This window comes from Amblyomma maculatum, chromosome 10 (assembly GCF_055883805.1).
Source record: "Amblyomma maculatum isolate TAMU_Amacu chromosome 10, ASM5588380v1, whole genome shotgun sequence".
Taxonomy (NCBI): Eukaryota; Metazoa; Arthropoda; class Arachnida; order Ixodida; family Ixodidae; genus Amblyomma; species Amblyomma maculatum.
The window spans coordinates 26,064,572-26,129,726 of NC_139353.1; the positions used below are offsets into that span (position 1 = coordinate 26,064,572).

The window sequence follows — 65,155 nt, forward strand, 5'->3', positions numbered from 1 at the left end:
TAGAAAAATACAATGTAGAAACATTCGATTCAAGGAGGCAATTTAATTGACTTTAATGCGTTTGAATAAGCTTTTGAAGCAACTTTATAGAGACAAGAAGATGAAAAGCCGCAGAAGACGTAGAAACGTTATGTGTGAACAGTGCAGATGTGTTGAAACGATTGCGCACATACGTACTTTGTGACTGCCCTCAGTTTGAGCATGAGCGTGCCTTCCTGCCAGCTACAGTCCGCCGTTGGACTCCCGCGTTCGTACTAAAGCTAAGATTCTGGGCGCCTGGGTGACTCTTCATCACAAAGGAAATCAGAGATAGCGCTCCTAAGTTTTTAAAGGACTCGGGGTTGAGTTCAAGACTGTAAATGTAGGCTTTCTACCCCTTTTACTACATGTGACAGACGCTATTTCTTTGGCGCTCCTTCTTTCCTTTTCCTCCCCTTGTTCCCCTCCCCACGAGTAGGGTAGCCTACTGGGCATCGCCTGGTTAATTTCCTTGCCTTTCTGTTGTATGTTCTCTTTCTATTATGTAGAAACATCATTGGGTGTATGGACGTGTTGACTATAGATAAGGAAAGATAGGATAGGACACAATAATACCTCCGGCGAACCTAAATGAAAACCCGCACCTGGCAGTTAAGGAGTGGTTCAGCATAATTCCCTAACGAAAAACTGTATGAGTCACAATAACCTCATACAGATTTCTCACACTAAACTTGCACTAAATTCATACAAATCTCATACACTCTCATATATTTCTCATGCGTTGAAGGACATTTGTATGAGATTATACAAGATTTATACGATTTTAGTATGAGTTTAGTATGAGGTTATTGTGACTAATAGGCTTTTTTTGCTAGGGAAACGACGCAATCTATGCATCAAGCTACCGCTGAAACAGGTAGAAAGTCGTTCGAAAACTTGAAACACCGAAAACCAGTCCTGCAAATAAAGACTTCAAAAGCCTTAGTACAAAGAAAACAAATCCCCATGTACCACCGGGAGCACTTTCGGTTATGGGAACTACGCGAAGTCCTTCTTTTCGTGTCGGAAAAGATATTTTACCCTTAGAGTGCTCTGCTGCTCCTCGGTTTCAGATTTAGACGCGTCTACAGTAAAAAAAAAAAAAAAAAGCTGCGCAGAGTGCCGATTTTGTATTTTGGTATCTATTCCGATCAGGCAAAACCGGCTGGGTGGAGTGATCCGCTCTTTGCCAAAGCACCGACAGTGTTATATGCCCGAACAAAGAAATCAAAGCAGCGCATAAATTGCAAGTTCTAGCACAAAACCATATCGCACGGCCATATTGGTTTGTGCCCTACAGTGATGCCGGACACGACCTCTTCATGAAGTTGCGATTACCCATAGCCTGTGCGCATTGCCGACTCAACGGGGACTCATTTGACAGCTGGGCCGAAGGCGAGAAATGAGCAGGAGTGTAGGTGGCTGCTGCCATCTGTCGATGTGTTATTAATGCAAAACAGTATGGCTGATACGTGCTGCTATATATGCCCGCTGAATAGTGTCAAGAGAGCAGGCAGGAGTGCTGGCCGTAACACCTGTAAAGGTCTATTCACATTTGCGACTAGATGAGGACGCGCGACTACCAGTCGCGCGACCAGAGGAGAGGAGCTCGCCACTACCGATGTTCACACTTGCGACAGAAGCCTTCTCGTTCTGTTCTCGTTCCGAACGAGTTGAGAGTAGGAGAGCTACTGGGCGATGACAGCGGTAGCAGCCGCTTGCCAGAAACTTCAACTTTTTCAGGGGAGCCGGTGCGCATGCTGCGCTCTCGTGTTTCCAGGAGAACGCCGACGACGAATAGACGGTGTCAATCACCGTGGTGTCAATATAAAATGTTGCGCCTGCGTGAAAAACTCATTTCTCAAAAGTTCATGGTGCTTACCGGACAGTTCGAATATCTTTCCAATCTCCTCCCAGGCCATATCCTTCTCCCTGCCTTTGAATTCCGGGTGCCGTTTGTTGAAAAAGTAGGGGTATCTTTAATTGCATTGAGAAGGTGCTCGATCGAGTACTCCGGGACCTCGCTGATTGGTGAAATGGTTTGCGACTAGTAGTCGCGCGACTGGAAATTCGAGCAGTGCCCGATCGGCCCGCGGCAGTCGCTTTTCGACCGATGCGACCATTTGCGACTGTCGCTTTTCGACCAAAACGGTCGCGCGACCGCTGCTAGTCGCAAGTGTGATCGGACCTTAACACAGGCGACTGATGCAAAGCGTGAATGCGGTTACCGAGCGGCTGTTGCCGTAATATCTCGACTAGTGGGAGCAGGAAAAAAAAAATTCGTTTTCAAATTCTGGACTGGCTGCTTCCTTAAATAAAATGTTGGTTTCTACGCTGCCTTACCGAAGGGTTTCACAAATGGGTAGAGCGCCTTCTTGATGTAGTAGTTCTCGGTAAGGCTCTCGGTCTCCGGCGCCATGGCCGCCATCTGCCATTCGTTCATGGCGTAGAATATGCGCCATAAGTCTTCCACGGGATGAACGAATACCACATCCGTGTCCGCGTACAGCATGGCATCCACGTCCGGAAGCATACTCTACGAAAGGAACACATGGTCGCGTTAGCACATATTTATATTCGCTATTTTCCTAACAGCCATTCGCAAAAGTTGTGGGGACGCTTAAGCTGCGCTGGTGGGCAGCCAAGCGGGCAGGTAGGCTTGGTGGCTTGCGGATAATTTTTGAGAACCCTTGCTGTATAAAATTTTCTTAATAGAATTTCATCATTATCATCATCATAATTTATTTTTCCTTAAGGACCCCTAGGAGCGGCATTACATAAGAGGGGAGCAAAATAAATGAAATCCCATACAAAAGGAATATTTGCAATATAGCAGTGATGAAGACAAACATAATAGTTAAAAGAGCATTATAAAACGAAAGAGTGAGCAATCATAGATGCATTGCTATACGAAGTAGAGGAAAACGGGAACACTGTTTTGCATACAAAGTTTCAAAAATATGAAAAAAAAATTACAACATGTGCGGAGGTTTTTGCTGAAAAAGTGCGACGGAGGAAGATAAGATAAAAGCTGTGGCGATCGCTTAAATTTGTTTTCCAAGGTCCTTTCGCGCTTCATATGCTCAGGATTTCCGTGAAAAACAAACATAACTTATAAATCCGAGCATGAAACACTGCATGCTAATGAGGAACGCGCATCAAACGATGACACTTACCGGTAGCAAGAGTCGCTGCGTTGAGCATGGTCTAAGCGTGGCCCACCACGCGTGCGTATCATGCTTGGGAAACCACACTGGGCGCACTTCGAAAGTAACTCGCCTCTTGATTGTTTCAGGCCACGAGGCATACTTGAAGACACCGAAGAAAATACACAAACGAAATAGATCAAAAAAGAAACGCTCTGAGCAATGAACATTGGCGCTTGAGGTACTATGTCATCAAGGAAGAAAGCTAAAACTGAAGCAGCAAAACAGTGGTGCAACGCTTCCAGAAAAAAAAAAAGGCAGTTTTTAGTGGGCGGCGGAGCTTTCGCAGCGATAAAAGGCTTGCAAGCAGAGACCTCAGATGCGGCCCAGGAAATTACAATAACTAGAGAATAAGGAGATGTCGCGTGCCTGTGCTGACACTATAAAGTAAAGAATATTTGTCGACAAGTTTATTTATTGATATATTTCGTATAACTACTAATCCTGATCGGGCTTAGTACATGCGGCAACACATAGTAAATACAAAACAGGCACAATAAAAGGCACGTATATAGCATACAAGACCGAAAAATAAAAGAATCATGGGGGGTTTTCGTACATTACGTAATAAATTGTGTGAAGATTCCCTATTTCCCTTGAACGCATGAGCCTGTATACACCCTCGCGCTCTCTCTCTCGAGGGGAGCGCGAATTTTTCCCCTCTTGGCCTCTTAAGCTTGGAGCTACTGCGGAGAGAGCAGGGTTGAGAGAGATTGGCGCAGCTCACCCAGCGGCCCTCATCCTCCCTCTCCGTTCACCTCCACAGAAATACTCAGCATCATATGAGAGACGACGCCACGACTTCGCAGCGTGCGAATGCTGCAACGACCAAGCTCGAATAAACAGCGTGGCCTCGGTGTGTCGTTCTTTCCTGCCACGGCTGTAGGCTGAGCTAGCGGCGTGGCGTTTGGCTCTCTGCAGAGTGCGAGCCCAGTTAGAACCCCCCAATTGATTTCCACTGCGGCTTGTACCCCTTCCTGATATGCCTCTACTAAGGAAGGCACAGCCTTTTTAAAAGTTTAGGGAGCAGAGGGTTTGCTTTTAAGTCATATATTGTGACGTCTTTAACAATAGTGGACGTCCTAGCCATTGGAGAGGGTAGGACGAAAGATCTTACCTTCGGCAAGTTTGGAAATCTAGGAATGCATTACGAGCCACATAGCATGGCTCAGAAGTAGGCCCCCTGGGCTCTACTTCTGACAAAGGGTGTACATACAACAGCTATATTTCTGAGAGCTGTATGTTAGCGAAAGAAAAAATGACATGGGGACTCCGCGTTAGTTGTTGGAAAGAAAAGAAACCTGCAGTAGGTTTCACCGCAATTTTTACTATGCATCTAGTAATTTACAATGACTCGCGCTCACGTGCTCTGCTGTATTGGCTGAATTCGAATTTTTACTAATTTTCTTATACTTCGGTCGCTAATCTCTAAAGCGACCAACGCAATTACTGCTGCTGCTGCTGTTGCGAGTATTAGGAAAATAATATGTACGGGCCTGCTATTGGCTGTGTTGCTGAGCCACCTCCGCTTCCTCGTGCGGACAAAAGAGAAAATAGAGAAGAAAGAAAAAAGGACAGGGAGAGAAAGATGCGCATCGCAACAGCCGTCGTCCACCATAGTAGCGGTGGCGGGTGCAATGACGGCCTACAACAGATGAAAAATTTGGTGGAAGGCCAGCCCCCACCGCAAGCGGCTGTTGTATTAGAACTTCGGTGTCATATTCGTGAATCCAGAGAAATTCCCCGGCGTCGCTCAGGCAAATGTTTAGAAATATGCACTTCACCAAATATTCTCCAAAATTACGTTATTGACAGTGCACATGGTTGTATTCGGAAAATCCATAAATCATTGCAGCTAATACATAATGTCCAGGACAGCAAATGACTTTCGAGGATGCGAAACGTGCCAATTAGAATTTAGTGCTTAACAATGTGGTCCATTGCAAGGCGAATAAACTGTTATACTTCTGTTGCATTTCTGCCCAAACAAAATTGAACCTGATTGACTGAAAAACTGTATTGAGCAGAGATAAGGGAGGAGGATGTGTAAGTGGGGTCCCTAGTTCGGGACTCCAGCTGCTGCCGCTGCTATCTGCGCGCGTGTCTCGAGGGCTCATTGGGCCTCAAGTCCAGAGCTGGATAAGGCAGTCCCCCCCCCCCCCCCCCCCCCGCCTCCCAATTGTTGGCACTGCATTTGGGTCATCTGGTGGATCGTTTTACACTACGCACAAGCGCTATACGGGTCGCTAGCGGCGACTGACTAAAGAAAGTTTGGTAGTTTCGCGACAGTTATCTCGGAGGGCATGGTTAGCCTGTCGCTGAAGCAGGGCCAGGGCTTCGCCGACTCTTACTACCTGCTGTGGTTGTGCTGCTGTTTTAAGCTTCCTTGTTGGCGCGTTTAAGCCACAGACACAAATAATTTTGTGAGGCATGCTTACAGTCGACGAGATGAACGAAACGTTGCATCCAGGACGCGAGTGGACGTTCGGTTTGTGCACAATGGCATGGAGCACACCGTCATTGGACCGACGGTGGTCCATTGTTGGAACACAGTGGCTTTATCGGGAATTACTTTTTTTTCTTCGAACATCCCTCATCATCATTCAACCAGTTCTCTCTCGTTCCTTCACGCACATGGCTTGCAACCGTCACGTGCTGATGCGCGGCAAACGACCGCCGCAGATGCGTACATGGGGGGAAATGGTTGCGGCGCTTCTCTAGACCAGCTCTCCCCGTACTATTCTCTCTCATTCCTTCCATTCATGGCTTGAAAAGGTCACGCGGTAAACGGCAGAGGATGATGAGATCGTCTTTAGGTAAGGTGCACCTTCCAGTGTGTGGTGCGAAGTTCGATATATAGAACAAACAGTGAAATTGGAGTTTCATATACGACGTATATATGACCTATACTTTTAAATGGGATATTCAAGGGGATGTTCTGTTAGTTCGATATGAACAAAATTCGAACTATTCGAGTTCGACTGTATATTTAAAACAGGATGCGCAAGGAAAGACCGCAGACGGGCTCTGATGTCGTATCCTTGATAGTGGAGGTTAAATTTCCTGCATATCATACATTTTTTACATCTGTCTTGTGGCAGCTTCGCCACTATGTGGAAATAACTATTCGCAAGCCAAAAAAAAAAGCTTACCTGATTCTTCATTTTTCGGAGGTTGCGATTATCCGCGAAGACGACCAGGTGCATCGGCGTATAAGAATAAGCCACCGCTGACTTAATCGCCACCAAGCCGATGTTGAAGTGATTTTCGCATATCACAAAGACCAGTGTCATTTTTTGGCTGCCGGAAGCAAAACGTCATCATTCGCAAACAGCATTAAAAAAAAGCAGTGTTTATATAATGTTTAGAAGACAAAGGCTGAACACAAAACGCTGAATACTTCAGTTCAAGGTGGCTTCTTTAAAATGCAAGTTAAAAAGAGTAGCCGCCTTAGTTTGCGGAATTCTTCATAGCTTTAGTGTATTACTGGACATTTTTCAGACACACCATTTCGTAATTTTTGGTCTAACGTCAACGCGATTTCTTCTTTTTAGCCTAGAGAGAACCCGAACGATGAAAAAATGCTCACGTGGAAGCACACTCTGCTGTTGTGATGTTAGTCCGCCCCAGCGTTTCGCGAAGGAATACACCTAGGCTACCTTTCTAAACCCTGGATTTTCGAGGTGCCCGGACACCAGGCTTTAATTTCTACTCTGCCTATGGTATACCCAATGAACCTCAGGTCATGAGCTTTTCAACTTGAGCTTCGCGCACGTTTCTAGAGCGGTAGCTCTACACCTCGAGTTAAAATCTTGCCGAGGACCGCTTGCTTCTGTCGTGGCGTCCTTAACCTTGAGTGAAGGTCAAACTGGGACTTGGCCTGTGTCGCGACGCACAGTCTATTGTGAAATGGTAAGCGGACACATGGACAGGTCACTAACTGATCACTTGACCATGACTAGCGATCTTTGACATTTGACTTTGAAAAGTGATTGATTCTCACTAACGTCAGAGATCATGCGATGTTCGATGCACCCATGGCACTAGCAAAACCAAGCAAAACAGCTCTAGGTCGTCAGCTTTGATTTACTCCTGTTCAACCAGCGGGCACCTGCATTCTATAACCCGGGCAGCATGGGCACAGTCTGGCGGCTGCCTGAACAAGTCATCCGGTATAGAGAAGGACAGCGCGGGAGGAATGGCCGCACATGTCAGTTATTCAAGGTGAGCTTCCTTTGATGCGTGTTACGTAATGAGGGCTGCAAGTCCGAGCAGCACTTCCCACAGCTGCAACGTGACTAGGCCCAGGCAGGATGATACCGGATCGGCCTATATCGTGATCGATCAAAATAAATGTATCAGAGGACATGTTCAGTTCAGTCGGGGCAGATTTATGGTGGGTAAAAATTAACAGCCCTGAAATGACGAGACACAAAAGGACAGTGCTTCTGTTTTCTCCCTTAGTGCACGCATTCCCTGGCGCTCTGTTTCGCGAGTTGTTCCGTTTATGCCACGTCCATTTAGGGGCGTTTGTCCTTTTTTTGAGTCTCCACTGACATGCAAGTGTTTGCTTTACTTATTATTCAACATCTTTGACTGTCGCGTCGTGCTTTTCAAGGGATGTCGCAACTATACGAAGGATGTGGTTGATAAAACGGGTATAACATCACCATCTGACATATTCAATTTATTGGCTGGTATCGAAGAAGCAAATGGTAAAACTGCTCCTGGGCATGACGATGTTCCTTCGAGATAATCAAGAATTTAGAAGGAGACGTATTTGTCAGTCTGTTCTATGTGATAAATGAGATATGGCAAGAAGAAGAAATTCCGGTCGGCTAGAAACACCCGGTGGTGGTACTAATACCAAAGCCTGGAAAACCTTCTACAAAACTACAATCTTTGCGGCCAATATCTCTAACACCCAAAATGTGCAAGATGTATGAAAAAATGATAGGCACCCGCCTGTCATGGTGGTTGGAATGTCAGAAAAACTTCCGTGCCCGGCAAGTTGGATTTCTTACAAGCCTTGGCACAGAGAATGGGTTGGCCATACTAGCCAAAGAGGTCGTAGATATGTCGTCTAATAGCCACATTGTACGCACTGTGGTGACTACCGACGTTTAAAAGGCATACGATAACGTGTTAAATGCCAAAAACCTTAACAACATGGAAAGTATGCGCATTTCCCTTCAGGCCATAAAGGTGGTGTATGACTTGCTTAAGGACAGTACGTTTTCTGTCCGGATACACGGACAACAAATTGGCAATTACACTTCGAACAGAGGCGTGCCGCAAGGGTTAGTTTTAGCCCATTTTTGTTTAATATTGCACTCATCCCTTTGGCGTGGATATTAGCGGAAATAGCAGAGATGCAGTTCATTATTTACACAGACGATGTCACAGTATGTTCGACTGATAAACGCCTTGCGACACAGAACAATTTTTTGCAAGAGACCCTAAATACAGTAGATGAGTACGCACACGATACCGGTATGGAGCTGTCGCCCCAAAAGTCCAGCTACATTCATGTTGCAAATAACAATGGATGAAAACAATTGGCAACGAAGATTTACGCTAAAGATTGGAAATGAGTCATTATAAGAGGTAGACGAGCTGATAGTTCTTGGCCTAGATATTATTAGTTTTTCAAGACATTACGGCTTCAAACATGTCACAACGAGTCCTCGCTACCCACAGGCTAACGGGGAATTTGAGCGGATGGTTGGTAGGGACACTCAAAAGGCTCCTTAAGAAGGCGCAGGAACCCTACGTTGCCCTGCTGAACTATAGAAATCCACCGGGCCCAACCGGCTACAGTCCAGCTCAACTGCTCATGAGTGGTCGCTTACGATCAAGAGTACCATGCATGCCAGCTGCACTAAAACCTCGAGTAGTAAGCGCCTCTTCGAAAAAGCAAGACGAAAGATACAGGCATAAGCAAAAGCTGTATTTTGACGGACATCATGCTGCTAAACCTCTTCCTAGGTTGTCCGCAGGGGACCATGTGTGGCAGCGAGAAAGAAATGCCGGAGGCACAGTCCTTTGTCCTGCCTCGACACCCAGGTCTAACTGGATCTAGAGTCAAGGGGGAGCCCTACGTCGAAACATACGTCATCTGTTCCTCCTCCCAAAGGGAGAAGAAACCAGGCCCTCACAAAACGATTAGGGTGAACAAGCCAGTCAGCTTGCGGAAACAACCGACAAGGGTGGGAAACAAACTGTTTTGAATTCGCCTGTCAAAACCATCGTGGCAAAGCAGCTGTCCAACAACGAAGAGAACGTACTCGAAGAAACACCTTCAAGCCCAGTGCAAATAACGCGATACGGGCGCAGCGTACGACCGCCGAAAAGACTCGACTTTGATGAGTAAATTGAAAAGTACTTTTTCCTTCCTTGTGGACACACACAGTGCTTGTAAACAGAGGAAGATGTGGCGTCATCCTGAGGCGCACTGCGCGCGCCCGTCCTTTGCCTTTCCTTTCCCTCACCCAGCTCTGACGGAAGTCATGTGACCATTTTGGCTCTATATATATATACATTTGATGGCTAATCATTAAAGGGGGTCATTCTTGGTCAGGATACCACGAGCGTCTGTCTGCTTATCTGACAGGCTGCAGGGGTGGATGCTCGCCCCCTGCTGTGTACTTGTGCAGGGACGAGGGCATCAGTGACACGGATTTTTCAGGAAGTGGGACAGTCGGCGAAGAGGGAGGAGGATTTGTCCAAGTGGCAAACAGAAAACACTAAAAGCAAAAGCCTTCTCCAGGTTTCGGTAGAAAATGAGTTACATGACTTTCTATAGTACGCTTTATGGCACGCTAGAGAGAAAAAAAAAACTACTGGTAAAACCTTCCAAATCTTTACGCTGCAAAATCAAAGACACCGAAAGCTCTGAATAAATGGTGCAAGGAGGTTCCAGGTAGTGTTCTTCCTCATTTCTTGTTTCTTAAGCCGTGCGGTCTGCTTTCTGAAGTACGTGGCCACGAAAAAAAAAGAGTTGGGAGCGGGCAACGGAGTAGTAAATAGTAGTAAATGGATTCACTATTTTATAACATACAAATTGGCAATAGTAGAGGGCCGGTAAGAATCGCGATAACACAGAAGAGTGCGAAGATGCTGTTGCTTTTAACAACGCTGCAAAATCATTCCCTTGACCTCCTTCGTATCCCCGCCTTTGCTGCAGCATCGCCTTCCTATCAGGGGAAGTGCCTAGGTACATCGTACAAACTTCGCTGTCACCTGTGGCCTTTGTGTTCATGACGGCTAGCTGTAAGTGAATTTTTTCCCACTGCTTTGAAGACGTGGTGACTTGACAATTGTCGCATTTTGAGCCACGTAACCACACCAAAATAATACAAAGGTTACAACTATGGAAGTTCCTCAACGCGCTCCCTATCTCCTACCACTGCTCGTGCGAAGGCTCCCTTTACTCCTGTAACGCAAACGAAAGACCGATACGCGGCATGATAGAAGTATCTAATTTCGCAGAGAGTGGGGCGCAGTCCCTACTGGCTCTCTAAAGTCCTGGCCTTGTAGAGAAGGCCCATTACAAAGACAAGAAGAGCGCTTGTAGGGTCTACATATGAGCTGTGCTCAATGTTCACTCGAGATATTGAGCTAAAAATGTTTGGGTACGTTCTTCGACAAACATGGTAATTGCGCTGTCACAACTGTCGTCATGAAGGATAGAAAAAAAAAGCTAAAAAAAACTTATACGCAACCCACACGCATGCTGGGCTACTAGGGCAGTGCTAACCTTGGCGTTGGCGGAACCATTATGAGGCCCGAAGGAGGCTCAGGACCTTTGATTCTGCTCTCGCTGTTCTGAATGAACAACTTTGCACTGATATCGATAGAGGGCAGATGAGTGATGCTCAGTCCTCCGATGACAGCCCAAAAGCAGACAGCAAGCAGCACGCGACCAGTCCTCACTTTAGTCATTGCGGAAAACTGCACAAGGCAGGATCAAACGTGGCATATTCACTTTGGTAGAAAACCTGTAACAATTTACTTGAAACAACATTTTGCATGTAAAATTGTGACAGGTTGATTATAGCAAAGAAGCCTGGTTCAGGGTGAATTTTCAGTACTAAGCAGAGGAGATCATCAAAACCAGAATGAGCGGCAATTCAATTGCAATATTCTTAAAAAACCTATGTTGAATCAAAGATGCACTCTATAGCAGACATCAGCACATCATGTGTCTGCTGGTGTTCACCCTCAGGATTTATCTTGGGCCGAGATTTAGAAGTCTGATTCGAGATATCTTGAACTGAGAAGCTACTGCGTTTACTGCATGCTAAAGCGATTATTGAACTAGAAGCACCGGAATTTATGAATTTATGAAGCCAGACGCCTTAGAATTGATTACATTGGTTGTAGCAGAGGTTTTTTTGTTGGGAGGCGCATTAATGTTGGAGACCACGGTCATTGCCGGGACTACAGAGACATCGGTTGTGAGAGTTTAGAAAAACGTCTCCATCCTTGTCACAAGCATCTTAGTAAAGGTATCCGCAAAAGAAACAAAGTGCTTCATCACAACCGGTATAGACTTTTCAATAGCAGAGGTCACAGCAGAGGAAATAGTAGACTCTAAGGAAGCTAACTGACACGCAGTCACAGCAGCAAAACCCGAGTTCCGATCCTTTAATATTGCCGCTGCCTCCGCACGTGAACGAGATTTATCGATTATTTCAAGGAGTGCAATGTCATTGTTACGAGCAAGGCAACTAGAATGAGCAGCAGCGTGTGAGGTAGAGCACAGGCAGCAACTCAACACATCAGATGCACATTTTGTTGCGGAATGGGAACACCACATGAGCCACCCCTAGTAAAAAACCCGTATCAGTAACAATAACCTCATACAGGTTTCTCATACGAAACTCATACTAAACTCATACAACTGTGAGATAATATGAGATTTGTACGAGCTTCGTATGAGTTTAGTATGTGAAATCTGTAAGAGGTTATTGTGACTCATAGGTATTTTTCACTAGGGACTGCGAATTGCGGACCTGCAGGCATTTACACTGTGTCCAAAACGCCATACATTCCGGCACTGCAGTGGACGGGGAGCGAAGGGCTCAACTCGAAACAGGTATGGCGACGCTTTATCTTCAGACGGGCAGGTGAGACCGGCGAAAGATAAACTGGCACTCTTTGCGGGTATGCGAGAATTACCTGCAAGCCTAGTGCACCGGTAAACGGACACCACGCCAGCAGGGACAAGCACTTTCAAAAGTGCTTCCGGGGAGAGGTTTGCAGGAACGCCATGGGCAATGCTTTTCACGAAGGTGACGTGCGGAGGAGCAAAAGTCTTTACGGTTCAGCTGCCAAATCTGACACACGTCAGAAGATCACTCAGGCACTCAACGTTTGATGACGTGCATATAATGCCTGTCTTGCCAAATCGCTTCACCTCCGAAATGTCTAAGAAATGTGGAGTAATAAAGCGGAGCTCCTCTTGGTAACTTCAGACCCGTTTAAAGGAATGGAGCCACCGGAATGGAGCAATCCAAAGGTACCGACTCCGCCGGACGATTAGCCGACCAGAGCGAAGAACCCTGGCCGGGCGAAGAAACCGCCATAGGCGGAAGAAAAGGACTGAGCGTAATGAGCTACACTAATTAAATAGTGACAAATCCCAACTCACTGGTTCAGTCAGACAGGAAACACGATGCCTTGCCGACGCGGCCAAGATGGGGCCGAAAGCCGATTCTTCTTCTTCTATCTTGATAATTGGTATATACCCACGAAGGAGGATTAGTCAGGGTTCAGAGTGGACTGCCAAATGTCCAGATACTGAATTAGTGCATTAAATTAGTATGAACTAAACAAAAACCTAATATTTAGGATCACATAATTGAATGAAAGGAAAAAAAACGTACGGAACAAATATTTGAAAGTTTGTAAATTTGGAATAATGTCAATCGGCTTTGGCTCCACTTCGTCGACCTCTTCGACGTGTCGCGTGAGCTGCTGCCTGTCGGAATCATTAGAAAACAAGTATGCGAATTGATTGACGCCATATTAGCCGCTCTGATAAAAAAAAAAAGGTTTTTATCTTTTATTTACAACCAGCCGTAGTTCTCAAGCGACGCTATTGAAACTTGAGTTACCTAACTACCTGCAGGATCTTTGAGTCGACGTGACTGCTGTTCACTCTTACCCGCTGATAAAAGGCATCTTCATCCAATATAACAATGTGGCGTGCTTGTGTGCGCGTGTAGAGGCTTTTTCATTTGCCTCACTTTAGCACGCCCAAATCGGATTCTTTCCAGAGTAATAATAACGTTAAGCCAATTGATTTTTGTTGTTTTCCTTCTATTTTTGAACAATATGTACATTCTTAAAAGTAAGTTATCGCAGTAATGTCAAAATAACTGCTGAGTTCTACAAAAGCACGAGGTTGCTCCTTTTAGCACAGGGAAAACAAGGGCCCACCGGGTAAGTAACGTTTACTATGAAACAAAAATCCACAGCAGAAGTTTCAGATGTATTTGCATGCTTAGCCAGATGCCTACAGGTCGGTTCGTGTGAAGGGCATTAGTTTATTGAAGTTTTTTGGTAGGCTGCTTGTGTAAGCGATCACTTCATTGTCGCCATCGCTTCAATTGAATGTAAGTTCTTACAATATCAGCTGCCCCGACAGAGGCGCTTCCATAACACCATGCTGTCGGATTCATTTAAGCCCTTTGTGAAAAACTAAGCTATAAGTTTGCACTAAATATTGCAGAAAGCACGGTAAAATTTCCTAAAGTTGCTAATCATATCCACGTTTATTATGTCGGACTTTCAGTGATGTATAAAAGTATCGACAATACCGAGTATCTGTATCGAAAATTGATTTCGATTGTGTATCTTGTATCGGTATCGGAAACACAATTTTTCAAGGATATCGAGTATCGGTATCGAAGATACTTTTTTAGGTGTCTTACCCAGCCCTGCTGGTTAGTTTATTCCGTCCGCGACTGTACATCAATAGCGATGACCGCAGTGGCGACCAGAACAACCTCATCATAAGTGGGGAGAGACAGCCGCATCCAACAGAATATTCGATGGTAGACACTTCTTCTTTAAAATATTGTTACGAATAAAATTATTTTCAATCAACCACGACACTTTCGCTACTGGTCGTGATTCCATATTCGTTCTACATTTACCAACTCTCTCTCTCTGTCTCACATATGTCCACCAATAACCGAAACACCTAGCGCGATTTTAGGACAATAGTTCTGCTTCTCAAGGTACGAACACGGGAGCCACTTGGTTGCGGTCGGGTGGCCTTGAAGCTTAGCCAAGGTCTAAAGCCCATTTCACACTGCGGAAACAGTTTAACTCTGTCCGGCAACGGCATGCTCGCGTTGTGTTGGCGATCTTGTCACAGCGCTTCAGTACGAACTGCCTGGAAATACGCCTCTGCGCCCGGCTACACGGTACAGCAACTTCTGCGGGAGCAACTGGTGAACTACTTGTCATACTGAAAAACAAAAATGTCTTTGACAATGATCCTACGCTGCCTCCAAAGCGCAGCCTCTAGTATGGTCCAATATCCCTGACGTACGGGCTCTCTTCCGTGGGCGACTCCTACGCACGGAAGAGGGAGGAAGCCCAACGGCCCCACGACAGCTGGTTTTAATACTGAACCATGCCCAACTGCTTGCAAGTCGTCGTACCGCAGCGCACAATAAAGCGATGAAGGGGAGCTTATTTTCAAGTGCTGTTTGCGAGAATGGACATCATTCTAAACGATCAATCACCGTTACGTGCATGCTGTTGTGGTTTGGTGCCACCGGAAGGTTCGCTCCGCCGGCGAAAAAGCTATGGAATGCTGACGGATGCTGTCTGCGTTTAGTTTTCGTTACACAAATCATTCATACCGAGGCAATACCCCGTATTCTATCTTATTTCTCAACGGTCTCTGGTCTCTGCAGTTGACCTGTTTGGAAACATATTTGTCGAGGAACAAGTTTCCGGCTTGCTGACGAAAGGGTTTTGTTCATGCTATTGCTGTGGTTTCGCAGCGGGAACCCGGCTTAGCGGGAACTTGGCTTGTCTGGCTTGTGCTATGCTGCTGGCGCATGAGTATATGACCACATGACTAACTGAACTTTACCATGTTTAATTACTTTTCAGCTTAAAATGCGACTGGTTCTCATGACGAGGGATCAGGTGACAGACGCGCGAGGAAGTCAATATGGCTGTGGAAAAAGCAAGAACAACATAGCTATCGGTCGTAAAACTTGAATTAACTGCGTTTTACCATTGCTAATGTTTTCTTACTTAGCTACGGCATCCCTCATAGCCCCGCCTTTATATCAGAGTTCAAATCGTCCTCTACAAACATCCTGAAAAGGGGCAACCTCCAATGGTGTCTTGGGTTGTGCACCATGGTCGATGGGAATGAACGAGAATTCCTCAACCTATCAGCCGGGATGCGTGTTGCCAAACCATATCCCGTTGGCGCACTGAAGCAGACGACGCTTTCAGAGAGTTAAACCGCGATTGTTTCTGAAAGGTCTCTCTTAACGCAACTTAAAGGTAACACACACTCACTGGGGCAGGGAATGTTTATGAGGAAGGTAATTGTTTGCGTTACTGTTGCCATACCGATTGTTACTTAAAGGCGTCTGTGAACGCAAGCTAAAGGTAACATACATTCACTGAAGGCACGATCTAATTACGATGAAGGCAATTGCAAAAAATATATTCAGAAAAGAAATTACAACGCAGAAGTATATATATATATATATATATATATATATATATATATATCCAATACATCTACTATTTGTAGCCAGGTGGCGCTGCTAAGAGGAATCAAGTGCCAGAGCGTCGTCTGCTCGAGTGCTCCTACGGGATATGGTTTGCTAATACGCAGCCGGGATAGTGGCAAAGCTGTCTGTACCTCATTTTAAGGCGAAAACCTTTCTTGGCTCACGGAACGAAATCCCGTGCGCGAGAGTTGTGCGCGAGATTCCACCAGATTAGTTCTTGTCTAGCGTTCCTGCCGCCTGCAATGCCACACTTGAACGCGCGCCAAGGATCAGCACATGACTGGTGCGATGGTGTACCGTCCAAACTCATACTTGCCGGAGAAAGTGTGCCAGATAGTGAGCATTTTCTTTACATTAAACCAATTATAATTATATGTAGCACTGCAAAGGCCGCCGATGAGAGGCAATCGGTGAGAGGTAAATGATAGAAGGGCGGACTGTCGCCATTCTCCTCTTAAGAGACGTTTAAGAGTTCATCAGATTTCTGCTGCCCGGCAATTAGTGCTTGCTGCTCGGCCGCGAAGAAGAAATTGGAGTCGGAGCTGGGCGTGAACAAAATTAATTTTTTTATGCACTGTAGACGTTTCCTCAATCTCTTTCTTCCTCCCTTGCAGCCGTGTACTAGGCCCCATCTACCACGCGCACACTATTTCATTGTGTACAGTTTGTGTACTGTAGTTAAAGCCCTTTTCCAGCCGCCTTTCCAAAGAGAAGCGGGGCGGAAAAAGGGACGCCACCCCCATGACGCCACCCCCATGCGTGCTTTGCATAGTAACTACTTTATTTGGATTGCGCAGCTATGTCAACTTGTTTGCAGGCTTTCACAACGGAAATCACAACTGACGCAATGAACCTGTAGGCAAAAAAAAAAGCGTGCAAATTGGAAGTGGTACTGGGCTCCACCACCGTGTTCATAGCTGCCAAAAAAGTTTTTGGCGACGGCTATAGTTGACGTTACACACGGCACTTCGTAAGAACCGCTGCTTATTATTGAATTGAACCAATAATTGAGATGAAAAAGTAGCACAGTCACATAATAGCTTCAGAGGCCATAAATGTGGGTAAGGCCTATAAAAGTTATCTCTGGACCAGTTATGTACCGTGGAAGTTCGAACGTGCAAGTGAAGTTGTGGTAATGTTTTGTCTGTTGGTGATCGCTACATCAGCCACTTGATCAAAACCCTGCCCTCCGGGTTATGTGCATACATTGAGCATTTATATATCCTTCAATAAGGGCCTGCATAAAGATGCGTTTAGGAAAGGATGCATGAGTGATTTATCCCGCCTAACCAAGAAAACACATTTCCAGAAAGCGCGAAAATTCCAGAAACCACACTCATTACCTGTGGCGCAGATGGGCATGCCGCCACAGCAGCCTTCGGCGCCTGCTCGGGTCACACACAATGAGCCTGGAGAAGAGTAATCCTTGCCAGCGGAGCCAGCAGCCCGTGCTGATCCACTACGAGAAAACACGCAACTAAATCTTAGCGACCGGTGTATCCAAGGGTATCTCCCCATGAGGCGAGGCCAAATACTCACATACCCACGCATTCTTCGCGGATTTAGAGCGTATTTGATGATGCGATGAACACGAGAAAAAGCAGTCCGGTGCCGTGGTTGTCAAATGCATGATGGCGGGATTTATGGTATCAAAACAAAAAAAGGAACCTCGAAGCAAGGCAACAGAAAACAAATCAGTGGTCTCTGACTCCACCCTTATAATCGTACGATGAAATTTAAGTGGGCTTTTAAATAATTTTAGTGACAGAGAAGAAATATTAGCCCTGCATTCCTTCTCGAATGACCGAGAGCACGGAAATAGGTTCCCAGGTGTCGTTGTCTTTGTAGCGCACAATAACATCTCAGCTCATGAACATAAACTGGCAGCCACCTTACTTGTCTGTAAAACAATTAGTGTGCAGTGTGCGCGTTGAGATAGGACCTAAAATAACATTTCACGTGCTTGAAGAACTTTTTACTCAGCTGCCAGAATGGTAGATGACTATGATAGTAAAACTCATGATTATGGAAAATGAACAAACGCAAGAGGCCAGATAATATGGTATTTTATTTCTTTTAAAAATATTTGTTTATTGAATACGGGATAACCAAACAACTGCTCCCTCAGCACAGGTAAAATGAGTTGTTTAGATCAATCCTTTGGTTGACTGCCTGTTTTTAACGATTTTAAATGGAATGTTTAGGTAATTCATAGGGCACATTTACCTTTAATGATCAAATTATTATAGGCACCATCAATCATTCCAAGTAAACCCCGTTGCTCGAAGTTACACCTAGCCAACTAGGCAATAATAGAGTCGAACGTTGAGCTAGTTGGTCACACATATCTTGGTTATGAAAAGGATGAAGGATAAGTTAGCAAGGGAAATTTATGAAGCATGTGCAATCTGTGACTTGGGAGAACAATGTGTCAGTATGCCTTCTGACACATTAAGCTAAACAAAAACAAAAGTGCAAGGAATTCGAAACATACACTGCTAAAAGTTATGTTGTAAAGCCATACAGTTTCTAGACACATTCCGTTTTCGTATATACTTTATAACTGAATTTACAAAAGTCAAATAAAGGTATTCAATTTTTTCTACATATCCATCATCATGAATACGATGTGCATGTAATGCAAGCACAACAAAAAGAAAACTACATAATATAAAATTAATAAAAGAAAGCAACAAAAATAAAGCTCAAAACCGTCATCAGAAAGCTGCCGATAATGCTGATTTTGAACGCAAACCGTTGAAAAAACTTCGGGTAGCCATGCTGAATCCAAACTTGCGGCGTTCCATCAGGAAGACTGCATAAAACAAAAGAAACCACATGTTAACACTGAATGTTGGCATGTATTGTTAGGGTTATGGTGTTCGGCTGATGTTGCAGGACTTTGCTTTTAAATAGATCCTGCCCTGTCCTCTGGCTGGGCTCCGTGGTGGTTGGCCGCTACAATAGCTCCAACACAGCCCTTTTTTATTTCAATCTCCGTGTTTCTGAATGATTGATCTCGAAAGAAAGAGCGCGCCGACGATGCTGTAAACGTTTTAAATGAATATTTTGTCAAGTTCCCATGATTTCACATGCTGCGTAGCGAACGGGCGGAGGAAACTGCCAGACTGATCTCTTAGTTCGTTTTTACTAAGTGTCTGTCTCACGCAACATGTGAAGCGCAAAAAATCGAAACACTTACGAAAGGCTACAATCTCTTGGAATCTCTATACAGCTATCAATATGAGAAGCTGGCTGAAATAACTTGCTTTGGGTGAATACAAGTGAGCATCAGTGAACACCGCAAAGTAAACAGAGTCAAAGAAGGGATTTCAGACAATGACCTTCTATATGTGACTTAAGACAAAGTTCTGGAAGACCTGAATGATCACAATGTCTGCAATGTGTACATGATAAAAAGATGACCAGGAAACGAGGATTTCTTAGCAAAACACCTAGGACTATCATTTGCATGGAACATACTCCCAGACTCTGTTGGAATCGGCTACCTCAGCTACAACTTGGGCACTACATCCCAGAAACGCGAAGCTTCTTCCAGTGCCAACTGCTCAGCCAAAGATCGCAGAGCTCCCGATGCAAACTGATTTGCGCCATATGCTCTTCCCCTGAACACAAATCTGAGAAATGCGATGACTAACCACATATTCCAGGAAAATATAAGGGCAGCCATTCCTGCATACTCATTCTCAAGCCCAGTATGAAAAACAAAAAAGAACTTATCCCTATCAAAGTAAAAGAAAACACATTTCCAGAAAGCGCGAAAATTCCAGAAACCACACTCATTACCTGTGGCGCAGATGGGCATGCCGCCACAGCAGCCTTCGGCGCCTGCTCGGGTCACACACAATGAGCCTGGAGAAGAGTAATCCTTGCCAGCGGAGCCAGCAGCCCGTGCTGATCCACTACGAGAAAACACGCAACTAAATCTTAGCGACCGGTGTATCCAAGGGTATCTCCCCATGAGGCGAGGCCAAATACTCACATACCCACGCATTCTTCGCGGATTTAGAGCGTATTTGATGATGCGATGAACACGAGAAAAAGCAGTCCGGTGCCGTGGTTGTCAAATGCATGATGGCGGGATTTATGGTATCAAAACAAAAAAAGGAACCTCGAAGCAAGGCAACAGAAAACAAATCAGTGGTCTCTGACTCCACCCTTATAATCGTACGATGAAATTTAAGTGGGCTTTTAAATAATTTTAGTGACAGAGAAGAAATATTAGCCCTGCATTCCTTCTCGAATGACCGAGAGCACGGAAATAGGTTCCCAGGTGTCGTTGTCTTTGTAGCGCACAATAACATCTCAGCTCATGAACATAAACTGGCAGCCACCTTACTTGTCTGTAAAACAATTAGTGTGCAGTGTGCGCGTTGAGATAGGACCTAAAATAACATTTCACGTGCTTGAAGAACTTTTTACTCAGCTGCCAGAATGGTAGATGACTATGATAGTAAAACTCATGATTATGGAAAATGAACAAACGCAAGAGGCCAGATAATATGGTATTTTATTTCTTTTAAAAATATTTGTTTATTGAATACGGGATAACCAAACAACTGCTCCCTCAGCACAGGTAAAATGAGTTGTTTAGATCAATCCTTTGGTTGACTGCCTGTTTTTAACGATTTTAAATGGAATGTTTAGGTAATTCATAGGGCACATTTACCTTTAATGATCAAATTATTATAGGCACCATCAATCATTCCAAGTAAACCCCGTTGCTCGAAGTTACACCTAGCCAACTAGGCAATAATAGAGTCGAACGTTGAGCTAGTTGGTCACACATATCTTGGTTATGAAAAGGATGAAGGATAAGTTAGCAAGGGAAATTTATGAAGCATGTGCAATCTGTGACTTGGGAGAACAATGTGTCAGTATGCCTTCTGTGGTTTTATTGAAGAAGGAATCAGAATTTCTGCGCAAACCGGCAGGATGTTAAAGACAAGGAAGAAGTTGGCTCCAGCCTTGAAGTGAAGGGAGAAGATGTGTGGGCTCTTGTCAATATAGTTATCAGTGTAGCGTTGTCCTTGTGTTTGTGTGCTTCTTACGTTTGTGTTGTTACCTATTCTGCTGCTTTCTTCCAAGAGACAACTAGGCAATGTTTAAAAGGAAGGCCTGCGTGTAAAGAATTTTTTTGGGGGAGATCGTACTGTCGATGAGCTGAATGAACTGTTCACTGCTACTATCCTCGCTGCTACGCACCTTGTCGGCCCTCAGCCATTGGAAGTGGTCAGACAAAAAACACAATTAATGGTTAATGCAGGAATTACTTGTTCACAGGAATAAATGTTGATGAAAAAAAGCACATTATTTCATTATATCAACACTCCTAAAAGGGGAGCTTCGAAATCCGTAAATATACCAATTGTTATTTCGCGAAAACAGTCGGGGTCTATAGAACATGCATATCACACATTTGTCAAACTGCTGTACGGGCTTGTTCTTATTATGACTGAGCCACCTGCAGATATCCAAGAACATCACAGTTAAAAGGTCTAGGCCCAGGGTATAACCTATGTTTGCGTCTCGAATCTGGTCCTTATAGATCGTCTCCCATAAGAAGTCTCTACGTAGAAATAATGAACTATTCCCCGATTTCAGAGGAACAATGCTTATATGTTCTTATGTTGTGAAATGGTATTGGTGAAAACATATATGCTGCCCTATTGTTACTTAGCGCATATCCGAAGTATTGCTCAACAATAAACCCGAATCGATCAAACTCTTGCTAGTTCGGTTTGAGGATAAATACCAAGAACTAGAAATGCTAAATAACATTCCCGAAATTGCGTCAAAATACGCTCCGCTGTAGCGATAGTGCAACCTTCCCATTGTGTGTGTTTTCGCACTAGTTCGATTTTTTAAGCTGAAAACACAGCATGGACACATTCTGCAAGTATTTTGGGCAGATAAATAAAAATGTGTGAACTGGATGCGATTTTCTATAGATAGCTCGAAGACAACAAAGTACGTCGGAAGTGCACAGTGCAAGGAAAAGGAAAAATAGAAACACTATTTCAGCATTCAAATGTTTTCACTGCTGAGGGTTACACGTTTGTTGTGGTTGTAAAACACATTCAATATCAGGCACAGACTCCCTAAGCGTGCTCACAGCTGTTCACCCTAAAACACAATTGAAACCCCTACTAGGGAAATTTATACACAATATATCAACAGCTTCTGCACAAGAGCGCGACATTTTATTCGTTCTCGAGTCATGTGGGTATTAAAGTAAACGACAGGGCAGACATTTGTGCTGCTGCTCATGCCCCTGAAATAAAACATCAAGAGCGTAAATATGACACACAGGGGCAGCATGGCGCGAGTGTATCGCAAACTAAAGGAAAAATGGCAGTCTTCTTCGAGTACTGGAGCCAATCAAGCACTGCAGTGAGTAAATCCTTTTTTGGGGAATTGAAATCATCTCAGCATTAGCAACGTTTTTCATGAAAGTGATTTGCTGCCATCACTGCATTGGGTACACACACCTATCGCGTAATTTTATTGATAAATGAAAGCCTCTTGAGTGAAAAATGCGGAGAGGAACTCCCGGTAAACCACGTTTTAGTTTCATTCTCAAGACTTGAAACGCAAAGAAAAAATAGTTTACACAATTTTACACCAAACACACTCCATTTCATTCAGCATTGATCTAAGAGAAAAGTGTACTTGTTGGTCTGTCATGGGTTTTTAGCTTTCTAAAGGAGCAAATATTCTAAGCCAGCTGTAGAATACGTGTAGTGTACTCCGCTGAACACATGATATACCTTCCTGATTTCAATCTTTTAGGATGAGCTGCATAGTAGTGAGAGCTAGCTGTGCTTAGTGGACACAGGATGTAGCCTTACATCGCCGCCTATCCGATCAACCACGAATGGAAGTCCATACATGCCGTCAGCCCCACTCTTCCTACACCTTTCGAAGGAATGGACAATCAACAAAACTCGATTTTATCACAATTCCTGTTCAAAGCCTTCATCGGACTCCTATTTCTTTCACATATTGTGCGTGCACAATCCTAGGAGCCGGTATCACCCTGACCAACACACCAAATTATTCTTCCTTCCACGAGTTTGTCGAGAATGGAAGCAGCAAGCATTTCATGCTTAAAAACCCCTCCACTAGGAAAAAGATACAATATCTGCCGGCTCACATCAGCCCTCTAGACATACCTCTTTATTTTATTTTATTATTCAGTCATCAAGCAATGCCTGTATATTTATTTCCTCAGATTATAAAGAGAGATTGCTCTGTGAATTTACACAGCAGCCAGACAGCGGTCTGCATCAACTTTTTGGAGATGAAACTTTAATTAGTGTAGCGATTTCCTCTGAGTACAGGCAAGGAACTATGCATTCAATATCATGACAATATAAAAGTTTTTCAGCAACCGTTTCTGTTCCCTATATTTAAAACAGAACCTCACTTGACAAATTTCACAAGCTATGCCACGAAGTACTAGTTTAGGCATCTCCAAAACACCAAATAATGGAAGACAAATGACGAAGCAGGAATACAGCTGTCCTTACTCGCTGCGCAAAGTAGTCCTCGTTGAACAGCGAAGCGTTAAGATTAAGCATGGTCCACTGCGGATTAAACTTTGTTTAACCACACAGTGGTCGTGAGAAGCAGATCGTAATTCTGCTTGTCCAGAAACAGGATGGCAGCAACGATGACAACAACAACGCAGTTATTAATAGTGATGCTGATAGGAGCTATGATAACGCTGCAGTTAGTGATAATGATGGTATAAGAGATTACAATGACGGTGCATTTAGTTGATAATAATGATACTAGTGCTAGCGAAGACCAAGATGATGATGATGATGATATTATAAGGATATTATAACATGCAGCTTGTGAAAACACTCCTTTAAAGTAGACTTAAACGCATCGGGCTAACCTGCGTAAGATAATTTATCAATTCGCATTAGCATAGGTACACTTTCAAGTTCTGTGTTCCAGGAAGCTGCCCGGGATGCTCTATTTACACAACGAAAGACACTGATGCCAAACATATCTCGCAGGACGGAGCTAAGACGTCCTTCGGGATGCGTTTCGGCCAGTCTCAGTGTCCACACGACTGGCCGAGAGCTGCCACAGGTGCAGCTGGTTCTGGAACTCGGTAGTGCAACCGGTCACAAAGGCTTTGCTGAGCCTTGCTTTCAGCGGCTGAATGAAGTGCTCCACCAGGTTGTCACCGAGCTTGTACTGAAAGAAAAAATTGTGCCCATTTTGTATTGCGCTACTAGTAGGGAGATATACTGCGATCATGCAGGTTTTCTACGCAGCAGCAAGTGCATTCAGATGCGTAAGAACGCGTTTCAAAAAACAAATGTGTGTTTTTTTTACTAAAGTGCGGAACTTAACGTGATAATATTCGCTTTTGGTGATGATGAGTACCCTTTAGACTCATTAGAACCCCCCCCCCCCTTCCCCCCCCCCCTCTCACTGAAAAAGGCAGGTGCCCTTTCCAATTGCATCGTAAATCTCACAGTGACCTTAAGTGCTGGGGGATTAAAACGAGAATTCATCCATCAGAAATGGCGCCTGGATTAAGTACATTGCGATGGAAAGGAGCCAAAAGTTAAAAAATTGCAGAAATGACCACGTTAGTGGCTCATTATGAAGGCTACAGTAACTTCGTGGAGGCTCCTGATCATTTCATAGCGAAAATAAAGACAACTTCACTGAACATTTATTAGTAGTCAAAATATAACTTTACAAATTTCGTGGCTATTTTTATGCACTATTCATCAGGAGCAAAAGGCTCGACTGTTCTTGGAAACATTAGATTAAAATTCAAACTAAACTCGTGACGGTGCTGCTTGTGTTGTCCACGCAGGGACCTTAATGGAAACGAGCATGACGTAGCTTCGGAGGTCAACGTGAAAAATGCAATGGTTTAGCACTATCTAAAAGGACATTTTAGGTGCGAAAGCTAGACATGCTTACCCAAATTAAAGAAATTACGCAGGTGCACCGAAACAGACACAATATTTACCCCCACCCGCGTAAAGGATTAACAAGAGCGGAGGAACGCGTGTTTCTTCGCCTTCTTACGAATACCATGATGTGCCCGGCGTCACTTAAACACTTTGACAGTGCCTTCTCCGGGGAGTGCCAGCACTGCGGGGAAATGTCCTCGGACCTTTTCCACATGGTGTGGGCGTGCCCCTCCAGCCCTGCCTTTGCACCTAACCAAAACACCAACCGGGAGGACTGGGAGGCGACCCTACTCGCCTGCTCCGACCTGAAAGCCCAAAAGGCCTTGGTCAAAAGAGCAATGGCGGCTGCGGAAGCCACTGGGATCCCGTACTAGGGACTCCATCTAGTGTTTGTGAGGGGAAGGGCACTAAGCCTGACCCCAGAGCAACCTTCATGTAACTCCATATTTTATTTAACGTTTTCACCACCACCACCACCACCACCACCACCACCACCACCACCACCACCACCACCACCACCACCACCACCACCACCACCACCACCTTTGAATACAATTTCTTTCACTTATCATTTAGTGTTTATCCTCTCTTCGCATTATATGTCTTACCTATGCCCATATCTCCTTCTTCATTTAAGTCAGGGTATCCTTCACTCATGTTATTTCTCTGATCCACTCTGCACGCTTTCTATCTCGTAACGTTATACCTACCATTTTCCGTATGCTGGCTCAATGGGTGCTTTTCAATTTAAGTAGAACTCTTCTCGTTAGCCTCCACGCTTCATCCCCTTAGGCGAGTACCGGTATGATGCAACTTTTATCTGCGCTGCTCTTGTGGTATACCCTTTATATGCTAGCCATTTTGATCCATCTTAATAATATTTACGTAGCGATTTCCATTTCATGTCCGGATCTGCGGTTGCTACCTGTCTTAAGAACACGTATTTGCTTCAATACTTCCTGTGCTTTGCTACTTATGATAACTTGCTTTTCCTATCCGAGGATCATGAAGATTATACCTCACTCACCTATATAATAATTTTCGGCTGAACGTTCTCTATGTCATTAATTTTTTAGGAATTCGCCCATTTAGTCATCCAGCTGTGGTGGTGCAGCGGTTAGGACACTCGACTGCTGGGCCCAAGGATGCGGGATCGAATCCTAGCCACGGCGGCCGGTTTTCGATGGAGGCGAAAAGCAAGGCACCCATTTGCTGTGGACTGTCAGTGCAAGGTAACGAACCCTAGGTGATCAAAATTTCGAGAGAGCTCCACTATTGCTTCTCATTAGCCAGAGTCGCTTTTGGATATTCAACCAACATCATCATCATCATTATCTGCCTGAGTATACGCTGCGGTGGACAGTGATGCGACACAGCGGAATGAGAAGGCTGTGGTTGTAGAGGCAACCAAACGTGGCCTTGAGAGCTGGATAAGGCATACTAGATAATTAGTGCTGGTGGCGCTGCGGCATGGCGGGACAGACTCCGTCACAGTAGGGAATTCACTTGGCTAGGACCTTTCTGGTCTACCTGGTAAAAAAAGGGAAACCTCAGTACCAATACAATCCAATACACCCATTGCAGGGCGAAGGCCTCTCCCATATTTCTCCAATTTACCCGATTCTGCGCTAGCTGCATCTACTTGACCCCTGCGAACGTCTTAACCTCATCCACCCACCTAACTTTCTGCCACCCCCTAACCAAACCAAACCAACATAAACCAAACAAAACAAGTTGTCCCCTGGGTAATTTATCAAGAGAATGTCATCAACCAATCGCAGATTGCTGAGACATTCTCCATCAACCCTTAATACCTTCTCAAAACAAGCAGTGAACAGTACTGGAGAGATTGTGTCTCCTTGAATACTACTCTACAGGAAGTTTATAACTTTCGTTATAGAGAACAATGGCTACTGTGCAGCCAACGTTGAAGAAATTTCTTTGAAGCAAAAACAAATCACCCCCTAAAAAAAATAACAGGGCAGTTTACACTTGGCTGAGAATGGGAGACACGCACACATGGTGCTGACTAAAAAATTAAAAGTTATATTGAAGGTTCCGAATTTCCTTTTTTGTTCCGGTTTCCCTTCTTGGTTTATCGCGAGAACATTGAGTTCTTAGCGCGCTGCGTTTGTGTGCGTGCCGGCTGTTCTCAGCCTAGCTTGCTGCGCGTTCTTTTCGTTGAAGGCAGCCAGAATAAGCCGCACCTGCGGCGTATTGCTATAGTACAAAGGCGCTCACCTGCTGCATGGCCTCGTGGAGCGCAATGAAGGCTGGCTCGGTCCCGTCAAGCACTTGCCTGCGCGAGCCATGCACCACTGCCGCTGGTCCGTCGGTGCACAGGGCGCTGCCAAGGCAGTGCTCGAAGCGGTAGTTCCACCTGCAGGTTAAAGTGAAGATGCCCTGCGGGTAGCGCGCGAAGACGATGTTCAGCAGGTCCTGGTCTCCCCACGGAATGCGACCCTGGAACTCTTCCCTTAGTTTCATCACGAGGGCCTCCAGACCGAAGGCGCGCATGCGCGTCAAGTTCATCAGCAGCAGGCCCGAGTTTAGTGCTGTGGCGGAAGGATAGGAAGACGCAGCTTCAGTGTGATATTTTCGCCTAACCATTTTTTCTAGGGATCCAAAACTACATCTAATACCAATACGCAGCAGAATACCTCTGCTGTAAGCCTAACGAAAATGGCGGGACCTCTCGGAAATCGCATCCTGCAGTTGCTAAGAACTACAAGAAATTTTCTGTTGTAAAAACAGAAATTCGGTGCTGTTTTTAACTGTAAAGTTGTCGGGACAATTTGTGCATTAACATATTTTTGTGTAGTTACGACAGAAATGCACTAAAGAACTGCAGAGCAGTCAAAAATACTCTAGAAACAAGCAAAAATAAAAATACCACAGACCTAAAGAAAAATGTGACCTTATGACATAACTTCATACTATTTGGTGGTATTGTTCACATGTATCTGTATTGTTTTCTTTTTCACTCGGTCAGGAAAAGGCGGGGGGGGGGGGGGTCGAAGTGCACAATTGATGTTTTAAATTTTACTCACCTAAAAGGCAGGCTATGCAGCTGCCATGCCAAATATTCGCCACAGAATGAGCAGTCGCGAACCAGCTCTACACCATCAGTGTTGTTGGATTTGCAAAAGGAGCTGAGAATAGACGTGTTTTAGCGAAGACCCTTTACCGAAACACCATGCAAGGAACGTTAGCCAGAGCGCTATTGATTGCGTCTTCGTCGTTCCTCCAAATAGCAGGGACGTTGAGTATTAAATTAACATAAATCAAGACCAAGTCAGACAGTGCCGAGCTGCCCTCATTGTGAGGTTTTTGTATACAGAAGATTGCGTCACACTCAAAGTGGCTGCACTTGCCGAATGCAATATTTCATTTCATTTTCATAATTGCCAACTTCGAGTAGCAATTCAAAAGGAAGCGCGTTACAAATCAATAGTATTGGAAATAGCACGGCGCGATAATTCATACAAAATATATTCAGGTATGCAGGAGTCAATAAAAGGATATATGATAGTGACGTTCGAAATTAGAACATCTGCAAGAGACCAAAAACTTGCGATTAGTTTTATTCTAAGAACGCAATTAATATGGTTATTAAAAATGTAGGGTGCCTGATGCAAGCAGCCATGTAGGAAAAATGTTTCCTTGCATGGGATGCTTTAGAACGGAAACAATTACTGTTGGTGATTGTCCTAGTTGGTAAAAGGGACTTTTTGATTACAGTCGGTGTGAGGTGAGATGAAAGATGGTTTTTTCACGCAAGTCGCCTTCAGGTACGTGCTCTGGTAGTATATTTTATGCAAAAGACAGATGAAAAATGTTTACTGCAGGTAGAGAGCACCTGAAACTTGTGGTTAAACTTTATATGCGTTACACTAGCTGTCGAATGGTAATTTCCAGTCAAGAAACGTACACTTCGATTCTACATAGCTTCCTAGTAAATTATTGATATGATCGTACCGGGCTCCCAAATTGAAAATGCACATTGAAATATGGACAGGTAAGCGTAGTGCAGTGGTGCAGGGGATAAACGAAAATTTTCGTGGACATACCCAAGCACGCGATAAGCCTTCGATGTGATAGCCTCGAATTAAAATTCTACGAAGATTATAATATATTTAAAGACAAGATATTTGCAAGATGACACAGATTCGATAAATGTATTGCTAATAAAGTAGTTTGCAGCTGTTTGCTGGTTTAGTTACATGACTGCATATGCAGTACGTTCAATGTAATCTTGTTTGGTTGACAAAAGTCATCTTGTTGTTTAAATTGGGTCTTAGGTAAGCAGTCTCGCCCGCATTATTCGTAACCGTGTAAAATACGCAGTCGCAGGCGAGCGACCACCTATTAGTTAATATTTTAAGAGATGTCATTTACACTGATGTAACAGTAGTGGTCCAGGAGCCCACTCTTCTGTTGCGCCTGGGTGTAACGGGGATGAATTGGTGAGAAGTGATTGCCTGCACAGTCGAAGTGAGGCAGTTGCTAAGGGAGGCACGAATCGATTTGAAACTATTAGGATCTAGGCTAATTTGCAGAGCTCAGCCTTAAAATTAGGACAGAATGACTGACCTTTTCAAAAGCCGGGTAGAACGAGAGGAAGAGGAATATGTAAAAGGGCACTGAACTAGGATAGAGAGGGAAGCCTCTGTTCGCAAGTCGCGCCAACCTTCGACAAGTAAACGTGTCTTCGTCAGGGCACAGCGATCATCACAGGTAGGGGTTTAAATAAGCCTTTGCTTCCGAAAAAAAAAACGGTGGGTAGGCGGAGGGTCGGTGTGAAGAAAGTAGTTCAAGGACTGATAAAAAGTATGAAAAATAAGCAAAAAAATGGTTCTTAAGTATGTATTTCGCAACCTGGAACTGGTGAACCTGTGGCCTGAAAAAGAAATAAAAGCGTCAGTACCGGGAAAAACTACAATGTGGGGTGGATGATTAGTCTCAGCACCCTAAGCAGGTTCGGTGCAGACACACCTTTCGTGCAAAGGCACAGGCATCCTAAAGGGTCCTGATAAGAAATATATTCACAGAAACAGAATAATAACAGGACAGTGAACCACACCTGCGACGGTAAAAAAAAAAAAAAAAGTGCAGGGCGAACTAATGTAGGAAGTGATAAGAAGAAAACGTTTTTGAAGAAACATGTGCAGATTATGCTATTGCGGAGTGGAAATAGAGTGTACACATGCTGCGATAAACAGTTCAATTAAATCTAAATGGGATTGTTTCCTCGAATAGTTATAGCGCAGAGGGAACATATTAAAGAGATTCTAACGTTTCTTTAGAGATATTTATTCCTGCTGGTTCCAATCTTCAAAATAATCGATTACGTATGCCTCTTTATATTTTCTCTCTCTTGCAGATTTAAAGCCTGACTGGATAATACGTAACTTAATTTCTTTGAGCTTATGGTCTTTCTAATTGAAATGCTGGAAAACTGCTTTTGGGAGGATTTTGCCTGTGTCTGCCTGATGGCCATATTCTCCGATGTAGATTTTGACAGAAGGAGGATTCGAGAACGTAGGCGTTCATTACAGGTTAGCACGGAGTGGTATTTCTGCAGAATATCGTTTATGTTTGAAAGGGAATTAGTGTATTTAGTTACAAAAGAAGGCTTGCGTTCAGTGCTGGCTTTCGGTCGTTTCGTGAGCATATCGCTGCGGTTTAATGTGCTTGCTTTTTCGAGGGCCATATTAAGGGAGTTACCGGAGTAGTTCCTTTGAATTAGTGTTGCTTTCAATGATTGTAGTTCGGTTAGGCAGTCATTATCATCGCTACTTATTCTTATAAGCCGCATCTCCTGCCCTACAAATATACCTTGCTTACAATGTCCAGGATGATGACTGGTAAAATATAGCTATTGTTGCTTGGGCTTTCTTTACAAGGAATTTTAAGTTTTTCATTTTCCACTGACACCGTGGTGTTGAGAAACTCCCCTGAATTGACGACTGACAAGTGGATGTAATGCTACTGCGATGATTATTAGGATGCGAAACGAACGACTGGAAAGATTCTGATCCACACTGCCATATCATGAACGTATCGTCAATATAGCAAATGTATATAAGTGGTTTTTCTAGAAATAAACTTAGTATATTGGATTCTAAAATTCCCATGAATATAATCGCGTAAGTCGGCGCTAATGAAGTGCACACGCTGGTTCCAAATATCTGCAGATAATAGGATGAATCCAACTCGAAATAATTTAAAGTTAGGACTAGTTTAACGAGCGATAGATAATCTTCAGAGGTATGTGGGTGGGGTTTCTTGATTACTAATTGAGAGATGTCGTCGGTCGATACCTTCCGTCGATAATCCTCCGCCAGTGATACGAAGACAAGTCCACTTGTCGAAACGTTGGCTCGACCTGCGACCTGAGGCTTTCGCCCCTACTTTTGTTCGTTGACCTTTTCAAAGTCATTTCAAAAAGCTAAGAATACACAATTTCTTATGAAACCAGAATCAAGGGGAGCATAGAGGTCAAAACTGCGTTTCGCAAGAAAGAACGTTAATAAAATTCGTGCAGCGTTGGAATGAGGAACAGGTTCATTTCTGGTAAATTAGCCGAGTGAATAAATATAATATAACATAGTGACAAGCTTGCTTTTGATCTGCAGTTTTCACATGCTCTTTCATTGTTCTCGGCGTGCCTTCAGCCATTAGTTTTAACTCATGAAACCCGAATTACGGACTCCATTAGGTTCTTGGGTCCGTCGCTGCACTTCATTCCACCCCACATGTGTGGATCCTACGAGGCCAGGGCTTACAAACCCATCCTGCCGTATCCATTCGCTCTTTCAAAACTTTTCAAAAATGCCATCGTTTATTCTGTTTTTAATAATGTCTTAAAGAAGTTTTGTGAGTATAGTAGGGAACGAAGGCTTGCAAAACAAGTCGATCATCTTACGAAAGCGGGTTACCTCTGTGAAGCTTTGATTTGAGTGGCTCTAAAGCAGAAAAACCGCCTAAAATCTTGGAATACTAGCAATTCTGATAGGCAAGCAGAAAAAAAGGAAGGTTGTTGTCATGCCACATCTTTATCAGATGCTACACAACCCCCGAGACATTGGAAGCCGGAAGGGTGTTGTGGCCTTTTCAGCGCAAAAAAATTTGCCACCATGTGCGAGTAGTTCAATGGGGAGTACCGCGAACTACACAGGTGTTCAGTTAGGGGTGGGAATAACTTTGTTATATGTCAGAAAGGCGTAATATATTCACTGGTTGTTTCTTTCGCGAAGAAGTACATTGGTCAAACAGGCCGCTGCCCTAATCAATAAGAACATTGCGATAATGCCGCGCGTGTAACTACTGCAGCTATGTAGCCAAATATTGCAGGGACTGCGAACGAGACGGTAATGACAAGGGAACTTGTGATCCAATATACTGTGATTGCACGGGGATCGGGAAAACCTGTGACGCTCTAACCAGTGAGATATGGAGGCTTATGTGATTGCAAGTGTGCAGGAGGACTGCACTGGCGATTGACATTTTCCGTTTCTGTTTTTGTTTTGTATTTTGCTTTATGGTTACCAGCAGTTATAAAAGACTCCTAATAAAATTAGATGACAGTTAGCGCTGTTGTGTCATCTTTGCTCGTTTAATTGTGTCGTCAGTGCACGGAATTATTATGAAAATATAATTCGCTTAAGATTTTTGCAAGGAACATAATTGAAATAGGACAGTAATTGCGTAGATCTTCAGTACTTATGATATGTACATTTCTGGTTGCTATATAGGTAAGCCAGTTATTAGAAAGGATGTGAGAAAAAATAATTTGATTAAAAAAAATGTGGGGAGGTCGGTCGGCGTAAGGACACCCGGGCCTGGAATTTCACTTAGGAAGGACCGGATGCTGTATGGACTAGGAGAAGAGACTACTGGTATTGTGTTATATTGCCTTCAACACTATATCAAAACTCTTTTGGATTTTATTTAACCATGACTGGGAGTGTCTGATTAAAGGAGGCACATTTAATTGACTTTAATGCGTTTGAAAAAGCTGCTGAAGATATTTTATTTGGAAAAAAAGATTAAAAGCTACCAGCAGACACGGGACGGAGGGAGGCGGCAACATAAGGTAGTACTGGCAACTCAAACTTTATTGGAGAAGCATCATGGGAGAAGCACCAGTGACCATAAATCGGGGAAGATAGGATGAATAAGCAAAACACAAAGCACTTTCGGTGAGCTTAAATAAAAAACCCTGCCTCTGATAGTGAAGAAAAGGCTCAGGATAAATTATGCGAACTATACATTAGCCGTAGATTCGGACAATATTCAAATGAAGCCTGTAAAGCACGTAATCGATCTACTAACACTTTGTCTTACTCATATTTTTAATATTTCTTTGTCGACAGGACATTTCCCCGGAAATATGCAAATAGCAAATGTAACTGTTGTATTTGAAAAGGATGATAGAAATGACATGTCAAAATACCATCCTAAATTGATTTTACCTGTGTTTTTCAAAGGTTTGGAGAAAATAATTTTGAAACGCCTGACTTCTTTCCCTGACCGCTTCAACTTGATAATTTCTTCAGAGTATGGCTCCCGCAAAAATAAATCTGCACAACTCGCATTACATGACCAAAAGGAATACATTTTAGGAAACTCTGAATGCAGAAATAATGTACTTGGGCTTTTTCTGAATTTTTCTATTGCCTTTGACTTAATTAATCATAAAACTCTGCTTGAACAATGTGATCACTATCAGGTCAGTCAGTCAGTTCAGTCGTTCAGTCGTGTCCGACTGTTCGTGACCCTATTGACTATATCACGCCACGCTTTCCGGTCTCTCACTATCTTTCTAACATCACATAACTTCATCTGCAGTGCCTCGAGGATGATATCTAACCATCGAGTTCGCTGCCTACCCCTTCTCCGGCGACCCTCAGCCTTTCCCAACATCAAATCTTTCTCCAGCGACTCCTCTCTTCTCATCAGATGACCAAAGTAGCTGAGCTTTAACTTTAGAATTTGATCCTACAATGAGCAGTCAGGGTTTATGGTCGACAATATTGACTGATTTGATCTTCTGGCAGTCCAAGGAACTCTCAGGAGTCTTCGCCAGCACCACAATTCAAACGCGTCAATTCTTCGGCGGTCAGTCTTTTTACAGTCCAACTCTCGCATCCATACATCACAACTGGAAAGACCATAGCACGAGTTATACGGATCTGGTTGGCAGACTAATGTCTCTGCTCTTTACTAGGCAATCAAGGCTAACCATTGCTCTCTTTCCCAGAAGCAGGCGTCTCCTAATTTCATGGCTGCAGTCTCCTTCCGAGGTAATCTTGGAACCCAAGAAGAGAAAATCTGTCACAGCTTCCACTTCTTGTCCCTTGATGCTCCAGGACTTGATAGGGAAAGACGCCATGATTTTTGTCTTTTTAATGTACAGTTTAAGCCCAAACTTCTCACTCTCTTCTTGTACGCGCATCAGAAGTCTCTTGAGTTCCGCTTCACTTTCTGCCATTAAAGCGGTATCATCCGCATATCTAAGGTTGTTGATACATTTTCCAGCAATCTTCACTCCAGCTGAAGACTCGTACAGACCGGCTTTCCTCATGATGCACTCTGCATATAGGTTAAATAGGCAGGGCGACAGTATGCAGCCTTGACGCACTCCTTTCTCAAACGGAAACCAATCAGTAAGACCATGCACAGTTCTGACTGTGGCCTCTTGCCCTTCATACAGGTTCCTGAGGAGACAGATGAGGTGAATTGGAACTCCCATCTCTGGGAGAGCTTGCCACAATCTGCTGTGATCTACGCAGTCAAACGCTTTCGCATAATCAATAAGGCAGAAGTAGATGGGTTTCTGGAACTCTCTTGCTTTTTCCATGATCCAGCGAAGGTTGGCAACTTGGTCTCTAGTTCCTCTGCCCTTGCGAAACCCAGTTTGCACGTCCGGAAGCTCCCGATCCACATACTGCTGCAGCCTACCTTGGAGGATTTTCAACATCACCTAGCTAGCATGCGTAATAAGCGCGATCGTGCGGTAGTTGGAACAATCTTTGGCAATGCCTTTCTTTGGAATGGGAATGTAAACTGACCTCCTCCAATCCTGTGGCCACTGCAGGGTTGTCCAAATCTTCTGACATAATGTATGCAGAATGTTAACAGCGTCATGGTTGAGGTTTTGAAACAACTCAGCTGGAATGCCATCAATTCCGCTAGCTTTGTTCTTAGCAAGGTTGGCTAAGGCCCATTCAACTTCACTCTTCAGGATGCCCGGCTCGAGATCAGTGATCACAACCGTCTTATGTTGGGTTTGCACATTCGGGTCCTTGTTGTACAGTTCTTCTGCGTATTCCTGCCACCTCTTCTTTATCTCTCCGGCTTCAGTGAGGTCCTTGCCTCGTTTGTCCTTTATCACGCCCAGCTTAGCACAGAAGCTTCCTTTGATGTCTTATCATAAGAGATATCACACACAAATTGAGTCCTACTTGTAATATCGTTCTCAATTTGTCACCATTGGAGAACATTCCTCGATAAAATACATTAAAACAAGTGCCCCTCAAAGAAGTATTTTGGGACCGTTTCCCTTCATCCTCTACATCAATGAGATAGTCCGCATCGATGAAACCACTCATTACATAATTTATACATATTACATAACGACACTAGTTTTATTTTTCTTCAGGCAGGTCATGTGTCGATTTGCGTAGTCAAGCAAATAGCGCACTTTTCAAAATTATTGCATGGGATCAAATGAACTGCCTAAAAGTAAACCTTTGCCACACACATGCACAATTGCCCCATATTTTGTTAAATAACTCTGAAATCGAAGAGGTTGAAAACTTTAAACCTCTCGGAGTGTACTTTTCACAAAACATGACAAGGGATGATCACGTGAAGTACACTATGATTAAACTTTCAAGGACGATCGGCATTATTCGCCGCCACTGCTACTTCTTCCATACCTCTGGTAACACTCTCATATACAATTCTTTATTCTCTTCTTTATTAAGTCACGCGTTTCTTGTTTGGTCAACAACAACAGCGGGAAATATTGACAAACTTACTGTCTTACAACAAAGAACTTTACGCCTAGCCTGTAAAGTTCAATATCATTTTCACACTGCAAGTTTATTTAAGAAGCACAACATAACCTATGTTTCATTCATTTATGATTGCAAGCTATCCCGCATGTGTAAACTTGGTATATTAAAACATAATGATGACATAGTGATCCTTGCATGACTAGCAGAAAACTTCCCTGTTTATAAAGTACGCCATCTTGAAATGTTGCGTGTAAGCGAATGTAGAAGTTATTATGGGTATCAGATGTTAAAATTCGAATTGCCCACATTTCTAAATCAAATAATTCAAGAAACTGACATCGTATATCGCCAAGAGAACTGCGCTCAGTATTTGTACAGTGATGTAACATAGAGACTTCACTTTCTTTGCTTTATAATGTTCTTTTACTAAACAATGTTCCATGAATCATGTATGTTCTCGTCAAATTATACTGTTTTCCCTTAGCCGCACGCTCGTCTGCTGCCCATGTGGTTGGGGGTCAGGGCTCCTCAAGCTGTTCTGACAGCTTTATTTTCCTGTTCTTCATGTAAACTTTAGTTATCGGAACAAAAATGTGAAATTTAAAATTTGAAATTTAAAAATATCCTTCTGCTCTCTTCTTTCCACAGAAAAATGTACTGTACATAGGTGTGTATAACGATGCTCGATTGTGCCCCGTTCCTGCCAGGGCCTTTTTATGGCCTGCAGTATTGTATAAATAAATAAAAATAAATAATATACGCTGAAATAGGTCCTGAGATGTTCCAAAAAATGAAACAGAGAAAACCGCTAGAGGAAGGGAAGATATGAAAAGCCTTGGTGCTCGTGAGCCACGGGATGGCACACTGTATTATGCGAAAAGCATTTTACTTTCAGAGTTCTGTGGTGCTGCTCAAGATTTGGACGTCTCTACTGTACAAAAAGCTGGGCACAATGACAATGCCGGATTGTTGGAACAATAATCCGTCCTTTCTTCAAAGCGCCGAGGGTATTCCAGACCACAACATAAAAATCAAAGCAATGAAGCATATGAAAGTGCCACCGCAACAACTTATCGGTCGGCCAGTTGTCTGTGCTGTGCAGTATTGCCAGTCAAGACCCTTTTTCTGGGTGGGACATAGTCAAAGCTTATGCGCAATAACTGTGACGTGCTGCCATCTGTGTCCAAATGACAGTGTCAGGTGTGCAGATATGTGAGATAGCACTGGCACTTACAACACAGGCGATTGATGCAAAGCATGAGTGCGGTTACTGCGCGGCCACTGCCGTAACATCTAAAACACGGCTGGTTTTCGAAATCCTAGATTGGCTGCTGCATTAAATAAAACGCTGGTTTCCACCACTGCCTTACCAAAGGGTTTCACAAATGGGTGAAGCGCCTTCTTGACGTAGTAGTTCTCAGTGAGGTTCTCGGTCTCCGGCGCCATGGCCGCCATCTGCCATTCGTTCATGGCGTAGAATATGCGCCATAAGTCTTCCACGGAGTGGACGAACACCACGTCCGTGTCCGCGTACAGCACTGCATCCACGTCCGGAAGCAGCCTCTACGAGAGGAATGCACGGACAAGTAAGCGCATTTTTATTCACGTTCTTTTGTGCCGATTGCCAGTTTTAACATTTATTTTGTCATGTTAACACGAAAGATGCTTTGGGGAATCACGTTCAAGATTTAGGGTGCAGAATTGCTTGTTAGTTTTTGTTATAGGGGCCCTGAGGATTAATAACAGTCTGTACAAATTTACAAATGATCCCATCAAAATGGACCACTCTCAACGAAAACGCAGCCTTTGTGTTATTGCTGCCAGTCGCGTCCTTCAATATACTGGAAACTCATTCTTCTCGGCAAGTACGTTACTACTTCAATTATAATGGCGAAAAAACTTAGCAGTAATATTCAGTGAACTCGTTCGTCAATTTCGTGTGTTCACCTACCAGGGTTGGTATGCAGGAACTGCAAAATAGGAATTGCCCCCCTCCATTCACAGGGGAGAAGAGAAAAACAAGGTGAGGGAGTACGGTGGGAGGTGCAAGGAGGCCCTCTGGCTTGGGAGGTTATGGGGAGAGGAACCATTGGGCCACGGGCAGAGACAAATGAAGCCTTAAGAAACCGAAAGGTTACAGGTGCGCGAACAATCAAAATTTTTTAATTGCGAATCGCAAAAAAATGTGGGGACGCTTAAGCTGGATTGAAAATATTACGAATGAACCTTGCGCACTTGGTTCAGAATGCAGCGCTGAGCAATTTATGCCACTCGCAAGCGCCATCTGTTGTGACTGCGGCGTAGCCTAAAATCTCGCTGTATTCTGGTGACTGCAGCATGACGGAATACTCTGGCACTAGAAACGGCCGAATAGACACGGCAGCATGAACCGCGACTTATGCACTTTGCTAGGCGCTTAACTTTTACCCTCGTTATTCTTACGTAAATAAACATACTCGTTAGCGAAATGCTGAACAACATACGTCAGCAGGGGAACATCAGGGTACGGTTGGGAATCTCAGGCGCTCGAAACCGGATTGGGGCCTCCACTAAGGCAGCCCTTAGCCTATCCTTTGTTTCACAAGATTCGTTATCCCTACCACACTGCTCTGTTGAGCCGCCCTCAGACAAGCGTGGATGGTTACTCTGTTTTATTTCTGCTTGCAGTTCCCGTCACTTCAGCCGGTTGCAAAGCTAAACAGAGGTAAGGCATTCATATTGTTTGAGAAAAATATTAACATAATGAGGATAGGATGTACGCAAGTTTCAAACAAAATATGGTCTTGTTCTTCAATGGAATAGCTTCAATGGAAGCTATGTCTACCTATGGACGTTTATAGTCAGCCAAAAAGTGCTATTTAAATGTCTACAGGGCGCTATAGAAAATTCTATATCAATTCTTCTATACCTTCTTAACCACACAAAAGTATTTACCTAGCTATAGAAAACCATATGTTGTTGAAACTACAGATTATTATTCATACAGTTATCTTTAGCTGTGCATAAAGATGGGGGGATAGCTCTAAAGCTACAGACTGCAAGAAAGAGAAGCAGTTTTAGCAAAACGCTAAAGAAAACGTTATGTTCCTAAGCCTGTAGACCAGTAGTAAGTAATACAGTTGCCTTGAGCTGTCTATAGAAATATACAAGCCTCTAAAGTTACAGACTGCAAGGCATATAAGCTGTTTTGCCTGACTGTAGAAAAGTGTTTTTGAAGCTATTGACGAATAGTCATACACGTATTTTTTCCTCTCTAGTGAAAAGCGAATGCTTCTAAAGCTAGAAATTGCTGCAAGCCATATAACTTACTTTAGCTGGTTATAGAAACGTTTATGATCCTGAATGTGTAGAATAGTATTCATATATTTATTTTTAGCTTTATGTAGACAGGTCAATGCCTTTAAAGCTACAGGCTGCAGCCATATAAACTGTTTTGCTGGCTATAGAAAAGTGTATGCTCCTGAAGCTGTAGATTAGTAATCATACATTTATCTTTAGCTGCCTATAGAAATGCGAATGCTTCTAAAGTTACAGATTGCAAGCCATGTAAGCTGTCTTAGCTGCCTATAGAGAAGTGTATGCTTCTGAAGCTGCAGAGTAGTAATCATACAGTTATCTTTAGCTTTCTATAGACATGTGAATGCCTCTAAATATAGACTAAAAGCCATATAAGCTGTTTTAGGTGGCTATAGAAAGGTGTATGCTGCTGAAGGTGTAGACTAGTAGTCATACAGTTATTTGCAGGTGTTGATATAGATGTGAATGCCTCTAAAGATACAGATTTAGAGCCATTGATACAATGTCAGCTAGCTATAAAAATAGGTATGTTCCTGACACTATACACCCGTAATCATACAGCTATCCTTTGTCGCCTATAGATATGTAAAGGCCATCAAAGGTACAAACTTCAATCCATATAAACTATTTTAGCTGGCTATAGAATATTGTCTATACCAAAAGCTATAGACTAACAATCGTATAATCTTCTTGAAATGCATACCTATGAATGTGCATAACGTAACAGGCCCTGTAGACGAAGACACCCAGAGGTGGGGAAGAAAGAAGACACGCGCTAGCTCCAAGACTGAGCTCGAACCCTGTGACTGGGTTCTGAGCACGGCCTCGGACTCAACTGTAAGGGTCCTCGTTTGCTCGATATTTGGTGGAGCTGCTGGGTACGGCTTTCATGCTCCGGGTGCTCCCAACAAGCCGGGACCCAAGCCCAGGACGTAATCCTCATGTAGAGACCCCAGAAAATCAGAACGGCCGAGTATGACCCTCTCTCTGACCTCAAGCTAACAAGAAACGTTGGTGTTAATGCAATGAATCCGATGGTGTCGACAACTCTGGTCTTGTCTTACGACCAACGGGATCCACCATATTTACATGGCCTGTCCCATGAGAACGCCGAAGACTGGCTTAAGTAGTTCGACAGGTTGGCTGCCTTCAACGCCTGGAATGCTGACTCCAAGCTGTGCCATGTTTACTTCGCGCAGGAAAATTCTGTTAGGACATAGTTTGAGAATCAAGAAACCAGATTCCAAACACAGGACACATTTAAATCGGAATTTTCGCGTACGTTTACCAAGACAGTTGGTGCACACCTGTCCATGTTGGAAGATAAGAAAGTGCGCTTTTTGATGAAAGATGTTAAAGAGCAATTGTTTGCTGGACTTGTGCAAATGCCACCAGCAACAGTAGGAAAATTCATCAGTGAAGCGACCATGAACGCAAAAGTACTTGACATGCACGCCCGGCCGTACCAGTGCACTACTGTGTCCATGATCGCCGTCATGCAACGGAATTGTTGCGTGATACAATCCGGGCGATAGTCCGAGAAGACGTGGCCCAATAACTGTCGATTCCACACATCTAGAGGTCCCACAGTTTGTGACCTTATTTCCGAAGTACAACAGGCGTTGGGAGTGCCCGCACCCGTTGCAGTTACAAGCCGCCACCCCAGCCCTTCAACTGCGCCGCTGTCACTTGATGCTACATGCCGCCTTGAACAACAGCCTACAAACCACGTGTACCGGTCACCAGTGTGTGTATCCTTGGCGATACGTACGCTGCCGAGGGGTTTGTAATAATGGATGTCGGGCTGACACCGGACCACCCACCGTTGTGCTATTATTGCATAGAAGCTTAGCACATCTGTCGCCGCTGCCCCTACACGGAACTCGGCCTCTGTGGGATTTCCTTCCTATACCCGTCGTCCGTTGCCTAGTCTGCGGCCACGCGAAATTGCAGAATACATTTCGCATGCCGACCCAGCCCGAAGCCGCTTCCGATCGCCGTCGCCTCGCAGGTACAGCTCTCCTGGGTGTCAGGAGCAACCCCGAAGTACCTGTAGGGGAAACCAGATGCAGCAGCCTCTGGAGGTGTGGCTGCTTAAGTCCGAAAATTTCAAGATCCTCCACAGACGAACCACAGTTCTACTCCGCGCACCACAATTCATAGCACAGGGACACCAGCCAAATCGACGCTGCAAGGACAACCCAGCGATCCTCAACATAACCCCAACGCCGACCGCCGATGTACCACTCCTTGAAGCTGATACCGGACGCCACAGACTGCCGACTTACAAATCTTCGTCACTGCTCTATTCGACACTTGAGCCAATTATTCAGTTCTGAGTGCACAGTTCGCAGTAGCTCTCAGAAAGGTCACAACAGCATGAGATGGCCCGCAAACACGCAACGCTGGAGGACATTTAATTATGCCCACGAGAGTACGCACGTCGAGGATTACTGTACAAGGGAAGACGTTTCTGGCGACGTTTATCGTGTTGGTCCAGTGCTTTCGTGAAATCATCCTTGGTGTGGACGTTTTAACAGAACACGCCACAGGTATCGATTTGCGGAATCAGGCAGTAAGATTTCCGATCATGAATGCCATCGAAACCAAAAGCATGCTCCCAGCTGCCGCTTCACAGTATTGATGACCACATGAGTGTGCCCCCCCCCCCCCCCCCCCCTGTTCGAGCATTGTGGTGTACTTGGGTTCCCTCCCAATGCGAGACACTGAAGGCGTCGGTGAGAGCGAACAGAAACTCCTTGCCGAAAGAAGAGTAGCCATTGCCAGGGCAGTTGTTTTCCTTGAAAATGGCAAAGTTGATGTTATTCTCACAAACCGCAGCAAAGAACATCAACATCTGAACGGGACAACTGTTTCGACGTCATAACTGAAGCTAGTTGTGCACGTAATGTAACCTGCGATTCAGAAACAGAATCCTACGGCAACTATGAAATCGTGCACGCCGTAAAGCCGGCATTACCTCCAAAGTGTCAATAAAAACTATGGAACCTGCTCAGCCACTACCATATTGTATTTTGCAGATCGCCCCGTGTCGGTCAGACGCGCCTTGCAGAACACTGCGCCATTACAGACGAAGATGTACGACAACTTCGTAAGTCGCCTTATCGAGTTTTCGCAAAAGAACGTACTGCCGTCAGAGTACGTGAAATAAATATTCGATAACCCTGTGGTTCAACCTTCCCGAAGCACGTGGGCTGCACGTGTGGTACTTGAGAAGAAAAAAAATGGCGCACTCCGTTTCTGTATTGACTATCGTCGATTGGACAATCCTACAAAAAAGGTGTTTACCCCTTGCCCAGAATAGACGACGTCTTCAATCGCCTGTGCGCCACTTGGTACCTACGTATGGATCTCAAGTCTAGATACTGACAGATAGACGTAGACGAGAGGGATTGCGAAAAGACGTACTTCATTACACCCGATGGGCTAACCAGTTCCATGTCATGCTCTTCGGCATGTAGCATGCGGTGAGGACGAAGACGCCCGGAGGTGGGCAAGAAAGAAGAAGCGCGCTAGCTCGAAGACTGAGCTCGAACACTGTGACTGGATCCGGAGCCCTGCCTCGGACTCAACTTTGAGGGTCCTCATTTACGCGACGATATATCGTCCGTTCGAATCGCTCGTGTGACGTATCGTCCAACATGACTAATGCAACAAGAAATCGTATGACACCACACGGAGCGATGCTCGACGAATGGTTGCTTCACAATTTTGATATGATTTGCGAGATGACATACACAAATAATCAAACATAGGCACACATTTGAAGGAGTCTATATCGCCGGTTCGAATCCATCTATCGAGCTGCCTCGACGTTGATTGGCAGATAATTGCTGCATGGCATTGTAAACCGTATGACGTCTACTGCAGTCCATTACGACAAACGGATTGCGTCAAAGTCTTGGTACAATTGGTGCGAGCACTACCGCCATATGGAAGCCCGCCTGCTGGGAGTACCTCCGACCCATGGTGGTTTTAATCGCGGAGACCACTGTCCGATTTCCAGTTACTTAGACATCGAATTGAAAATAAACCTCCAAAAATACATAAACCACCAGATGTCCAGAGAATAGTTTATAGACTTCGATAGCGTGGGCTATAGCAAAATCTGAAGAGTGTCTTAGGAACGGCTGTAGCTTTCTCGGCGAAATGTCTATAGCCAACCGTACGAACGATTTGGTATACCTGATCATATAAGTTTATACTTGACAATTGAAAAGGCTGAACACTGCTGCACATCGGCAACTGTAGACCTATACAATGGGCAAATACATCATAGCACAAATCATAGTAAAAGGTAAACACATTAAAAGCACAGATCATAGCAAAAGCTAAAGACCTCCGGGAACGGCTGTAGCATTTTCGGCCAAATATCAATGGGCGACCATAAATGTTTATACCTTATTGAAAATGCAAAAGAATGCAGTACATATGCAACAATAAATATATGGAGGAGACTATAGCAAAACCTAATGGCTGCCATAGGAACGGCTATAGAATTTTTGGGCCAAAGTTCTATAGTTATCCAAGTCTATGCACCGACCACTACTGCTGAAGAAGCTGACGTTGAGAGATTTTTTGCGGACCTACAATGCCTTTTAGACCGCACCCCATCATCAGACGTCGTTTTTCTCATAGGAGACTGGAATGCTAAGGTAGGGAGTGAAGAAATATCCGGAATTACAGGCAAGTTCGGTCGTGGTGAGCCAAATGAAGCTGGGCAGAGGCCAGTAGAGTTTTGTCAAGAAAACAACCTGACCATAGCGAATACTCATTTTCAACAGCACAAGAGGCGCCTGTATACATGGACTTCACCGGACGGTCTGTACAGGAATCACATCGATTATATTATTTGCCGGCAGAGATGGAGAAGCGCTATACAAGCAGTAAAAACAAGGCCTGGGGCCGATTGTGGCACCGATCATCAGCTTCTTGTTGCCAAGATTAAGCTTCGATTGAGGAAAGCGCAGAAAACTAGAAGGCCTTTCAGGTATAATCTGGATCAAGTTCCATTAGAATATGCTGTGGAAGTGAGGAATCGATTTCAAGAATTAGATCTAGAAGACAAAGAGCCCGAAGAGATGTGGACTGATGTTCGTGATATAATACAAGAAGTTGCTACTAAGGTAGTTCCAAAGCAAAAGAAATGCAAGAAAGCAAACTGGTTATCTGAAGAGGCTTTGCAAATAGCTGAGGAAAGGAGGATGGCAAAAGTTATGGGGGAAAGAGAAAGATACAAGGTTCTCAATGCGGATTTTCAGAAAATAGCAAGGAGAGATAAGAATGCCTTCCTGAACATACAGTGCCAAGCAGTTCAGGACAACAGCCAATTCAGGAACACAAGAGCTGTGTATAAGACAATCAAAGATATCAAAGGAAGCTTCTGTGCTAAGATGGGCGTGATAAAGGACAAACGAGGCAAGGACCTCACTGAAGCCGCAGAGATAAATAAGAGGTGGCAGGAATACACAGAAGAACTGTACAAGAAGGACCCGAATGTGCAAACCCAACATAAGACGGTCGTGATCACTGATCTCGAGCCGGGCATCCTGAAGAGTGAAGTTGAATGGGCCTTAGCCAGCCTTGCTAAGAACAAAGCTAGCGGAATGGATAGCATTCCAGCTGAGTTGCTTCAAAACCTCAACCATGACGCTGTTAACATTCTGCATACATTATGTCAGAAGATTTGGGCAACCCTGCAGTGGCCACAGGATTGGAGGAGGTCAGTTTATATCCCCATTCCAAAGAAAGGCAGTGCCAAAGATTGTTCCAACTACCGCACGATCGCGCTTATTTCGCATGCTAGCAAGGTGATGTTGAAAATCCTCCAAGGTAGGCTGCAGCAGTATGTGGATCGGGAGCTTCCGGACGTGCAAGCTGGGTTTTGCAAGGGCAGAGGAACTAGAGACCAAGTTGCCAACCTTCGCTGGATCATGGAAAAAGCAAGAGAGTTCCAGAAACCCATCTACTTCTGCTTTATTGATTATGCGAAAGCGTTTGACTGCGTAGATCACAGCAGATTGTGGCAAGCTCTCCAAGAGATGGGAGTTCCAATTCACCTCATCTGTCTCCTCAGGAACCTGTATGAAGGGCAAGAGGCCACAGTCAGAACTGGGCATGGTCTTACTGATTGGTTTCCGATTGAGAAAGGGGTGAGGCAAGGCTGCATACTGCCGCCCTGCCTATTTAACCTATACGCAGAGTGCATCATGAGGAAAGCAGGTCTGTACGAGTCTTCAGCTGGAGTGAAGATTGCTGGAAAATGTATCAACAACCTTAGATATGCGGATGATACCGCATTAATGGCAGAAAGTGAAGCGGAACTCAAGAGACTTCTGATGCGCGTACAGGAAGGGAGTGAGAAGTTTGGGCTTAAACTGAACATTAAAAAGACAAAAAATCATGGCGTCTTGCCCTATCAAGTCCTGGAGCATCAAGGGACAAGAAGTGGAAGCTGTGGCAGATTTTCTCTTCTTGGGCTCCAAGATTACCTCGGAAGGAGACTGCAGCCATGAAATTAGGAGACGCCTGCTTCTGGGAAAGAGAGCAATGGTTAGCCTTGACCGCCTAGTAAAGAGCAGAGACATTAGTCTGCCAACCAAGATCCGTATAACTCGTGCTATGGTCTTTCCAGTTGTGATGTATGGATGCGAGAGTTGGACTGTGAAATTGACGCGTTTGAATTGTGGTGCTGGCGAAGACTCTTGAGAGTTCCTTGGACTGCCAGAAGATCAAATCAGTCAATATTGTCGACCATAAACCCTGACTGCTCATTGGAGGGTCAAATTCTAAAGTTAAAGCTCAGCCACTTTGGTCATCTGATGAGAAGAGAGGAGTCGCTGGAGAAAGATTTGATGTTGGGAAAGGTTGAGGGTCACCGAAGAAGGGGTAGGCAGCGAACGCGATGGTTAGATGGCATCCTCGAGGCACTGCAGATGAAGTTATGCGATGTTATGAGGATAGTGAGAGACCGGAAAGCGTGGCGTGACGTGGTCAATAGGGTCACGAAGAGTCGGACACGACTGAACGACTGAACTGAACTCTATAGCCGACCATACAAATGATTTTCTGTAGCTACCATAGGAAATATTTGTATGGTTCACCGCTGTTGCATGCGTTTAAGCTAGAAAGACGGCTGCGTGAAAAGCAATATTCATTATAAGGCAGGAATTTGGTGACGACAAGCGAAAACTTGCACTTGCAGAACTTTATGAAATGAAAAAAAAAAGAACTTTTGCTTCAGCCAGCGGGTAATCGCAAATTATAGTGCCAAACATGTCAGAAGCATGAAAGAGAGAGCTCGTTTTAATGAACTTGTTTCGACCCGTAGCCTCTTCGCAGGAGAAAAGACGACGAGACAGCAGCACTCAGGGAAAATCAACAAGATATATATTCACATTGTTACAGAGCGCAGTGATAGGGAGACGGGAAGAAAGGAGCCAAGCCCAGAACAATGCAGCCTTGCGTACGTAAATAGTGTTTTCCTCTCTGGGTGCCGTCGTTTTCCTCCAGTCAGCAGAACCCTTTTTCGGGAGCCGTCTTGCGACAGTATCGCTGAATCTTGTCGTAATTCTTGTATCTCAGGCTTTGCCTTTCTTCTTGTTACATGGTTGTTTATTCCGAAATGAAGATTTGGGCTGCAGCGCAGAGTTCGCTTGTACGTCAGACAGCATCACGCGTGTACACAGGTGCCAGACGTTATCAGATGCCGAAGGAAGGCTGGCAACTCCTCACGGGCTCTTGTCTTCAGTGTGAGTTTTCGGTCCCCACAGACGACGGGACGCTTTGCGAGTTTCCTTTGCACAGCAGGTCACGCGCAAGCACGTACATAACCAAGAAAAACAGAGACGCTGCCAACGCAGGCACTCCCTCGCCTCGTCTCGGAATGAACAGTGCATGTTTATAGTGTAGAATTTCCAAGGCACGGGTCGATATATCAATCGAGGACGGTTTGCTTCGAGGGCGAGAATCCCCAGTTTCCTGCGAGATGTCTGCTAAGTGGAGGCATTGTTCGCTAAGGCATACGTGATGAACGCAGGATCACCGCACTATATAATGCCCTTGCATGAACTAAGGGTAGCGTGTCTGATTTTGGGTTCCAATGGTCATTGTGGGTTCGATTCCCTCATCGAGGAAGCTGTTCAAGTTGGCAGCTTCTGCCAATTGGTCCTTTGTATATACTCTCGTGATGTCACACACCCCGCAGTCCAATCTGTGCTCACACATGTCGGCTGGTAAATGCCATATGAGTGGGCGGCAGGCAGGCAGGGGGCTTTCTTTGGTACACATTGATGGCTGTGGTGGGGCCTTGATGAAAACATTTTGAGAAACCTTATTTTATAAACTATATTTCAAAGTAATTAATCTAAGCTGCACAGAAGCGTCGCGGCGCTCGCCTAAATTCGTCTTTCAAGGTGCTTTCGCACTTCATTTGCGGAGTATTTCAGTGAAAAACAAAAGCACCTTTGAAATCCGAGCATAAAACACTGCATGCTAACGAGCAACAGAGCCCGAACGGTCCCACTTACCGGTAGGAATAGTCGCTGCGTGGCGCACGGCCTAAACATGGCCCACCACGTGTGCATGTCCTCCTTGGGAAACCACACCGGCCGCACTTCGACAGTGACTCGCCGCTTGATTGTTTCAGGCCACGAGGCGTACTTGAAGCCACCGGAAAAAGGAAGAAAAAACGAAAACATAAACTGAATAGATGAGAAAGAAACACTTTGAGCAATACATTGGAGCTTGAGGTAATATATAATCAAGGAAGAAAGATAAACCTGAAGCAGCAAAAGAGTATAGTGCAATACTTCCAGAAAAAAAAAAAAAAAAAACAGCAGCTTTTTGTGGGCAGCGGAGCAATCGCAGGGGTTAGAGACTTTCAAGCAGAGACTGCAGATGCGGCCTAGGAGATTACAATAACTAGTAGAATAAGGAGAGGGGGCGCGCCTTTGGCGACCCTATGAGATGTTTTATAGCTGTCTGCAAGTTCATATTAATTTATAACAAGCCTGATTGGGCTTAACACATGAAAAACATATAAGACAGGTGCAATAAAAGGCGCGTAGCATACAAGATCCAAAAGTGAATGAATCACAGGTGTTTTCTCTACATTATATAATACATTGTGTGGGGATTCGACATTCCCCTTGCACGCATGATGGCGCGAACACCTTGCTGCTCTCTCTCGAGGAGAGCTTTAATCCTACACCTCTTGGCCTCCTCCGCTTGGAGTTACTGCGGAGAGAGCGGGGATGAGAAAGCGTAGCGCGCTTGGCTGCCCTAATTCTCTCTCCCCGCTTACATCGAAGGACAGCCTCAGTATCATGTGGGAGACGACGTCGCGACCTCGTAGCGTGCAGATGCTACAATGACAGAGCTCCCAAGAAACAGCTTGGCAAGCTGATGTGCCTCGGTGTGTCGTTCTTCCCTGCCACGGCTATGAGCCGAGTTAGCTGCGTGCCGTTTGGCTCTGAGAACAAAGCGCGAGCACCGTTACAACCCCTACAATTGATTTCCACCGCGGCTCGTAGACTTTCCTGACATGCCTCTATAAGGAACGCACCATCTATGCCGAAGGCGACCAGGCTGCGTGTTTTGTTTCCAGCTTGTATTCTAAAGACAACGTGGATTCCAACAGGATCACAAATTGTTAAGAAGTGAGAACAGGAGCTTGTTTTTATTCTGCACAGGTTTACAGCTTCAGGTGTGGTACGAAGTCTCTACTATCCAACAGAGAAGCGGAACACGCAGTCTGGTTACTTTTTGCAAAGACATTGAACACAACAGGTGTATGTTACGGCTGGTAATTTATACTTCTGAGGATGGTATGTTAGTGAAAGAAAAATAAGCTGGAGACTCCACGTGAGTTGGAAGGAAAAATTGTGCAGTAGGTTTGACCTCAATTTTTTCTAAGCAGAAGTAATTGACAGTGCCGAAGCGGTCTAGTGCGCGCTGACATGCTCTGCTGTTTTCACCAACTTCGCAGTGTTATTTATTTCTTATTCCTCCGTCGCCGAAGTATTACGAAAAAGTGTAATGTAAATGTAAATGTAAATGTAGAGCACCAGTAATTTACAGCGTCTAAGTGGTGTAGTCCAGGTCCCGCTCACGTGCTCTGCTGTTCTGGCCAACTTTGGATTTTCAGTTATTTTTAATCCTTACGTCGCCGAAGCACTACAGACGCAATCAGTTTTATAATAATAGCAAAATGTCATTGCGTTTGGAATTCTATTGGAGTGTGACCACTTAGCCTACTGCATTTGTATCGGTAATTGAAAGGTACTAAACTTTGCTGTTATTTTCGTGAACCATAGAAAACGCACGCGTTTGGTTCGGGAACATATTTACAGATATGTAGTCGTCCCTACTGCTCGTCATCCGGAATGCACCTCAAGCTTACGTTACTGACAGTGCACACGGTTGTATTTAAAAAGTATATAAAAGAATTGAGCTAATCATAATGTCGAGGACAGCGAACGACTTTCACGGATGCGAAGCGTGCAAGCTAGAATTAAGCGCCTAATAAACGATGTGGTCCAATTCAAGACAAAGAAACTGTTATATCTTTGTTGAATTATTGGCCAAATGAAATTGGAGCTTTTACACGATACACAAGCGCTACTCCTATTCCCAGCGGCGACTGCCGAAAGCAGCTTCGCGATGGTGATCTCGGAGGCCATTGTTAGCCTGTCGTTGAAGCAGAGCCAGGGCTTCGTCGGCTGTTGCTATCTGCTGTAGTCGTATTGCTATTTCACGCTGTTTTCCCATTGGAAAGTGGCTGCAATGAAGCTCGAGTTTAATCTTGATCATCATATATTAAACGTAGTTAAGGAGGACCACCTGAAAATACCCAGTGTCACTTCACCCGAGGTAACTGTAATCATTGTATTAGATCATTCCGAATGCGTTGTGACACGTTTAAATGCTCGAACTTTCATAGGGCAGTAGAAATGTGGAATGCGTTACCAAGTGAAATTGTCAACATTGTTAATCCTGATGTCTTCTTCGAAAAAGTTGATCTTTCTGTCGCGAATGTAAATGATGTTATTTGATTGTCGGCGATTTCCAGTTCCACTGTGTTCCTTTTTGTTTGTACTCTTGCTATGTTTGAGTGATTTGACCTACTCCTGTATGAGCCTGAAGAAAGCTTATAGTTTCAATAAAGAAAGTTCCTAATTGTGCCTGCATTATTCGCACATATTTGTTGACGTGCCCTCGCAAACTACCCAGTTACGTGACAGACCCCCACAAAGGTATGCCTAAACAACAAAACCGCTGCAGTAAAGCCGTACGGACGTGCTTGGGTGGCCTGAAAGCAGTGTACGTGTCGTAGGCCTCGTCTAAGGGTTCTCCAAGGTTCGGATTGTATCTCATAGTCCCATCTCAAAGAGAAGCCCAAGTCGGCAGCGGCTGTCATTCATGATCTCGGAACATGACACAGTGCCAACCAATCAGTACTTGGTCATGCCAACCGTCACCTCCCGCCATCCAGAGCCATAGCCGTGATTTGTTGCCAACAAGGCCGACAGAGCTGGATGTCATGCGCAACGGGCTATTTAACGTCATCTCATATATAGTGACATAACAAAAATGAAAAGGAAGTGAGAAAAGCGCAAAGTGAACGCGAACGAAGGCAGCAAGAATAAAACATGCAAGCTCATTCTGATGGTAAGAATTTGAAAATAAGTCTACCCATGTTAAAGAGTAGGAAGGGTTAAGGCCAAGTTCCGAATTACAAGTTTTATATCGAAAGAAAAGGGTTGACAATCAACAAGTGGTTGTTACAGCGTAAGAGGTTGAGATTTACATAAAAGAGCCTTGTTCACTTTGGATTTACTTTACCACAGTCGATAATATTTTGACCGATCTGGTTTTAATTTTGCGTCGGATACCTTCAGTTGTCATCTTAGTGCGACCGTTTTAAGGCCCTGCTCTCCACGTAATCCTGCTTTGGCAGTGTCAGCGAAAAAACCTTAGCTGCTGGTAATTAGAGTGTCATAACCGGACACAGTTTGATCGGTGGAGAGCGTCACGTCAGAAGATCACATGACAAACTGGTTGGCAGGAGGTGTCAACAAGGGTTGCTCTTTTGAGATGAGAGAGTGAGGTGGGAATTGAAACCGGAATCTTTGTATCCCGAAGCACACAGGCTACATCTAAGCCAATCAGGTGTATTCGATCGGTTTAGTTAAAACGGGGATTTATATCTAACTATAATTGTATTTTACACATTGTGGTATTATACAACTGTAGGTTAATGAGTAGATGTGAAATAATAGCGGCACACACGAAGATACTAGTGATTAAACCAGTGTAAATGTGCATATAGGTGAAATAGAATACGCGAGGGGAGACTGCAGATGGGCTCTCACGTAGTATCCTTGACGGCGGCGGGTAAATTTCCCCCATATCATAGTTTTTTACATCTGTCTTGTGGTAACTTTACCACCTCTCGGCCATAAATATTCGTAAACCCAAATAAAAAGGCTTACCTCTTTCTCCATCTTTCGCAGGTTGTGATCATCCGCGAAGACGATCAGGTGCATCGGTGTAGAAGAATAAGCCACCGCCGACTTAATTGCAACCAAGCCGATGGAAAAGTGATCTTCGCATACCACAAACACCAGTGTCATTTTTTGGCTGTCGAAAGCAAAACGTCATCATTCGCGGACACATAAAAAAAAGCAAAGGCTTATTCATTCTTGAAGACCAAGGATGAACACAACCAGTTAAATACTCCACTACAAGGCGGCTTCTTTAGAATGCATATTAAGAGTCGTAGCCGCCTAAGGTTGCGGAATTCTGCATAGCTTGAATGTACTACTATTCATTTTTCAGATAGTCTATTTTGTATTTTTTTTATCTAACATCAGCGCGTATTCTTCTTTTTAGCTTGAAGCTAACCTGGAGAGATTGAATAAATGCTCACGTGGATGCACACTCTGATGTCGTGATGTTAGCACGCCCAAGCGCTTCGCAGTGGAATATGCCCGACCATAAATAAATAAACAGACCGCCTGTCGAAGCCATGGATTTCCGAGAAGCGAGGACACCAGGCTTTGATTTCTACATTTCTACTTTCTTCAATGGAAGCTGCGCGCAAGTTTTTAGAGCAGTAGCGCTACCCTTCTAGGTAGCGCTACAGCTTTTTAGCTTGAAGCTAACCTGGAGAGATTGAATAAATGCTCACGTGGATGCACACTCTGATGTCGTGATGTTAGCACGCCCAAGCGCTTCGCAGTGGAATATGCCCGACCATAAATAAATAAACAGACCGCCTGTCGAAGCCATGGATTTCCGAGAAGCGAGGACACCAGGCTTTGATTTCTACATTTCTACTTTCTTCAATGGAAGCTGCGCGCAAGTTTTTAGAGCAGTAGCGCTACCCTTCTAGGTAGCGCTACAGCTTTTTAGCTTGAAGCTATAACCTGGAGAGATTGAATAAATGCTCACGTGGATGCACACTCTGATGTCGTGATGTTAGCACGCCCAAGCGCTTCGCAGTGGAATATGCCCGACCATAAATAAATAAACAGACCGCCTGTCGAAGCCATGGATTTCCGAGAAGCGAGGACACCAGGCTTTGATTTCTACATTTCTACTTTCTTCAATGGAAGCTGCGCGCAAGTTTTTAGAGCAGTAGCGCTACCCTTCTAGGTAGCGCTACAGCTTTTTAGCTTGAAGCTAACCTGGAGAGATTGAATAAATGCTCACGTGGATGCACACTCTGATGTCGTGATGTTAGCACGCCCAAGCGCTTCGCAGTGGAATATGCCCGGCCATAAATAAATAAACAGACCGCCTGTCGAAGCCATGGATTTCCGAGAAGCGAGGACACCAGGCTTTGATTTCTACATTTCTACTTTCTTCAATGGAAGCTGCGCGCAAGTTTTTAGAGCTGTAGCGCTACCCTTCTAGGTACAAACCCTGCCGGAGACCGCTTGTTTCCGTCGTGGTCCGGCCGTAGAAGAAGACGACAGCCTTAGCACGCCTGCCAAGCGCGCGCAGATTGTTCTTCGTGGCTGCAGGACTGAATGCCGGCGATATGCTGTCCCGTTCTCGCCTGGCTCAACGGGCCCTACCGAATATATTTCCGGAGTTTCGACAACGAGTGTGTCTGTGAATAATCTCCATATGTCCTTAAACTTGAGCGAAGGTCAAACTGGAAGTTGGCCTGCTTCGGGACATCTCGCACAGTGTACTATGATGTGGCAAGCGGGCACATGGACAGATAACTGATTAGACCATGACTAGTGATCTCTGACCTTTGACCTTGAAAGGTTATTGATTCTAAATAACGGCCGAGGTCACGTGATAGGTGTTCGATGAAGGCATTGCACCAGTGGCATTAGCAAAACCAAGCCCAACAGAGCTGTAGAGCGTCAGACTCGGTTTAATCTTGTTTAACCAGAAGGAGCCCGAATTCCATGACCCAGGCGGCAGCGGCACAATCCGGCGGCTGCCAGAACAACTGATCCGCTATGCAGATGGAAAGCGCGGGAGAGATAGCACCACGTTTCAGTTATCCAAGATGAGCTCCCTTTGATGCGTTTTACGTAATGACGGCTGCAGTGCCAAGAAGCACTTCTCACAGCTTTCGCAACATGCCTAGGCCCGTCAGGACGCTACTGGATCAGCCTATACTATGATCGGTGCAAATTAACTGCATCAGAGGAAAAGTTCCGTTCCGTCGGGGCAGATTCATAATGGGTAAAAATTACCAGCCCTGAATTGATGAGACACAAAAGGATAGTGCTTGTGTTTTTTCTGTTGTTGTTTGGTTTGTGTCTCGTAGCGGCATTTCTCACTATTTTGAGTCTGCCCCGACAGAAGAGCGTTTGCTTTCTTTATTACTCTACATCTTTGCCTGTCGCGCGGTGCCTGCAAAGCCATGTCGCAAGAACTGTCCAAACCTTCCGAACATCTACGCTGCTAAATAAAAAAAAAGGCGCAGAATGCTCCGAATACACTGAAGCGAGAAACGTGTTCCTCCTTATTTTTAGTTTCTTATTCCATTTAGTCTCTTTTCCAAACTACGTGGCCACGAAAATAGAATTAGAAGCGGGAAAGGGAGCAGTAAAGAGCTGTAAATTGATTCACTATTTTATAACACACACATTGGCAATATTTTAAGGCACCGGTAAGAATTGCGATAACACACAAAAGTGCGAAGATACTGTTGTCTTTAACAACACTGCAAACTCATTCTCTTCACCTCCGCCGTGTCTCCGCCTTTGCTGCAGCATCACCTTCCTATCAGGGGACGTGCCTAGGCACATCGTACAAACTTCGCGGTCACCTGCGGCCGGTGTATTCAAGCCAGCTTGCTGTAATTGAATTCTTTTTCCCACTGGCTTGAAGACGTGGTGAGTTAACAATTGTTGTATTTTGAGTCCCCATGCAACCACACCAAAATAATACAGAGGTTACCGCTGTAATGGAAGTTCCTCGACGCGCTGCCTATCCCCTGCCACTGCTCGTGCGAAGCTCTCGTTACTCCTTTAACGCAAATCAAAAAATGATGTACAGTATGATAAAAGTATCTAATTTTTCAGAAGGTGGGATGCAGCCACTACTGGATCTCGGGACTCCTTGACTTGTAGAAAAGGCTCTTTACAAAGCCTAGAAGAGCACTTGTAGGGATATAGATGGGCTGTTCTCGGTGTTCATTTGAGATATTGAGCTAAAAATGTTTGGGTAGGTTGTTCGACAAGCATGTTAATTGCGCTGTCACAACCGCCGTCATAAAGCATAAAAAAATGCCTAGGAAAACTAATACACAGCCCACACGCATGCAGGGCTGCCAGTGCAATGCTAACCTTGGCGTTGGCCGAACCAGTGTGAGGCCCGCAGGAGGCTCAGGACCTTCGGAATTGCTGTCCAGGTATTTGCTCCAAATGGACGGCTTTGAAATGATATCGATATAGCGCAGATATGTGATGCCCACTCCTCCGATGGCTGCCAAAACGCAGAGAGCAAGGAGCCCGTGAACAGGCCTCACTTGAGTCATTGCGGAAAACTGCACAAGTCAGAATCAAACGTGGCATACTTACTTTGTTAGAAAACCTGTCACAAATTACTATAAACAAGATTTGTCATGCGAAATTGTGACAAATTGATACAGCAAAGAAGCCTGGTAAATTTTACGCACTCGCAACTGTACAGCTATTGCGATGACAGCGGTGGCGACCAGCATAACCTCTTCATGAGGGGCCGAGAGGCACCAGCATCCAAAAGGATAGTCGATGGTCCGACCTGAGTCAGACTTCGTCTTCTAAACTATTGTTACGAATAAAGTTATTATCACCAACCAACCACTCCGCTTTCTTTACTGACCGTGATTTCATATTCACTCGCCCTATTCGTCCTGCATTCCTCCACTGTTGCCGTCTAAGAGGTATATGTCCACCGATAACTGAAACACCAAGCGCGATCTAGAACAATGGCTCTCCTTCTCAAGGTAAAAACCTGGGAATCACTTGGTTCCAGTCGGCTTACCTTGGTGCCAAGCCAAGGTTTACAGTCTGGTTCACACTGCGGAAGCAGTTGGTGAACTCCGTCCGGGAACAGCATGTTCGCGTAGTGTTGGTGATTTTGTCATTGCGGTTCAACACGTACTGCCAGAAAAAACGTCTATTTCGGCCGGTTACATGGAATGGGAACTTCAGCAGGAGCACTTAGTGAACTCCTTGTCATATTAAAAAAATGGCTTTAGCAATGCTCCTCCGCTGCCACTACATACTGCTGGCGTGCTCTCTTCCGTGGGCGACACGTGCGCACGGAACAGGAAGGAACCACGACGGCCCCATCACAGCTGGTACTGCACCTACCCTACTGCTTGTTGTACCGCGGCATGCAACAAAGCGATAAAGGGGAGCTTTTTTCAAATGGTGTTTGCGAGAAGGGAAAAAATTAATAACAATCAATTATTGTTAAGTGCATGCTGTGGTGGCTGTTCCCGGGATTTTCTCTAGGCCGGCGACCAAACCAAACACTACTGATAGACGTTGATGGCGTTTAGTTTTCGTTGCCCAAGTCTGTTATACCGAGGCAATACCCCGGCAACCTGGGTTGCTTCTGAGCGTTCTCTCTGCAGTTGGCAATCTGTTTGCAAACAAGTATGTTAAGAAAAAAAAAAGTTTTCGGCTTGCTGGCGAACTAATTTTGTTCATGCCGCTGCTGCATTTCGCCAGTGTGAGCTGGACACAACAGACTTGGCTTGTCTTGCGACAAGTCCGGTTCAGCGTACTGTGCTACAGTGAGCTGGGGCATAACCATATGACCATAACTGACAACTTGACTATTTCTGATGACTTCTCACCTTAAAAGGTGATTGGTTCGTAATGACGAGACATCAGGTGAAATTAGCGCAATGAAGGCAGCTGAATATATGGCTTCGGCAAAACCAAGCAAAAACTGAGCCATCGGTCGTCAAACTTTCATTAACTGCATTTTACCACTGTTAATGTTTTCGTTCTTCACGACGGCATGCCTCATATCCACACGTTTATATCAACGTTCAAATCGTCCTCTACAAACTACGTGAAAAGGAAGCCTTATTGGTGTCTTGGGTCGTGCACCACGGAAAGCTTACTTCATGTACAGTCTTCATCAAAAAGTTTAAAGCCCAGTGTGTCTGCTTATGGGCCATGCATTTGCGCTTATTTAGAATTAGTGCAGTTCTCATTTCAGGCGGTAGGACAAAAAATCTTACCAACAAGATATTCGTAATACTGGAAGTGCATTACAAGCCTCATGAATTGGCTCAGAAGCAGCCCCCTTGGGCTCTACACTTTTGAAAAACACTGTACCTCCATTTTCCGTCCGGCCATCAGTGTTGCCTGCTCTGCCGCGAAGAAGAAATTGCAGCCGGAGCTGGGTGTGATTTGTTATTTTTTTCTGCATCACAGACGTTTCGTCGCTCTGTTTCTCTCTCTCCTGGCCGAGTACTAGGGACCATCTGCTGCGCACACATTGGTTCATCGTCATGTACAGTTTGTGTTGTGTACTGCAGACAAGGCCCATTTGGAGTCGCTTTTTAAAAGGAAAGCAGGGCGGAAAAAGGGACGCTACCCCCGTGTGTGCTTTTGCACAGTAAGTAATTTACCTAGACTCCACAGTTATCTGAACTTGGTATACAAACTTCCACACCGGAAATCACGTCTGGCGCAGTGAAAGGGCGGACAAAGAAAAAGCATGCAAATCAGAAGCGGCACTGGGGCTCCACCGCTGTCTTTCTAGCAGCCAAAAACGTTTGGCAAGGCTATAGTTACAGTAGCACACGCCCTTCGGAGGAGCTCCTGTTCATTACTGAACAGAACCAATAACTGAGAAGAAAGAATAGCGCAGTCACGGAAGAGTTCCAGAGGACAGAAAGTAGGGTAAGGCCTATAGACGAGATCTCTCTGGGTCAGTCATGTATCGTGAAATTTAGGGCTTGATAGAGGTTATCCCCAGTACCCGCATCTTCTATGCGTCGCGAACAGGTGCACAGTTCCAGCGTCGACGTACCGTGTCATTATTGAGGCTCGTGAGCAAACTGGGCAGGGTGTGGTCCAGCTGGGCGCCACTGCGTTAGCGTCTCCACACAGCTGAGAGCGCCCTCTACGGCCTGGTACTTTTGTGAGCGATACCTTGCAAGAAGAGACGTGCTACGTTTTGCCTGGTAGTGATTGCTGCATCAGCTACTTGATAAAAACCAAGCTATCCTGGTTATGTGTATATATTGAGTATTTTTATATCCTTAAATAAGCGTCTGCGGAATGACGCACTTTGGAAAGATTTTAGCATGAGCTTTATATTTCGCCTAAGAAATGTCTACTTTGCTCAAAAAACATACAAAATGCAAGCAATTCAAAAAAATTTATATAGCAGTCTGCTAAATGTTAACGTTTTAATGTCGTACAGGTTTCAAAACATATTCCGTTTTCCTATATCTTCAACAGCTGGTTTATATAAATAAAATAAGGATATTCAATTTTTTTCTACATATCCTTCATCATAAGACGCTGTACATGTAATGTATACAGAAGAAAAATAAAGCTACAAAAATAAAACTCGAATGGAGTCATCTAAAAGCTGCTGATATTGCTAATTTTGAACGCAAAGCATTGAAAAAGAATATTCGGGCAGCCATGGTAAATCCGAAATGGCGGCATTCTATTACGAAGACCGCATGAAACGAAAGGAACCACATGTTAACCCGGCGTTCTGACATATTTGGTTAGTGGTAGGCGTGCAGCTGGGGTGTGCACGACTTTGCTTTTAAAAAGATCCTGTCTCATCCCTTTGCTGGGCTCGTGGTGGTCGCAGTTACAATGGCTGAAACAGTCCATTTTTATAGCTACCTACGTGCTTCTCAATGATCGTTCTCGAAATAGAGAGCGCGCCAATGAGGATGTACACGATTTCAAAACAAGTTCCCTCAACTTCCCATTTTTCATATGCTACTTGGCGAACAGGTCCGGAAAACTGCCAGATCGATCTGCCCGTTCGGAGCAACTAACTTTCTGTCTCGGGGGAACTTGATAAGAGCAAAAAATCGAAAAACTTGCAAAAGGTTACTATCTCTTGGAAACTAAATACAACTATTCCCAGTATGAAAAGCTGGCTGCAATAACTGGTTTCGGGGAAATACCAGTGAGTGTCACTGAACAACGCTCAATGAAGACTGTATGAGAAGTAACTTCAGACAATGACTTTAAATATATGACTGAAGATAAAGTTCTGGAATGCCTAAATGATCAGAATATCACCAACGTGTACAGGATAAAAATACAAGGAACGAGGGACTCTCGACAAAACACCTAACACTTACATTTGCATGGAGTATACTCCTACAGCCTTTTGAAATTGGCTTCCTCTGCTACAACATGTTAATGTTAACAGTCTAGCCACACATCACAGAGCTCCTGGCGCTAACAAACATTCACCATATGATTTTCCTGTGGACCGAACTCTGAGAAATGCGATAGCCAACCACCACAGGACAGCCATTCCTGCATACTTACTCTCATGCCCAGTATGGAAAAAAGGAAAGAGGTTACCCTTGTCAAAATAAAAGGAAACATAACGTTCTGGGAAGCGCGAAAGCATGTTTTGCCGTTCCAGAAACCATCCTCCTTTCCTGTGGCTTAGAAGGGCACGCCGCCACAGCAGCCTCCGGCGCCGGCCCGGGTCACACACAGTAAAACTGGAGCAGTGCCATCCGTGCCCCCGGAAACAACAGCTCACGCTGAGCCACCACCGACAAAACACGCTACTAGAACATCTCGACCAGTGGGCCTAGGGATCTCGCACAACGCGGTGAGGCCAAACACTAACATACCCGTATGGTCGACGCGGATGTACAGGGTTTCAGATGATACTATGAACACAAGCCAAATAAGTCCCGTGCCGTCGACGTTAGATGGAGGGTGGGATTTATTGGATCAAAAGAAGAAAGAAACTCTGGAGTCAAGGAACTGAACACAAATCATAGGCATCTCACTTTGCTCTTATAATATACCATTGTCATTGTTTTCGTCCATTGGAATTTCAGAGGTCCTGAAGGTAATTTTAGCGACATAAACTACATAATCCAAACGTGTTTACTAGTGGCCTTGTTCCTACAAGGAGAAGAAAACATGGCTTCTAAACAATAAAAAACATGCTCAGGTTCTATAAACGCTTCATTCATGACCGAGAGCACGCAAGCTGGTTCTCTGGTCGTGTAGTCATTTGAGTGAAACATGACATCCCAGCTCACGAACATAAGCTTAAGACGTTTCAAGCTTGAGCAGCCATCTTATCACTATTAAAACAATTAGTTTGCGGTGTGCTCCTTAAGCTAGAAGTTAAATAACTCTCCACGAGATTGAAGAACTTTGAAAATTGATTAACCGTATGTGGTAGATAGACATCTCAATGCCTAATCTATATTTCTGAAAATCAGTAGACGCAAGAGGCCAGATTGTAATTACCGCTCCCAGGGCACAAGTAAAAGGAGCTCTTCAAATTTATCCTTTGGGTAACTGTCTTTAACGATTTTATATTGAACTTTCTAGATAATTGATATGGGCGCAACATTTACCTCTACATTAACACTTCTTTTTGGGCGAGTTGGTACATATTTGGAAAACTTTGAAAGAGCGCAAACACACACAACCACTAAAGACAAGAGACGAGACACCAGCGCCGACTGTCAACTGATTATTATTGGAGCAAGGTAACACCTATATACACAGCAGCTTACATAAGATAAGAGGTTTCAGTAACGCACGTGCGAGCAAGAGACACTGGGAAAAACTCGAAAAACCAAAAAAAGCAAGATGCTCAAGGGGTGAACATATTAGTCGCATCTAAAAAACAAGCCACAGCGTTTAAGAGAGATATCGAAGGCTTGCTAATGCATCTGTTGCCATATTTCGTGATATGAAAGGCTTCCAAGCTGAGACGTGCAGTCTTATCAATGCTCTTGCCGAGAATCTTCGTCTCATTAAATCGGGCCACGCAACCACTGCAATCACTAATATGCGCAACTAAATGTGCGTACTTGTCTTTAAAATTCTTAACATTTCTTGAATGGTCCCCTAATCGATCATTGATGCAACGGCCGGTTTGGCCGACATACACCTTCCCGCACGTCAAGGGAATAGCGTAGACCACTCCCGGGGAACAGGTCACATACCGACGTTTATGATTAATTTGGCACCCACTCTTTTTCTGGCCACAGATGCGGGGGCATAGCCCTCCCAGCTTACTGGGTGCCGAAAACACAACCGGCACACCGTGCCTGTTGGCCACTTTTTTTAAGTTGTGAGTGGTCTTATGTATGTACGGCACAACCAAAGGTTTTTCGGTCTTTTCCCGATTACAGCCGCTCTTTCCTGTTCCATGCTTGAACTTCTGGAGGAGGGTCTCACATACAGCAATCAAGATCGAAGAGGGGAACCCCGCCGCTAAAAGTCGGCTTATCTGATTAAGGAAGCTATTTTGCATACGGTGCGGGCACGATTTCTTGAGAGCAGATTCCATGCATTGCAATGCTATCGCTCTCTTCACAGTCTTGGAATGCGCCGAGTCATATGGCAGCAGATCTTTTTTCGCTCGAGGGTAGTAAGACCAACAAACGTGTGTTTCGCAGAATGTTAGTTCGAGATCTAAAAACTGTAAAACAGATGAGTCAGGTAGTTCATGGATAAAATTTAGCCCAAGTCCATGCTTTTTGAAAGCTATTAAAACTTCACCCACTGTAGAGGGGTAGGTGAATGTAGTCCGTTTTCTTAAAAGCACTAAAAAGTCGTCAACATATCTAAAAATCTTTAAAATCCTTCCCCCATTAAAATGCTTATCTAAAACTTTGTCGACCTTAGATAAAAAAATGTCACACAGGGTGGGAGCCACGCAGGAACCAATACAAATGCCATCGCGCTGCAAATAAGGCAGGTTGTCAAAAACAATAAAAGTTGACCTCAGGTAAAACTGTAAAAGATCAGTAAAACTCTCCACAGTCAAACCTGTCGCATTCTGGAAACACACGTCGCCGTTAGCTTCAATACAATCTTTTACGGCCAGCATTAGTTCGCCTTGAGGCACGGAATAGAACAAATCTTCTACATCTACAGAGAAACCAAATCCAATATCGTCTGTGTTCTCAAGGAAAAGAGCGACATCTGCAGATTTTTTAATGAGGAAGGGGTCATCTAAAACAAGCGTTTTTAGGTGCCTTTGCAGAAATTGGCTAACATTTCTCTGCCACGACCCTTCTTCACTAACAATGGTCCGGAAAGGTATTTCCGGCTTATGAGTCTTTGCTGTGAAAAAAACGTTTAGGTTGCTACCTCTGCTCTTAGTGATGCTTTTTGCGAGGGAATCAAGATTCAAATCTTTACAGAAGTTCACGAACTTGGTCTTAATCCTGACCTCGCTTTTTTTGACAGATATAAAATTCTTGTTAATTGCGGCTTGCGCTTTCTGGCTGTACATACCCTTTTGCAAAACAACAAAACCAGTCTCTTTATCAGCCTGTACAAGCATACGTTCACCCCTTGAGCATCTCGCTTTTTTTGGTTTTTCGAGTTTTTCCCAGTGTCTCTTGCTCGCACGTGCGTTACTGAAACCTCTTATCTTATGTAAGCTGCTGTGTATATAGGTGTTACCTTGCTCCAATAATAATCAGTTGACAGTCGGCGCTTGTGTCTCGTCTCTTGTCTTTAGTGGTTGTGTGTGTTTGCGCTCTTTCAAAGTTTTCCAAATTTACCTCTAATGATCAAATTATTATATGCACCACCAATCATACTAAGTAAACCGCTTCACTGTAATTAAAGCCTAGCAGACTAGGCAATGTTTAAAAAGAAAGCTTGCATGGGAGTATTTTGAGGAAGATCTTAAGCTCGATGAGCTGAATGACTTGTTCTTTCCCACTATCCTCGCTGCCGCACACCTTGCCATTATCAGTTGTCAGGAGTAGTTACCAAAACGCAATTACAGATCCATAGCGGAAATACTTGTTCACGAGGGTAAGTGTTCACAGAAAAATCACATTCTTTCATGATATCAACCCTCATAGGAAGGAAGATTTCAAATCCCGAGATTTACCTAACGTTCTTTCATGAAAACATTGGGGGTGTGATACAACATGCCATTCGCGCATTTTTCACAGTGCGGTTCGGTCTCGTTCAGATTATAACTGCGTACTCTACGGATATGCAACAACATCACAGTTATAAAAGTCTAGACCCAGAATATGACCTATAGGTTTACGTCTCGCATCTGGCGCTTACAAAGCCTCTTCCATAAGCAGCCTCTACGTAGAAGCAACTACAAGCTTCATCGAATAAAAAAGGGCTATGCTTACATGTTCATATCTCTTGAAAATGTGTTCTTAGTGAAAGCATATATGCTACCCTATTGTTACCAAGTGCCCCTCAAAGGTATTGTTCAACAATAAACCTCAGTCCATCAAACTCTTGCTACATGGGCTTGAGGATGCTGACGCCGTTCATCGCTACGTCAGAGGCTGTCGTGAGTGCCAACGTCGAAAGGCACCACCTCTCTAGCCAGCGGGTTTGCTCCAACCTATTGCGCCTCCCCGAACACCGTTTGTCCAAATCGGCATCGACCTTCTGCGCCCATTTCCGCTGACCTCGGTCGGTAACAAATGGATTATAGTCGCGACCGACTATATCACACGGTATGCTGAAACCAAGGCGGTGAAGCGTGGCACGTCATCTGAGATCGCCCAGTTTTTTATGCAGCAAATCGTGTTGCGCCATGGCGCACCGTCCCAAGTAATCACCGATCGAGGCACGGCGTTTACGGCCCAACTTATGCATGACGTATTTGAGCTGAGTCACACGAGCCATCGCAAAACCACTGCTTATCACCCACAGACGAATAGCCTCACGGAGAGACTCAATAAAACGATCACAGATATGATTGCAATGTACATAGACTCCCAGCACAATACCTGGGACGAGATTCTCCCGTACGTCACATATGCCTACAACACTGCCATCCAAGAGACTACGCGTTTTACGCCATTTCGCCTGCTCTATGGACGCGACGTTCAGACGATGTTAGATGCCATGCTTCCGTGCTGCACGGATAATCCTCTCATCCCAGACGCTGAACAGTTTGCTCAGCGCGCCGAGGAAGCACGTCAACTTGCGCGCATCCACATTCAGCAACAGCAGGGAAAGGATACGCGTCGCTACAACCTCCGTCATCGACACGTCACATACCAACCAGGAGAGCAAGTTTGGGTGTGGACACCGGTGAGCCGGCCCGGCTTGCCTGAAAAACTGATGTCGCGATACTTTGAACCTTACAAGGTTCTGCGCCGTGTCACAGAAGTGACATACGAAGTCTTTCCAGCGGGTACTGTGCAGGCCTCGCGTCGGCAACCACGCTCCGAGGTGGTGCAGGTTGTGCGCATGAAACCGCATTTCACGCGGTAATGTGCGGTGTACTATGCACTCGTTTAGTTGTGTATGGCACCGCCTCCGTTTTATATTCGTTTTCTGTACTGACTTGCATCGCCCATCGCTCGCGCCCAGTCTGTGGTTTCGTTTTTTTTTTTTTAGGAGGGGGAGTAATGCCACCTGGTGTCCCTGATGTTCTTAGGTGGCGCCTGGAAGAAAAGGACGCCGAAGTTGCCTCGCGTGCTGTGCTCGGAACTTTGCCTGCTCGTTCAGCTTCGTCCCGTCGTGTTAGTCACGTCTAGCCCTGTTGTCCGTGACAATACAAAGAACTAGGAATGCTAAATATCATTCCCGAAATAGCATCAAGATGCGATCCGCTGCCGCCATGGTGCAGCCTTCCCAATGTTCGACATTTCGCATGAACTTGATTTAGTTACAACGAAATATAGCATTGCCACATTCTGCAAGCTTTCCTGGTAGTTAAAGGGAAATATTCGAATTGCGCGCGATTTTATATAGATGGCTCGAAGGCAAGAAATCACGTTGGAGGTACAGTAGTGCAAAGAAAAGCGAAAAGAGCAAGACTATTTCAGTGTGTAACTATTTTCATTGTTGATGGTACGCACTTGATGTGGCTGTAAAACACATACAATATTGTTTACACAGACTCCCTAAGCACGCTCACAGCTCTTCCCCCTATAAACAGTTCCGCTACTACTTGGGGAATTCATACACAATATACCCATAGCTTCTGCACAAGGGCACGATATTTTGTTGGTTCTCGAGCCATGTGGGTAATAAAGGCAATGAAAAGGCAGTTGGTTGTGCCGCTCTTGAAGCACACGACAAATAAATCAAGAGCGTGAATATGCCACACAAAGGCTGCATGACGCTAGTCTACGGCAAATTGAAGGAAAAATGGCATGTTCT

General features: G+C 44.6%; 2 protein-coding genes across 2 annotated transcripts in view; both read right to left on the reverse strand.

The window, feature by feature from the left end:
- The window catches only part of LOC146175941 (glucoside xylosyltransferase 2-like), a 12,258-nt gene extending 5,741 nt beyond the window's left edge, over window positions 1–6,517 (reverse strand). Inside the window, exons 1-3 of the mRNA XM_084581224.1 lie at window positions 6,377–6,517; window positions 3,195–3,326; window positions 2,362–2,554 (exon numbers count right to left, since the gene is read on the reverse strand). Coding sequence (XP_084437350.1) covers window positions 2,362–2,554; window positions 3,195–3,326; window positions 6,377–6,517 — 466 coding nt within the window. The remainder of the gene's footprint in view (window positions 1–2,361; window positions 2,555–3,194; window positions 3,327–6,376) is intronic.
- Window positions 6,518–23,651: 17,134 nt separating this feature from the next.
- Window positions 23,652–55,164, reverse strand: LOC146175942 (glucoside xylosyltransferase 1-like). The gene is made up of 6 exons (XM_084580882.1): window positions 55,142–55,164; window positions 51,815–51,962; window positions 47,849–47,980; window positions 37,373–37,565; window positions 27,217–27,530; window positions 23,652–24,238 (listed from the first exon to the last, which is right to left on the reverse strand). Exons 2-6 carry the CDS (start codon window positions 51,953–51,955, stop codon window positions 24,062–24,064), a joined length of 957 nt encoding a protein of 318 aa, XP_084437008.1. The 5' UTR covers window positions 51,956–51,962; window positions 55,142–55,164; the 3' UTR covers window positions 23,652–24,061.
- Between the last annotated feature and the right edge of the window lie 9,991 nt (window positions 55,165–65,155).

Excerpts from the sequence above, each read along its gene's own strand:
- LOC146175942 (XM_084580882.1), bottom strand. The coding sequence starts at position 51,955 with ATGACACTGGTGTTTGTGGTATGCGAAGATCACTTTTCCATCGGCTTG. Across the intron at positions 47,981-51,814 it reads TGCGAAAGATGGAGAAAGAG|TACGCCTCGTGGCCTGAAAC; the intron begins GTAAGCCTTTTT and ends GGTGGCTTCAAG. Across the intron at positions 27,531-37,372 it reads CCCATTTGTGAAACCCTTTG|CACTAAACTCGGGCCTGCTG; the intron begins GTAAGGCAGTGG and ends CTTCCGCCACAG.